Source organism: Rhinolophus sinicus, linkage group LG03 (assembly GCF_036562045.2).
Source record: "Rhinolophus sinicus isolate RSC01 linkage group LG03, ASM3656204v1, whole genome shotgun sequence".
NCBI classification, from domain to species: Eukaryota; Metazoa; Chordata; class Mammalia; order Chiroptera; family Rhinolophidae; genus Rhinolophus; species Rhinolophus sinicus.
In genome coordinates, this window is record NC_133753.1 from 118,298,549 (window position 1) to 118,359,496 (window position 60,948).

At 39.8% G+C, this 60,948-nt stretch overlaps 1 protein-coding gene and 1 pseudogene across 2 annotated transcripts; one reads left to right on the forward strand and one right to left on the reverse strand.

Moving 5' to 3' along the window:
* Nucleotides 1-29,858: 29,858 nt before the first annotated feature.
* FAM170A (family with sequence similarity 170 member A) lies at nt 29,859-60,680 on the reverse strand. Of its 2 annotated transcripts, XM_074328568.1 has the most exons (8): nt 60,152-60,680; nt 59,749-59,837; nt 47,330-47,467; nt 35,305-36,216; nt 32,529-32,669; nt 30,938-31,715; nt 30,579-30,637; nt 29,859-29,968 (listed from the first exon to the last, which is right to left on the reverse strand). In XM_074328568.1, the coding sequence occupies exons 4-7, from the start codon at nt 35,372-35,374 to the stop codon at nt 30,631-30,633; spliced, it is 996 nt and encodes a 331-aa protein (XP_074184669.1). In that variant the 5' UTR covers nt 35,375-36,216; nt 47,330-47,467; nt 59,749-59,837; nt 60,152-60,680; the 3' UTR covers nt 29,859-29,968; nt 30,579-30,630. The 2 variants fall into 2 exon arrangements, with proteins under 2 accessions (XP_074184669.1, XP_019602079.2); XM_019746520.2 differs by lacking the exons at nt 47,330-47,467; nt 59,749-59,837; nt 60,152-60,680 and adding an exon at nt 40,122-40,233.
* On the forward strand, nt 40,064-40,304 carry LOC109455154 (dolichyl-diphosphooligosaccharide--protein glycosyltransferase subunit TMEM258; annotated as a pseudogene).
* Nucleotides 60,681-60,948: the final 268 nt, after the last annotated feature.

Sequence of the window (60,948 nt, forward strand, 5' to 3'; positions counted from 1 at the left end):
TTTGGGGGGAGGAGCGATCTAAGCAAAATCAGAGGGTTTAAGTAACTCATAAAAAGAGTCAGTGAGTGTTGGAGTGACAAACTAGGTCTTCCATCACCTTATGGGACATGGATTAAAAGCATGGGTTCTCAACTCGGATTCACTTGGGTTTGAAACTAGCTGAGACATCTTGAGACTGTGCCTTGACTTCTCTGAGCCTCAACTATTAACTTGGAATGTTAATAAAAGTAATGAAACAATGCCAACTTTTATTGAGTGCTTCCATGTGTAAATTATGTTTTAAGTGCTTTATATATATTAACCTACGCACCCTCACCATAACCTTATGAGATATATACTAGTATCATGACCATTTTACAGATGAGTTAACTGGGGTACAGAAAGGTTACTATGCCCCAAACCACAGAACAAACATGTAGCACTTCAGGGATTCCAGCCCCAGATAATCAAGTCCTAGGGCTCACATAATTAAACACTATTTATTAGCTTTACTGCTTCTTCCCAGAGTTGGAATAATAAAATGTAATAAAATAAAAATATAAATCATTTGGAACACTACCAGCTGCACAAGAAGTGCTTACAAATATAAGCTTAAAAAGAAAACTACTTTTTAAAAAGTTTGAAATCTGATGAAAAAATTGACAACAAATATTCCTTTTCTGTCCATTTATCTTTGTTTCTCTAACGTATTTTCTCAGACTCTTTGTCATTAAAATGTTACTGCCCTTCCATGTCTCTGACTTGTTGATGTTTCATCTTTCCCTTGTTCCTGGTCCCCAGTGACCTTCTCCAATTTCTCTCACTTCTTCCTTTTAAACCACGTTTTTCTCAATTTCATGACCAATGACAGATAAACATGAGAAACATCAGAGATAGTTTATTTTCATGACATTCCCTTCAGAATGTCACCAGCATAAATGTTTTGGGACAAAGCACCCCAAAATACTTTCCCAGAAACACTCAATATTTGTCAGACCCTTCAATATGTAAATAGAGGTTTCAGTGATCTAAAGAGATCAACAAAAAGGATCTACCTGGCATTAAGGATGCTGCCTACAGTCTGAGATACAAGCAAAAACAGAAAATACATGTAATAAACACTTTATTTGATTCATTGGCAAGACCTTCTCTTTCATTTTAATGAATAGACTAAATGCTAACTCACTTACTTTAACCTTTCCTCTCAAATGAGACCACTGAGGATAATTTGCATATGCAAAAGAGTCACACAGGAAGCTTAAATTAAGGCACCTGACAACTTTTCTAATTATTAAATTTTTCAAGACTGCCAAAAATGTTGAACTACAGTCTGGACATTTTTCCCCTTGTGGAAGAATATTGCTTATAGAAATCTGAATGTTTCTGCTGATCACTAGTAACGCAAGTAGATGACAAGTACATGGTCCCACAATGGACACACTTTGTCTCCTTAGGCAACCTTGAATTATCCTAAGTTATAGGAAAATGATATACTAGTGACTTGACTCTTCTTTGGGATTACACAGAGTATGAATTAAATTAATTTATTTTAATTATGTAAGGTATTTCCCAATGAAGAAACGTTCCAGGTACTGTAAGTAAACTAGCAATGTAATATCGTCTATTGAACAATCTATTCAAAATGGTTGGCATGTTGAGATTTCCAAGGTTTGCAGTAGTTCCTCTATCCCTATGTCAAGGAGCAGTTTGTTCTGCTTTTTGGACAATAGTTAATTTAATGGAAAATTAACTTACACATCAGGACACCTTAATGTATCCACATCTCACACTGAAATATTCTCCCTTCCCTGAGGAGTTTACACATTGATCACTTGTTTCAAATGAGCAATTGAAAGAAAAGCAAAATTCTCATGGTTGGCAGGACCCACATATTAATTGGTATATGTATCGGTCTAATGTCAAGGATGTGCCTTTCCCTGCATCTTAGACAATACTATTCTCAGGCTAAATGCTAACAGGCCTCAGTGCTAATCATAAAAATCTCTAATATCAATCTTGTGTGTGTGTGTGTTTTTAATGTTAACTGAAATGTAGATTCTCATATTAAACATTCTGAAATACTGTGTCCTCTATAGCTTTATCACTTGAAGAAGTTGTACAGTACTTTAAACGATAATAAGATTTTTTTTAAGAGGGAAATTTTTAGCACCACTTTTAGAGAGCATTCCTGTTACAAGAATCAGAATTATTAGCAGCATCTTTCTTGCTTGTTTTAAGAAGACTTTTCATTTTCAGCTGATGGTTACATCTCTAAATAGATTTCACGGTCCCTGCTCAACTAGAAAAGCTCACATAGCTCTCTTAACATTCAAAGAACAATCTCTTCACTCAGCATCACCAAAGTCCAATATGTATCCCAGAACCTACTAAAGTACAAAACTTTGCTGGTCTCAAAGTCTCACAGAAAAAATGTGTTTGTGAGAGCGTTTTGCTCATTTTATCCCACTCTTCCACAGAATGTTCTTATATTCCAGGATGCACCTGAAAGGATTTAATAGGTCCTTCCCTGTGATCCTGTGAATTAATCATAATGACTGCTGTCAATGACAAAAGAAAGTCCTACAGGGGGAGGGATCTGAGTGTAAAGGACTACCGCTTGGTAAAAGCCCCAGTTTAGGAATACACCATCATGTAGCCATGGAAAGTTCAATGTACTGTATTTCAAAAACAAGAAAGGGGTTACTTGTAAAACCCAATTGAAGATGGTAAAATTCAAGAGGAAATTCTGCCTAAGGGAGGCACTGGCAGTGAAGTTAAGTGCAGATCTAAGAGAGCAGTCAACCTCTGAGGTCAGAAACCAGGTCATTAAGCAAGGTAAGCAGGAATGGGCACACTAGGCAAGCAGCTCAGAGGACACCTGCTCACCAGGTGTGACACAACCCTACTGGTTCTTAAAGACCTACCACAGCAACAGTGCCTGGCAGGAAATATTCAGGAAAGATTCAATCTTTCCTTTCTGCAGCTTTGATGGCTATCCATAGCCCCCTACCACCCAGAGTCATCCTGTGCTGCCAGAAAGCAAGCAACTAACCAGTGAGCATGGCATTTTTATAAATTTCTCTCTCAATTCTAGAATGCTTTCATTTCAAGAAACATTCTAAATAGACCTTACAGATAATTTCAGAGCTGGGGGACCTACTGGATGCCAAGATGTTGTTTTCACATGGATTCATTTAGTGCTGACTGTGCCTCTCTCTGTACCACCCTTCCTCCAACACCACCATCATTACCAGTCAGAGCACTAGGAATCATCAGCAATATTACCAAGAGTTACCAAAAAATTTAATTTTAAGATCAAAATGTTTTCAGAGGCTGCCATATTTGCTGATGCTGAGTTATCTAAGCCAATGCTTCTCAAACTTTAATGTACATACAAATCTCCTGGAGGCTCTTATTAAAATTCTGTAGTTCTGGGGTGAAATCTGAGATTTTTGCATTTCTAACAAATGCTCAAATAAACTCAAAGCTGCTGATCTATGGACCACATCCCTGAGTCCCTTGGTGATTCAGAACCCGCATAATTGTCCAATACTCCAGGCACTTCTTCAAATTAGAATTCAGCCTAGAACCAAATCAAATTCTCTAAAGCAAGGGTTCTCAAAATGGGGTCCATGGGTCTCCCGCTCTGGCATCAGACTGCTAGACGCTAGTCCCAGCTCCTCGGCTTACCTCCTGTGTGACCTAGCTACTAAATCTCTCTATGCCTCCATTTCCTCGTCTTATAGAATAATATAGCATAGACTCTGTCTCATCAGGTCATCGTAGGGATTAACTGTGATGACTCAGGTAACATACCTCACACAGGGTTTGGCATGTTAATCAAACAATAAAGGTTAGTTGTCCTTCGAGGATCCTAGGTTGAAACTTCAGGGCAATCTATGAAGACACTGGAATTATTTCTAAAATGGTCTATGTGCTTAAGTTTGTTTCCCTAGAGAGAGTCCATATCTTTCTTAGATTCTAGGTAGAATCAATAACCCCAGGAAGTTTAAGAATCATTGATCAAGAGTGACTATGAGGTTCAGAGCTGCCCTGGTGTCCAGAATATGGATCTAAGGAAAAGACACATGTTGGCACAGCACAGCCATAAGCCAAACCCCACTGGGTTGGGGGACAGGCATAAGAAGAGAGGACAGTAAACTAACTTTTTACTACTTTATAATTACTTAGTGTCACTGTCACCATAATCTTATTAACAGTGCTTGTCCATTGGGATAAAGTTCTTCCTGGAAATCACATTCTCTAAGGGCATAAAATAATACAGTGGGAAAACTCTCTCAGGTCACCAATCACCTAATGTAGGGAATACACTCAGTCTTTAAACAGCATCATGTGCGTGGTCAGCATGCCCTAGTCAACAGACCCCCCAAGGGGACAGTTCTGTCACAGCATGTCACTGAGCTGGGCACAGAGGAAGGAAAATAACCAAACATGTCCTGACTGCTTGTTAGGACAGAGTCAACTGAACAAGGTAGGCAGAAGGGACAATTTCATTGTTCCTGAAGAGCTTTCGCAGTTACAAAGGTTAATTGCAAATATCAAATAGAAGAGCAAAAGAAATCTGGAGAAAATTCAAATCACAGCCAAGAACAAATTTATGAACCATAATCAGAGTTGAAGAAATAGTGTGGGCCAAAGCGGAGGTAAAGAAAAACAATACTTTAAAATTTGCTTTATCAGTCTTCTTCCTTACTGTTTAGTGGGCAAAAAGAAGCCCAGTTTGGGAAGAGATAGAGGAGAAATTTTTAAGTATATCCTGTGGAAGATGTGAAAGCATTGAATGAAAATTCAAAATACTCCTTTTATCGCTAAAACTAGTTTAAAACAATCCATATGACTACACAAAATACTAGGACCTAACACATAGGAGGAGACTTTATTCTTAAGATTGTGAAGTAGACATACAAAGGCAAATATGTCTGCAAAATAGAAGGCCGTGAGCATTAAAATAAAATATATTCATTGAATGTAGTTATAAAATCTCAAGGTGAGAAACTGGTTTTCATAGATACGCACCCAAATACTCAAAAGTGAACTTCATTTTAAATTATACAAGTAAACACTATGCTACGGAAGCTCACTAACATGTTACAAAGGACATCCCTTTATCAGACTTTCCACAACCACAGCATCACACCAGGATACATGTGGATAGATACCATAAAAATAATTTCTATTTTCAGTTATAATACCCAACTGTAATTCTTACAAGGATGACTAAAGCTGATCTAATATCTGATGCAATTTACTAAATTAGATTATTTGCTCAATTTATAATAAGTTTTAAGTCACTATGCTATCACAATTTGAGTAGTTACCACTAAATCCTAAGGTTATATTATTTTTGTATAAGAAATAATCACACTAAAATAAAATTATTTTATAAATTTTAGAAATGATACTTCTTAATCATAAACTATATCCATATCCCAGTTAATTGTATATTTCATCTGGATATTAAAAAACCATATAAAATTCTAAACTGCTAGAAGAAACATAAGAGAAAAGCTTCAGGACGTTGGATTTGGCAATGATTTCTTGAATGTGACATCAAAAGCACACACAACACACAAAAAAAGACTAACCAGACTACATCAAACTTTAAAACTTCTGTGTAGCAAAGGAAACAATCAATAGAGTGAAAAGGCAACCTACGGAGTAGGAGAAAACATTTGAAAATCATAAACCCAATATAAGGTTAATATTTGTAATATCTGAAGAATTTCTACAACTCAACAACAAAGAAATAACAAATTTTAAAATTGGCAGAGAATTTGAACAGACAATTCCCCAAAGAGGATACACAAATGTCCAACAAGCATATAAAAAGGTACTAAACATCACTAAACATAAGAGAAATGCAAATCACAACTACAGTGAGATATCGTCTCACACCTATTAGAATAGCTAATATCAAAAGAACAGAAAATAACAAGTGTTGGTAAGGATGTGGAGAAATTGGAACCCTCTTGTGCTCTTGGTGGAAATGTAAAATGGTGCAGCCATTATGGGAAACAGTATGGAGGTTCCTCGGAAAATTAAAAATAAAATTACTATATGATCCAGCAATCCCACTTCTGAGTATTCATCCAAAACAATTCAAAGCAGGATCTTGAAGAGATATTTATGAGTATATACCCATGTTCATAGCAGCCTTATTCACAAGAACTAGGAATGGAAACAACCCATTGACTATCCATTGACAGATGAATGGATAAGCAAAATGCTGTATATATACCCTATGAAATATTATGCAGCCTCCAAAAATAAGGAAATCCTATCACATGGGTACAGAATTTCAGTTTTGCCAGATGAAAAAGTTCTAGAAGCCTGTTGCTCAACAATGTGAATATACTTAACACTACTGAACTGTACACTTAAAAATGATTAAGATGGTTAAATTTAATGTCCTGTGATTTTTATCACAATTTTTAAAAAATATATTATATCTGGGTCTTAACTATAGAAAATATTGTTTAATTTCTCTGGGATGCAAACTGGACATTGGGGTTTTTATAAGCCCCCCTGATGATTTATCACTGTTATATGGGGCCATGGGCCAAGAGTTGTTAGATCTTCTGATATTTTCAAGAGAAGGTAGAATCAGGATATTTATATAAACAGTTCTGATTTTTTTAATGCTGTGAATTGATTTTTTAAATACGATGCAAACCCAACACAGCATTTGCAGCCTCTGGGCAACTGATGTCTGATTTCCTTCTAGTTTAAAATTTCTATGGATTAAAATTAAGTTTCCAGTGTCTCAGTACTGGCCTCCTTACCAGGTGACTCCCCTGGCTTTTAAATCTTCCCTGCATGAAGTACTCATCAATAAATTAGGTCAGTTTCCACACTGGGAGTGTCACAAGAGGTCGATCATGGTTACAAGTCCTCAGCTCCACGTGGCTTATCATTTTAGCTAGTAAACTGGATTGAGCATCTTTGAAGAGTTATTTCAGGCAGAAAACCCTGTCATTTAAGTTAAATGTTACATGGACTCCTCCTAAATACATTTACCATACAAAAGCTGAATTGCTTTGATGTTTGTAGGATTGGGGAAGGGGGAGTGAATGACCATGTGCCATTTGCCACCCCATCAACAGACTTTTCTGTCCGAAGTAGACTCCACAAAGCCTCTGTGTAGGTTCAGAGAAAGAGCTTCAGGAGCTAGAGGAGGGAAAGTAGTGAGCCAAACCTCTTCATCCCCTGCTCTAAACAGAGCAGCTGCTGCTCTTATCAGCTGTACAGAGCTCCCACTTAAGCTTTGTTCGAAAAGGGGGCTTGACCACTTTAAAGAAGGAAATTGAACAATCCTGACCTAGATTAGGGTACCTAGCATGCTCCTTAGTTTTTCAGATGACGCCAATAGAGATAAAGTAACCACACAAATAGAAAATATAAGCACCAGTGAATAGTGAATGGATGGGGGAAAAGGTGGGATGCTGAGGCTCTCAAGCAAATCAAACAAAATGTTACTATTTAGAACAGAACTCCAGTTTGGGGAAAGCACAAGTAGACAGATGTTAGCATGGAGATGTGAGGCCCCGTAGCCCCACAGCTTGCTCACTGTTCTTCCGTGTAGAGCAGCATCCCAGGCTGGACATCAATGTCTGTGGGAGTGAAAATCATGTTTAGCAGTGAGGTTAATTACAGGTCTACAACATGAAGTTTTAGGAAAGAGTAAAGTAACCAAGATTATTCTGTCAGGATAAAAACACCATGAAGAGATTTAATATTAAAAGATAAAGGCTTCAGAGGCAGCAAAATAAATAAATAAATAAATAAATAAATAAATAAATAAATAAAAAGGTTGTATCAGAATTTAAACATTTTATGCATCAAAAGACACCATCCACAAGAAAAGGCAGCCAATAGAATGGGAGAAAATATTTGCAAATTATACATTTGATAAGAGGTTAATATGCAGAGTATATAAAGAACTTCTACAACTCAACACCAAAAAAAAAAAAAGAAAAAAAAGGGGAAAAAAAAAAAAAGAAACAAAACCGAACAACCCAATTAAAGAATGGGAAAAGAATTAAATAGGCATTTCTTCAAAGAAAATACACAAATAGCCAATAGACACCTGAAAAGATGCTTTACAGTACAGATGCTTTACAGTATAATTAGGGAAATACAAACCAAACTACAATGAGATACCACGTCGCACTCATTAGGATGGTTATTATTTAAAGAGAGAGAGAAAAAATAAGCATTGATAAAAATGTTGGGAAATTGGAACTCTTGTGCATCGTTGGTGGGACTGTAAAATAATGCAGCATCTTGGAAAACATTATAGCAGTTCCTCAAAAAAAATTACAAATAGAATCACATGATCCAAAAATTCCACTTCTGGGTATATAAACAAAAGAATAGAAAGCAAGGACTTGAACAGATATTTGTCCATCCATGTTTATAACAGCATTATTCACAATAGCCAAAAGGTGAAAGCAACCCAAGTGTTCATCAATGGGTGAATGGATAAACAAAATGTGGTATATACACCCAGTGGAATATTATGCAGCCTTAAAAAGGAAGGGAAGTCTGACAAAGCTACAACATGGATGCTTCTTGAAGACATTATGTTAAGTGAAATAAGCAAGTTACAAAAGGACAAATATCGTGTTTCCACTTATGTAAGATAGCTAGAATAGTCATAGAGACAGACAGTAGAATGGCAGTGTCAGGGGTTGGGGGACAGAGGAAAGAGGAATTATTGTTTAATGGGTACAGAGTTTTCATTTTTCAAGATGAAAAAAGTTCTAGAGATGAATAGTGGTGATGGTTGCACAACAATGTGAATGCCACTGAACTGTATACCATTTTATAAAATGGTTAACATGGTAAATTACATGTTACATATATTTTACCACAATTAAAACAAAATTTTTTTAAGACAAAGACTGAGAATCATGAAAGCACGTTGGCCTACATGCCAAGTGAGTCTCATAAGGACACACCAGCCTTAAGGACTTAATATATTTCCTCTCCATAATATCTTCCTCCGTTGTTTGGTAGACATGAAAATCTGATCCATGAGGGTGAACTCCGAGGGCACCTTCCATGGCAGGACTGATCACAAACACTTTGACCTAGAAGGGAAAATCAATGGAAACAAGAAAGAAAGCTTAGAAGGGAAGGGTTGGTTGAGGATAATGAGGTGAGAAGGGTAAGTGAAAATATTTCAGGCCAAAAGATTTTGGTGAACCTGATGATTCTTGTACATTATGTGCAAGACAACTTATAACAGACACCAAACTACTTATTATAACAGGGTAGATTAAAGTCTGCTGGTACCGTTTATGAGAATGAAGTCTTTAGATGACTGACAGGGCCAATGTATAGGAACAAGGGATTGTCTTTCAATCACTGAATGTACTATAGAGAGCAATTAAGGATCCTCCTTCTGAAACACACAAAATTGCCTCATGGATGCTGAAACAATCTTGTGGTTTAGAATAGCCAATGATTTTACACACTTTAGAACCCTAGACGTTCTCTCCCCATTTCCTCTGAAAAAGTGAAGATTCTGATACTTTTTTTTTCCATCTTCCCTGCATCAGAAATCTCTGAGAACCTCACACTTGCTTGGCATGGCCAGTGTCACCCTCAAACATTCTTAAAGGAGTTTAAATATCAATGGACAGCGAATAATGTAAAACTAGCAATGAATAAAGAACACATCAAATTTGATACTTGCATGATTTGAGAATAGCAAATTCACAACAAATAAGAGAAAATTCCAACAAAATAAGCTGGGAAAAGCTCAAAATTTTTTTAGTTACAACTGTAAAGAAGACTTTTCAAGAAAACATTGTGCCAATGAAGCTTTTGGCAAGGTTTAAGTACATAAATTTTCAACCATTGAAACAACCAGCTTCAAGAGTAGATGCAAAGCTCCCAAGTTCATGGTGGTGCTCGAGGGTACCAGCCCGTGACTGAGTGAAGGAAGAAAATAAAGACATGAAAGTTACACAAGAAGCTGCCAATGAGCTCCATCAGCAAGCAACCCCCTCCCCAATCCAATGTCAGCACAGTGGTGACCAAACACCTGAAGTACAGATCAGAAGGATGTATTGTGTCCACAGACATGCCAAGCTTCAGAAGGAAAGGCCTGTCCAGGTGAGCAAAACATAATTGACCTATGTACTTTTCCTCTTTTTATTGAAGCTCCTCTTGACCTTGAGTTGCTGAATATTCACACCATAAAAGCCATGTTCCATTTCCTAGAGTTAGCCATTTCAGTGTTTGGGGTTCAGACAAATCCCTACACGCATAATATGATCATCTACTTCACAACAGCCAGCCATCCACGCGACCTCAAAACTATTATTTCTCAGTGTTTGACCTTCCCAAGCCCACCCAGACAATGGCTATATTTCCTCCAAAACATGTCTATCAAACCACAGGAGCAGTGCTTATTGGGTGAGCAATTGCTCACACTGCTTGTGACTTGCCAGTCACGTCTCTTTGGCATAAAGATCACTAAGGCTTAAAGCCCTTTCTGTGTAGAATATAAAGAGGAATAAAACCACATTTTTGTAATCAGAGCTATATTTGTCCTTATGACATAGCAATCAAAAATAAAACGTTCACTGACCATCAAGCCTTAAGCGATGATGTTAAACTGTCCAGCTTTATGTTTTAGTGGCCATTTCTTACTGAAACATAATCAACTTAAATTTGATGAAACAGAGACAAGATTATGGGAATAGCAGCTATTCCAATCCCGGAGAAGGCCTAGACTCCCATCACTTGTTATTTCATTAGCCTAAAAGTATTTTGAGATTCAGGTCTATGAAATTCCTTTTTAACCCTAGTGAAGGTCTTGCTCTCTTTTTCTCCAAACTGTTGTAAAGAAAACACAAATTCAGAGTTAATGCAGATCAGTCATGTGGGGGCGGATTGCTTTTATAGTGAGATATGGATCTGAGTTTCAGCTTTATCATTTACTAGTTATGTGTCCTGACATGAGTTTCTTTATGTCTCTGAGCCTCAGTTTCCTGTCTGTAAAATGGGGCTGAAAATGCTCACCTCTGCTCCTTGTTGAGGGTATTAAATGAGGTAATGAGGCTTAACACAGAGCCAGGCACATGGTGTTTTCAAACTTGAGGTAAAAGGAGGCTAGGCATTCCTGCTTTCTTCTATGTGTTCTGAGGAAGGTGAGGAAGATGTGTAGAAGAAAGAGGAGAAATATCACAGCACAATACACTGACATATCATAGGTCCTCTAAGATATATAGCTATGTTAACATCCTTTCCAATAGAAACACAGAATAAAGGACCCATCTTATGCAGCCATCTCACAAAGCAGGTATAGGCCTCCCACCATAACATCAGGAGTCCAAAGGGTTGTATTTAACTCCGACTTGTATTCACACACATTCAGATGTGAGGATGAAATCATTTCTTTAAAAAATTACAAGGAATTTAAAGATGTCCCTTTATCTCCAGTCTCTAATATGAGAGCTAGAGGATTTCCACATTTATCTCCCTTTCCCCTTCACTTTAGACCTGCCATGCCCCACTAGGATGTATTTAGCCTATATGCTTTTCTTTCATTGGTGTTTGATGAGGAAAAAAATCATCTATTCATGTGTTGATCTAGTCTTTTGTTTCCTTTCTAATTAGTTTTCTTCACATCATATCACAGAATGATAACTTCAGGCAAGCCTTGAAGAGTAAACTGCAGCCAACTAACAAATTCACAACAAGCTGAAGGTCAGCAGCACACCACTGAGGCCAGGATTTATTTCTTGGATAATAGAAATATTTGACATGAAAATGAAAAGGAGAGTTAATCAGTTAAAGAATCTGGCACAGTGGCATCTGGAGGGGGAGGGGAGGACAACACACTGAATGAGTTCAGAAACCAAGGAGACATAATGAACAAACCAGGTCGTTGCCTACATGTTCCTGCTTCTCTCCCTAAGATTTGAACTTCCTTTGAATCCAATCATTTAAGAGTGCAACCCTTTCCAGCTCCGGGAGGATTGAATGCCTCTAGTAAAATGCCAGCATAAATGAAAATTTAATAGCTTTCCACCTGCAGCGCCTGTGCAGACAAATTGTACCAGGCTACAGACAAGTTGAAGGGCATCAGTGTATTATAGATAGAACAGCTGGTCAAGTCCATGTTCATTTGTTGAATGGCTTCTGTAATCCCAGTTTGAGCTGGAAAGGAATCTCTAGAAAGGTAGTTAACTCAGAGCTTCCATGCAAGAAGCACCTGTCATCTAAACAACTTTGCGGAAGCTGCCTATCCTCTCAGCGGTGGCAAACAATGAGGAAAACTGCCACTGAAAAGAGTGACGATGTTAGTCAATACATCCTTTCTGAAGTGACACAGCAAGTCCCTATTGCCACTAGTTCATGTTGTTAAACAACATCTGACCCAGAACCTGAGTCATTTACCCAGTGCCTTCCTTGAATAAATGAACACTGGATTGTTCACAATGCCGTTTGGTCCTTGTTCCACTGAGAGGTACTTTAGCTACCTACTTATTTTTATCTACTGAGAATACTCATTCTAGGTCATCGTGTCTGCTCTAAAAAGTCTCTAAGTATTCTTATGAAGAAGAAGACTGAAAAAAAGAAAGTCTTTACAGGAACAGAGTAATAGAAATCTTATAACAACCCAATGAAGTGCAAAGTACTTTCTTAGTACCAGAATAACCCCAGTGAGTTGCAAGCATAAACCTTATTATGGAGATAGCACATTTTTCAAATAAAGTGTTTTATTTCTTTGTATTCATTAGCTGAAATATGCTTTATCTTCTCACGCAATGACTAGTTATTAAAGTTCTTTCATTGAACTGTTTCTTGAGATCTGCTTCTTTGTTGATTTACACCCACTAGCCATCACTGAAGCCACCCTACTCCAGGACTTCTCAGTAAAAGGAAACGAGAAGGTTGCACATACACAAAACATATGTTCATATGTGCCCTTCAAAACTAATAAACCACATAATTGAAAAATCAATAAAGATAAAGAGAGACACCTCCAGAGAGTTCCGGTCAAGATGGCGCAGTAGGTAAATGCTGTGCTTACCTTCTCTCACGACCACATCAAAATTACAACTACAAAACAACCATCATTGAGAATCGCCTGAAGTCTAGCTGAAGTCCTACAACTAAGGACATACAGAAGAAGCCACCTCAAGACTGGAAGGAGGGGCAGAGACATGGAATGGGCTGGTCCCACACCCACATGTGACCATTAAAAATAAGGAGGAATATCTCAGCTTCAGAGGTTTCCCCAGGAGGAGCAAGTGGTCCCAGCCTCTCCCCAGCCCAGGATTCCTGTGCTGGTGAAAGAAGTCCCCATACCTTCTGGTCGTGAAAACAAGTGGAGATTGTAGCTGAGTTAGACGAAAAGTGGCTGTTGTCCCAGGCACTCCTCTAATAAGTCCCACGCATGGACTTACCATCAAAATCACTGGCTCTGAATTCCAGCACTGGGGCAGCAGCTGGAAACACAGCAGGGACATATGGTAGGGAACTGAGTTGTCTGGCTTTGGGAAGGGGGCTGGAAGAGCAGCTTTCTCCCGGACGGAGGAGCTGACAGAAACCATTGCTTCTTTGTTGAGCCCTCCTCGTCCCTGCGTGCAGACACAGGTGGACCTTATATCTGAGTTTCCATCAATCCAGCTAACACTGGTCGTTCACCATGCCCATTCCTGAGACCACAACCTACCCAACTTTCGGGCACACCAAGCCACTCCAGTGGCTTTTACATACAAACCACCTGCTTTGACTCATGCTGCAGACTTTGCTAGGGTCTCTCAAAGGTTTGCAGAACCCACATAAGCAGCATCTGGCTTCAGCATGCCCTGTACCTCCCGGCACTAGCCAGAGCTAGCGGTGGTTCGCAGCTTGGCCTCTCAAGATACCTCCAAGCACAGCCCAGGCGGCAGCCATCTGCAGATTGCTTTGTGGCTTTATGACGGCCCAATTAAAGTAGTTTTTGAGAATATTGATACAGTACCTTAAGAAAGAGCTTATACTTTGCTCCTTTTCTTCTTTAATTTTTCAAATTCGAGAACAGTGTGAAAACAGTGGAGAAGAGCAATTTTATTACTCATTTTTAGTAACTAAGAAATAAAAGAGAATGAATGGCCACTCGTTCACTTCCCATTTCATTCTTTTAAACTTGGTCAGCAGCTATCAACTTAATGAAGTATTCCTGTGACACCAATCACTATTACATGCAGACAATTGAATTCAGCAGGACTCAATTATTGCAAATGACACTGCAGTCGTTCGTAAATCATTAACTGTTTTATTTTTCCCTTAGTCATTTCACATAACTGATTCCTACTCTTAGATGCTTAAAGTGGGTATGTTTACTATAAAATGAGTAGTGCCCTTGTGCTTTTTGTATCATTTCTACATTGTATAATTATTTAAGCAGTACCGTAGCCAAATAATGTGTGCAGGGAAGTATGAGTTAACCACAAAGAAAAATTTACTAATATCTCTTGATAGAAGGCAACTTGACAACATTTTTTCTTCTCAAGAAAATGACTTCATATGGGTTCTCCCAGAATCATATTCAGTAATGAACATTCTAGTTTAAATAGCTAATTTGAGAAATGGAAGAAATCCAGGTAGGAAAGTTAGAAAGTAAGGAGAAAGCAGGGTGTGCAATTAGCTGGAGAATACTGTGGACAGCTGGAGCTAATTCACAGAGAAACTGGGACACACGGTGATTCTACCTGAAGGGCAAGGGGGCTGGGGCAATTGTGTACACACTCCCATCCTTCATTGGTTGAGGGCTGCTCCAGGGGAGCTATTGATTCCCCTCACTGCCACCCTGCTGTCTGTGCAGACAGAGAAGGCATCTACAGCTTCAGAAGAAGATCTTGGGCTAGAACATGGCAGGTACCCGCAGTTGGCAGCCTGCTGAGTGCACAGAATGGTAGATTCTCAGAGATCTGGGAGAGGCACTAAATGAATTGCCGAGAGAAGACATATGGCAAAAGCAAATTCAGAGGGTTTCACAGGGGATCTTAGCGTGATTATAGATAATAAGAAATCTCTCTCAGCAAGTCTGAGGTGCATTATTCTCTCATTTGCCATTTACTAAACAGTTCCTGTTTGCCAGGTACTGCAATGAGTGCCCAATGTCCATGATCTCATTTGACATTCACAACAAGCCTATTATTATCATCACCAATTTGCAGATGAGGAAGTTGGGCTCAGAGGGATTAAGACACCAACCCAGGTCTCAATGAGGCCAAAGTCTTTCTGTCTCCCAGTAAGTTCAAAGGCTTCTCAATTGCTGTCAATTTGATGTCACGTGGCTCCCTTCCCTGAGCCAGGCTTAAGTTTTCTTCTTTTAAAATAAACGATAGGGTCTGTGTTTTAGGATACTAAGAGACTTAGACCAGCCTATACATAAATATGCATTGAACTATATTTTCCTGAGCATGGATAGGCAATCAGCTCTGGAAATTCTATCTAAACAACATCACAGTCCCCCACTTTCATATCTTTCAAATGTCAACCTGTGTACCAAAAATGGAGAGACTCCCCACTCTGGTGGCTCTGCCATTCTTACAGTGGGGATGTTACAAGAAGCTCTTACTTAGCATTTTGCACCTGTCCTCTTGTGGTTAGCACTTTCAAAGAGCTGCATGCTCCAGGAATTACAAAACCACCTCTGCTCCTTTCCCTCTGATTTCCATTTGCACTGCCTGGTCCCAGATGGGGAGGTTTCCTTTTGCAGCCTCCTTCCAGTCTGAATTTTCTTACACCTCTTCACATTCTACATTTCACAATTTTACTCTAAGATGTCCAGTTAGAACTTAAAAATGGATTTTCAAAGAACATCTGAGTGTTAGAACTTCACATATAACGATTTTCTATAACAAAACTTAAATTTGAATTTATTTTAACTAGTATTTTAGGCAAAATAATATTTCACACTCACATGTATTAGTCCCTTTTTACTCCTGGTTCTCCAAATCATTCTTAAAACCTTTAAACTTTAACCACCTAATGCTATCATTTTCAATGACATGTATCAAAAGAAGGGACTATCATAGGGGGAAAGTCTTCTATGTTGTTTTACCGTCTTAATTTCTAGACAAAAGCTTTGAAGTTGTCAACAGAGAGAAGAATGTGAGGCCAAATAATCCACAAACTAGGAAGACAGTGCAACAATTAGCAATGAAGTTCAAATTCTAGCACAACAAATTCCATGAAGTATACTGATGTTTTGTTGCAGTGCCATTTCATAGTAATTGGCAGTTAGTTAAAAATTGCATTTCCAAGATCAAATGAGATCATGACACACACTCAGAAATAGAAAGCAAGAGGACTCTACAAACAGTAGCTGTCTGGAACTTGTAAATGGTACCAAGTGACTGATAAAAGAAGATAAGCAGGATTATCACTGCTGGGGAATTTTGTTACTTTCAAATCACAAGGTGTTGGGCGGGGGAAAGGGAGAAGTGTCTGCCAAGATTACACACTTTGATTGTGACACATAATTACCAATCTAAAGATAGACATAGGCACAGACACACATATTGAGAAAAACCTCTCATAGCATCTGTGCTTGAAAGACCTTTGGGTCTTTCATCAGTATGACTAGAGGTTACCTTCGCATCCTGGAACTGCTTCCAGGAAGTATTTTACCTTCTTCAAAAGTAAAGTTAAAGAGGCTTCCAGGAGTGGCTCCCTCCCCTGAGCCAGGCTTAAGTTTTCTTCTTTTAAAATAAACAATAGGGTCTGTATTTTAGGATACTAAGAGACTTAGCCCAGTCTATACATAAATATGTATTGAACTTAATTCATATAGACTCACTGAATCCATCTTTCTGGTTTTAAGGTTACCTCTTAAATGTCTGAGCAGATATGGATCTCGCACACATATCCACACACTTTGGTGGCAGGGAGGGTCTTGGATATATAAGGTATTCAGCAATAAGTTTTAAGGAGAGAGAGAGAGAGGTTTTATTTTTTATAACTTCTTTTGAAGCAAAAATGGTTACTGACAGCAAGGTCCAATCATAACTCTATTGCCTCATTTGAAGCAAGTCCAAAAGGCATGGCCTCTTCTGTTTCAGAGAGCAGCACTGCATTTTGAGCTGGCACAGGTTTGGACCACAGAGACTTCTTTGAAGAAATTTACAAGAAGTCCACGTTCCCTGTGTCTTACTATTTGTGGCATACATCTCCTCAGGTGGTGCAACTCATTCAATCATCATGGCTTTTAATTTAATTTTTTCTCATGAGAAAGACAGAAGCTATTCTTTGTATAGAAAGTGTCCATGAAAGGAATTTGATTAGAGTTCTCTAAAATGCCCTTTCGTTCTCATAAGGCTGGAGGTCAGGAAGAGGAGAAGGTAAAGAGGACCAGGAGTTACAAAGCTGTGATTTTTTTTTTGAAAGGCCTTTAGCTGTTATATACTTCTAGCACCCTGCCCTAAAATTACTCAAATTCCATTTTTTTTCCATTAGCTGTTATTTCCATTCAGGTGTTACATGTGCCAGACTCCTTTTCTATAGCAATGGCCCTTAGAAGGGTCCTGAGGCAATTTAACATAATACAAAGAAAGATCTGCCTTGCAGAATCTTAGGAGATTTCACTGATTTCATGTTGCTCTTAATGGAACTAAGCCATGGCACCCTCTGGTCTACAATCACATAAAAAAGAGAAGAAAAAAATTGAAATGAAAACTCACTTCCCTACTTGATTCCAGTGACCTAGATAGCCTTGTGACACTGGTCCACACACAGAGGATTTTAAGCCTATTGTCCATATTGAGGCCCAGTTAAATCCACGCTCTACACTTATATACCTACTTGACTTTTCTAAAACACCCATCTGATGCAGTCCTCCATTGGATGCCTTCAGTGAATCCCCACTACCCACAGAACAATTGAAATTGTAACTGCCTCTCTTTCCAGCCACATCTCCTGTTGTTCTCCTGCCTTGGATTTCATGCCCCAGCCATAATGAAGAACATATAATATCCTCATCTTAAGGACTATGTACAGACTCGTCCCTTTGCCTGAAATGTTTCTCCTTCCCTCCATCTTTACCTAGGAAGGTCCTGGAAATTTTCTACTCACCCTGAAGATCTCCAATATCACTTCCTTTAGAAAGTCCCCTTGGGTCTCCCATCCCCTATGGGGTTTAATTAATTAACCTTCCTCTTTGCACCCACAGAAACCCTACTTCCTCTGCCAAATGATGTATTTATTATCTCATAATTGCCTGCTTATAAATTAGTCTCTCTGACTGAACTATAAACTCCTCAAAGAGTGAAAATTTGTTTTCTTCACTATTGTATCTCAAAATCAAACATAAGACTTGACACATGATAGCAACTCAATAAATACCATTGGATGGATGGAAGAGAGAGAAGCTGGCCAGTTGTATGAGGTCAAACACTATTCTATCCCTCACTCTGAATTGCAACCCAGTACTTCTGGTGGCACTCCCTGGTCCTGTAGCATTTGTAAAACTCCAACAAAATCTTTCCCATTCAGACACTTCCACTTCTGATAATTTGTTCTCTTTGACCGTTGTGACACCAGTGCTACCTAAGTATGACCAGTCGTATCCTACCACATATGAAATCCTCTGAGCCAGGTGCAGCAATTCCTTTCATGATGCTATGACAGGCCACAAAACACGAAAATCCCTTTACCCACATTGGGGAGCAGCACTGACTCTTTGGGGCCTGGGAAATGCCATTATCAGAAATTCACGGCATTTCTATCGTTTCAGCCCTGCTCTCTCTCTTGGGGTAAAGGTCCAAAGAACACATCAGAAATTTTCTAGACCTCCACAGTTGTAAATAAGCTCCAGCTTTGAAACATAATCTGGATAAAACCAAATATGAAAGCTTGCACAGTAGATGAGGCCAAGGCCTCCTCCATGATTTCCCTTCTGGGAACCATGTGCAGTTCACTGTTGTCTACAAAGCTGTAAAAGGTGAACTTGAAACTCAGGCCTTTACCATGTCCCAAGAACCATCCAAGCTTGGGGCTGTCTTTCTAAAACCAGATCTTTGTTCTCTGGACCACTAGAGCCAGGTCACACATCCATCAGTATAAGAAGAATATTTCTGTCTATCTGAGGACCTGGAATCTTTCACATTGCTCCTATTAAATCTTCCAGGACTGCAAAGCTATGTCAATCCCAAGTTTCACAAACCTCCTCATCTCTTGTTAGTCACATGCAGCTAATTCCAGGAAGATTCCATTTTGAATTGGAAACATGGTTGTGAAGATGAGCTGGACTTTGGGGCTCCCCTTTGGATAGGGGCTTCCAGACTTCCTAAAGGCCATTAGGAGGAAGGTTCATCCTACCTCAGGGAAGTCCAAGAAAGTATTTGCAGTCAAGAATTGTCCATGGCTTCTGAGCTACTGCCATAAAAGATTCCATACTCTACCTAGATCTCCTCAAGCAAAGCAACTTGGGACTATCCAAGAGCCAGTGTGTACCATCGCTTAGCTGCCTTCCCCATGGCTCATCAGTAGGGTTGCTAGATTTAGTCGATAAAAATAAAAATACAGGATACCCAGTTAAATTTGAATTTCACATAAATAAAAACATTTTTAGTATAAGCATAACCTATGCAATATTTGGGGCATACTTATATTAAATATGTATTCATTGTTTTTCTGACATTCAAATTTAATTAAACCTTTGACATTTTAATTAAACCTTTGACCTGACACCTCAGAAATGGTGGAGGTTCATAAGGATGTCAGGAATACACCAGATAATTCTTGACTTTTATTTATGCACCCTAAACAATGAGCATGAACTTTCTTTCCAATTAATGGGCTAGAATGAAGTGTATCCTCAATTTAAGGCCTTTTTCCACTTGTCATTGTCACTACCTTCTTTATTTTAAATAAATATTTTTTTCCAACCTTAATCGCTCATTAAAAGTATTGACAGTTCATTAGACAAAGGAAAAACAACATGAATCTGAAAAATGAAGAGTACCGCCTGGTGTTTAGTAAAAACAAAAACAAAAGTATTAGGAAGATTGAAAAAGCCAAACTCAATAAGCAAATCTCTCCAAGGAAATTTTCATAGCTTTATATCCTCCCACACTCTGAAAATATTATTTCATCAAGAATGTAGAACTGCTAACCAATTTTAAGGCTTTATGAGTCTATCAAATTGGGGATGCTTCTGTACTAAGAAGGGAGCAGAGTAACTGCTCCAGGGACCTTGGCAATTGGTAGAACTCTTCCAAAGGCCTAGTATAGAAAGAGCAAGTTTTTCTATGGGTCTCCATCTTGGCCCCCAAAATACTATGCTCCTAGTACTTGTCAGGTTTAAGTACTTTCTACATATTTTCATTTTTTCTGTTACAATTTAGACTATATCCTAGACTTGACATTACATAAATTGCGTTCAAATTGCTGTTTTTAACAGTTGGAAATCTTGACTCGTACAGTCCCTGGCTTACCTTCATACAGCTGTATAAGGGTTGTTAAAATAGCAGTTTTGTTAGCCCACATAACAACCCCATGCTTGTTTTAGAGAAGTGAAACTGTAACATGATATTGAAAGGTTTTAGTGGCAAATTCATCAAGTCTCCCAGATGTAAGCTACAGAGCAAAGTGATTAAGGGCATAGATTTTGACTTGCTCCAATGTCTCGGGCAAGTCGCTTGACTTCTGTGTATTTATCGGTACTTAACTGTACTTATCTGTCACATAGGGTTTATAATTGTACCTATTCTATGCATACATTGTGAAGATTATATAATTATATATAAAGCCATCAGAAGAGTGTCTGACACAGAGAAAGCACTCAGCAGGTATTTATTCTTAGTTATTGGAAATATCTCCCCATGAAAAGGACTGCTCTATCAGTAGATGACTCAGTGGGAGAAAGTGAATCAGAGTCACAGCATGTTGGAGGGGACCTAGGTCATACTCTATGTGGAAAAAAGTGTATGTCTGCGTAGAAAAATGTCTGAAAGTTTACATATCGAATGGTTAATCACATTAACAGAGGACTGGAATAAATTGGGGAAGGAGTAAAGAAGAACTTTCTATTTCATTTATATGTCCTTTATGTTTTTACACTGAGACTTCTAATTCACTGTTTGTGTATTTTATTAAATATGGCAGGATAAATGTTTTGAAGTTTTCCTGCTATGTCTGTATTGTTATTTTGGAATTGCTGGCATTTGTTGTTATTTTTGGATCTATATCCTTTGAGTCAGCAGGCCATTCTGGAGGGAAGAGAGGCTAGAACAGAGATGAAGTGAGACAAAAGCAGTTTGCGGAATGGGAACTGACAATATTTGGGGGAAAGGATATGATGAAGAAGAATGAGGTAAAGGTCCTACCCTTGTGATGAAAAGGATTCCTTCAGCTGAGGATTAGGGAGGTTGGAAGTAGCTGGACAAGAGAATCTACTAGAAGAGAACACACATACAAGTGTAGAGCAAGCTCCCTGAGACCACGCTACTGGCCTCCATGTGAGCATGTGTCTCCAGCAGCCAGCACTTCACGCATGACTCCTCAGCAAGACGCATGTGGGGGGAGGGGGCATCCAACTTATTCTGTGTCCACCATGCTGGGACCCGAGATGTGGGGTGGCCCAAACTCCTAGAGGGGAGACAGTAGGGGAACAGGGGAGACCTTGCACCTGCACTTGGTGGGAACAAACAGAACCAGCTCAGAACTCCTCTGGGCCAGAGGTTTTCTGCACACAGAACAATCTGGATAGGTGTGCCAGGTGCACCTCACTTATCTTGGAATTTCTTAGTACCTGATATGACTACAGTGTACAGTAACCTGAGAGGTGAATAAATTCTTCATCAGTGTTCATTTATTCCAGGCTAGTGTGATCTTGTCCCAGTGAACCCAGGGCTGCAGAACAACAAAGTTACCGGAAGGTTCCAGGAGTTTTACCCACATTTCCTTAGACCAGATAGGGTTCATCCTATGTGATAATTGCATCTGCCTCATACAGCCATTCTGAAGACTGATTTAATAGTCTATTCAAATGCTTAGAAGAGTACCTGGCTTATAATGCTTTCTCAGTAATTGTTAGCTATTTTTTTAAATTGGGGAACACTGGGGAACAGTGTGTCTTTCCAGGACCCATCAGCTCCATATCAAGTCGTTGTTTCCAATCTAGTTGTGGTGGGTGCAGCTTGCTGGCCCATGTGGGAAATGAACCGGCGACCTTGGTGTTATGAGCACTGTGCTCTAACCACTGAACTAACCAGCCGCCCCAATTGTTACTTCATTTTATTATCATCTTTCCCCTCCTTATTAGAGAGGGATAAAGATTAAATTGTCATGACTCCTGAGAAAGGGTAAACTAATTTTTCTATTGATAATGATTCTGACGCTAGGTTTAATAAGCCATCAATATCTACTGTTAAAAAACAGGGAGATTTAAAGTCTTGAGGAAAAAAGTAAAGTACCTTAAAGAGGGAAGAGTTTGGCCACGAGACTAGGAAAAATATTCCCCAAGAACAACAAGAAGAGAGAGTTCCAGGGGCGCAGAAAAGAGAATGCTCAGGTCAGATTTTTGGCAGCACTGTGATTAGGCCAGGAAATCTCAAAGTGAACTGTGGACTGAAAAACCTGCGAAGGGAACCCCAGGCCTCTGCACTTGAAGGTTGCTCCAAAAAAGCATGGCAGAAACAGCTAGAATCTGTCAGGCCTGATGCAATTATTGCCGACAGGGCAATGGGCAACTCCACGGAGCTTGTCTGAAGAAGTAACTAGAGGCCGTGATGCCCTTTCAACTTTTTCCCCACCTCCAACATACCACAACCTAAAACACACATACACGCTTTGGTATGGATTAAAAGCTTGGAACCTTTACAGTGTGTAACAGATTTTCTTCATAGTTTGTGAAATGGAACCATTCCCTAATGTGTTTATGTGGAATTTTCTTCCTATTTTTGTTTCTGGGAGTTTTGGGGGAGGGATTTTCTATTTAAATGGATTTTTAAGACACATTTACCCTACAACTTTTACCTAAATTATCTTAATTGGATGGGAATACAAAGCTCAGTTTAAACATTTTTGACAATTTGCTGAGAGACAGTTTTGGTATGAGCTTTGTTCTTAGAAGGATTTGAAACTCAACTGCAGGTGTCCATGGGCCGGCTTTGGTGAGTTGCCCGACAGGGAGGCTTCTATCATTGCAAGAACACATGTGAGGTTATGCCATTTCAACAAACATCCTCTAAATTGTGAGGAATAAACTTTACATGTTTGTGAGGGAATTAGGGAAGGAGATTGAAAGGTTACTGAAATAGGAAAAAAAGATGGGGGTCAGGATGGTAAAGAGACAAGAAAAAGACTTTCAAAGATAGAAAGGATTTGTCAAAGAAGAGAAACAAAAAGAAAATATTCCTCCATACTGTTTCCCATAGTGGATGCACCAATTTACACTCTCACCAGCAGCGTTTGAGAGTTCCTTTCTCCCCACAACATCTCCAACACGTGTTATTACTTGTCTTGTTGGTAATAGCCATTCTAACAAGTGTGAGGTGATATCTCATTGTGGTTTTGATTTGCATTTCCCTAATAGTTAGTGAGGTTGAGCATTTTTTTATATGTCTGTGGACATTTGTATGTCTTCTTATAGAAGTTCTTCAAAAAATTAAGAATAGAATTACCATACAACTCAGCAATCCCTCTTTCGGGTATCTACCCCAAAATTTTGAAAACTTTTATTCATAAAAACATATGTACCCCTATGCTCATTGCAACATTATTCACAGTGGCCAAGACATGGAAACAACCAAAGTGTTCTTCAACAGATGATTGGATAAAGATGTGGTACATATATACAACTGAATATTACTCAGCCATAAGATGAAATACTGCCATTTGTGACGACATGGATGGATCTTTAGATTATCATGCTAAGTGAAATAAGTCAGATGAAGAAAAAAACAAGAACCATATGATTTCACTCATATGTGGGATATAAAACTGAAAGCAACAAATGGACAAGACAAACACAAATAAAAACTCATAGACACAGGCAACAGTTTAGTGGTTGCCAGAGGATAAGGAGGGAGGGAGGAGGTAAAACAGGGTAAATGGGGTCAAATATATGGTGATGGGAGATTTGACTTTGGGTTGTGAACACACAATGCAAAAAATAGGTGATGCATTATAGAATGTATACTTGAAACCTACATAATTTTTTAACCAATGTCACCCCAATAAATTTCATTAATAAATTTCACCCCAATAAATTTAATAAAATTGTTTAAATAAAATAAAAAATTGAGTAAAAAAGAAAATATTCCAAATCGCTTGTGACGCTACAAAATTAAAAGGATTATTGATGTGTGAAGACTGTGGCATAGAGTCTTGATAGAACTTATCAAAAGTTGCTGAGAATATGGTGAGAAGTATGATTATCAAATTATAAATTTACTGGAATGGCATATTAGGGGGGATACTAGGGAGTACTCATTAGATGACAGTGGCAGGTAGAAAAGTTGTTTCACGGAAAGCAGTCTTGCAGAGTATATCAGAGGTTGACAAGTGTGAGCAAGCAATGAGAAATTGGGGGTACATGGCTCCTTCATTGAGTGAACCCAGCCCCATGGCTAGCCTTGAAAACAACCAGGACTTTAGGAAATACTTGTGACGCTGGAGCTATATTTCATTAAGACTTGGGGAAACACCCTTAACTCAGATCTTTTCTTTGAACACCATCTTTCCTTCTTGAGCCTAGTTTGGCCACCTCCCTCACCCTCAAGCTGTGAACTAATCCTGCACAGCAAGATGACTCACTAGTGTCCCTGATTCCCTAGCTATTGTGTTTCACATCAGCGGAGTACCAACGGCAGTAACCAAACTGTAGGAAACAAGAGGGTATGAACAAAAAGAGATATTGATAAAGCAGCAGCTTTCTGTGACTTGTGGCCCAAGTCAGCTGTGCACTTGGAATCACCTTAGTTATAAACATCCTTTAGGGAGAAGTTCTCAGAAGACAAAGCCTGGCTATCTGAATATTCTGCACCCTCACAGTCTATTCGGTGACCTCAATAACAGCTGCAGCTCCCAACATCCTTCCCTGCGTCTACTCACAGTTTATGGATTCTCCTTTCCTCCACATTTCTCTTGGGGTGTCCAGGGCGGAAAGTGGGGAGACTCAGGACAGCCCATACTCTCCTGGGTTCCCAACAGAATACTCAGCACTAACCTCCTACCTTCTGGGAAGCTTCTTTGATCTTCCCATTTGGGGGACTTTTTATTTCATCTGTGCCTCACATTGCTGGCTAGAGGTGGCCTGTGGGAAGGTGGCTAAAGGCAAGCAGTAATATTTCAGACAGCCTGGCCCTTTTTGACTGTCAGGAGAAGTCTTTAAGGATGTTCTAGGAAGTACTGTATGTTCTAGCAAAGGGATGGAAACAATCCAATCGTACAATAATGCTAGATGGAAAATAAATGATGCTATATTTATTGTGATTGCATATAAATGATGGCATATCATGGAATCACAAAAAAAGAGTTAAAAATAAAAGACCTAGGTCTACACAAATTGACATGGATAAATCTTGAAAACATAATATTGATTGAAAAAAATAGGATACAAGATGTAGATTATAACAGTTATGTAAACATTTGAATCAATTCTACATATTGCTCATGGATATATGTGTGTGTATATACACACACACACACACACACACACACACAAGAAAATAATTAAAATATGAATTGGATACTTGCAAATCTTTGAAGTTGGTTACCTCTGGGGAGGAGGAAATCTTAAAAAATGGTATAGAAAAGGTTATGTTTTAAAAGTATCTATAAAATGCATTGTAACAAACTAAAGTTATTCACAGAATACATTATTTCCATTTAATGTCATCATTTATCAAGCAAACCCAAAAGAATCCACAGATAAACTAGTAGGAACTAATAAGATAGTTCAACAAGGCAGATGGATACAAGACCAGCAAATTTTAAAACTCAATTAAGTTCCTCTACACTAGCAATAAACAAATTAGAAAATTTAAGAAAAAAAAGATATTATTTAAAATAGTAACAAGAGTTATATAAAGTATTTAGAGCTAAGCATATGTAAAAGTAAATACAACTAACAGAGTCTGACCAATTCAATTGTGCCCAACCGCAGGTTACAAAAATACCGCACTCCACAAATGTTAACTATATGGAGCTCTTACTTCATGAGAAAAGACCATTGTCTCAAATAGCAGCTCAATCGTGACAGTGAATCAAAGAAACAGCATTTTAAAGGTCAGCTAGTCCAAGCCTCTTGATTACCCACAAGGAAGCCGAAGCACAGACAGATGAAGTTACCTAGTCAAGGGCCCAATGTCCTGACTTCATGACTAGCATTTTGCACTGATTCATAAGCCACAATCAAATTCAGCACTTTGGAAAGAGAAGGAGAAGAAAACAAAGAAATCAATCATGTAGTTACTCAACCTTAAGTGGAAAAATAGCCATGACAAAATTCCAGATACTGAGGGAAAACTGAAGTGCAGAGTTTAAGATGTCAATACTCCCAAGGGAAACTGGGGACCATTTAAAATATCTTATTGAATATTAATAATACCCACTGACACTTAGAAATGTAATTGGATGAACAGGTAAAGTCACAAGACGATTGCAGGAGAAAAGGGGCATCTTTCTCAAAATGTCCATCAGTAAGGGAATAGATAATTATAATTTGTCACTAGAATAAAATTACACTTACCTAAAAAATGGGGTGGATCTATGTTAAAGATTTATATTGAATAGCCACATTAAAGACATTAAAACATCTCCAATCAAAAATGATAATTTTAGAATATATGTTATGAATAATTTGTGAATCAAAAAACTCTATAAAATTATATATCATATATGTAACACCTATGTATGTAAATGTGTGGACCAAAAGTCTTGAAATCAAACAGCTAGTAATAAAAATCTCTGCAGAAGGAAGTAGATTTGGGAATGGGGTTGGGGTGTTATGAAGGGGGACTTTTATTTTATCTTAATACTTCAACATCATTTGAGTATAAAGAAACTATTCCTATATTATAAAGAAACTATTCCTATATTACTCCTAAATTTTAAAAAATATGTAGCTGGGTAATACTAGGAAAACTTAACTGGAATCTTTTTATTATTTCTCTTTGCCCTTATATTTTTTTTTCCCCATCTAGTCACGGTAGCTGGACCATCAGCTCTAATGCGTCTTTTGGAGCAATAATTAATATAAGACCTGGTATTATATTATATATTATATATTACATTATATTATATTATACATTATACCGGGTCTTATATTAAAATAAAACCCAGTCTTATATTAATTTTTGCTCCAAAAGACTTATTAGAGCTGATGGTCCAGCTAGGTCTTATTTTGGGGGAAACACAGTAGGTACTCTAAGTTCATTACTTCAGGAAGGTGAAGAGCCAGCAGAAATAAGGGGGAAAAAAGACAAATTCTTGGCTTTGGAATGTTGAAAGCAGAAGCCACAGTAGAACAGGAGAGATTTCTGTGAACAAGGAACAAATCTCACCTCGGTTGCACTGGGAGGTAGGAGAGAGGGAAGGAAGTACAAAAGGAGACAGGTCAGTGTGGCCAGGGACAAGGGAAATTGTGCTTTAGGGACAATATGCCCAGGGCCAGAATCAGTGCCTAGAGACCATCCAGCCTGCACTTGACCACTGACTCCAGCCACCACTCCGAAGCTCAGATACTTGGGAAACTCAGGATGTGAGTAAGTGTCAGACATTGAGGTCACACCTGGCTGCACCCCCCTGATAGCCTGTGTAGCAAGAGTTGTGGCCATTCCCTGTTTATGAGAAATCCTCATCTATTTCCATTTTCTGTTCTAGTTCATTTAAGTGGATTTCAGTTACATCTACTTTGCTGGAATCCTAACCAGTTTAAAAAATGAGCTTTAGTGTGGCGTCAAACTGCTCTGAAGTACCTTAGTCTGAGCAGAGACTCAGAGGCTTATTCAAGCTTTGTCTTGTCAGGAGCCCCACGGAGAGGATCTGGTGTGAGCGGCTTAGAAAGCATTCAAGCCACAGGCCCTGAGTCCCCTCTTCGAGGTCAATGCAGTTCTTGTGAGAATATGTGAGCACAAGACCTACTTCCTGCAACACTCTGAACCCCACCTACAAGCCCTCGTGTTACCTCCTCCACGCTTTACAGAGAAGCCTCTATCCCAGCAGGAACAGCATTTCATAACCAATAACCTACCAATGTATGTGGAATAAACCCTAGGTGTTTGAAGCAGTCAGTGGGAGAGAGAAGTCAAAAAACATTCCAAGGAAAGGGGAGAAAGTGATGTAGACCTAGGAAAAGAGGGCAAAAGGGATAATTCACAGTGGAGCAGGTGGAAAGGAACCAAGGTGAAGATTACAGAGTATGTAGAGGTGGCCAGGGTGAGTATGGAAGGGAAGCATAAGCCTCAACATCTGAATTCTTTGAAACAACAGTCAAACGAGGCACTAGGCATCTTGAGGCAAGAGACGTGGATATGCAGATGACATCCCAGGTGGAGAAGCTAGGAAGCATGAGACCAGTTAGGAAGCTGGCTTATTATTATTGTCAAAATAATAACTACAACACCAGATCACTGAAACCATTGTTGATTTGTTGATTTAATAAAGCCCCAGAGAAGACTCACTACACACCCTGAAAAAAAAAAAAAAATCCATGGGACTTTGGAATTAAGACCTTATTCTTCTTAAACTGACAAGAGCTCTGAACTTCAAATTATTTCCTTCTAATTCCGTTAGTCCTTCCTAAAGCCTGGCTTTGGTTCCCTATTCATATTAGGAAGACACATCACTCCCCTCTCACCTTTTAGACCATGGACTACCTCAAGCATCAAAAGGAGTCTTCAGTGCCTCCTAGACAAGCTTAGTCCCAGTGCACGATGGCAGTGGTGTGAGGATGAAGTTCAGAGGTGATGGGGTCACAAACTTGACAGGCTAGAATAAGAATTTATGTACAGATTGAAGTATTAATGTCAGAACTGGAAATAGGAGATCTCATTGGCTCAAACTTCTAATACAGCAATCTCCTCCCCAAATTCCTGATGGTGGTCAGATGGCCTCTTTTTGAGTGCTGTAACAAAAGTGTCACCATCTCAGGAGGAGCTGGTTCCACGGACAGCTTCAAGACAGAAATTTTCCTCTGTCCCAGTGTTTCCTTGTGAAGCTGCAGCTAATAGCCCCTGGTCCAGGCCAGATCTAGGGAGACACACAGGCCATCCTCCAGCCCTCTGAAGTTTCCCTCCTTAGTGCTGTCAGTCAGGACCCACCAGACATGGTTTTCACAGCACCTGCCACCTTCCAAAAGCTTCATCTCAACTCCGTGTAGCTTGTCATGGTCTCATGACAAATGTGGCATCGAGCCTTGGAAAAGTCACACAGAAGCCTAAAATCAATCAGGAGCTTGGGTACTGATGCTTCTGGAATAGGATGGTGAGTATCTTTGGTGCTTATGGAAATCTCATTCACAAACCACTAGAGAGATAGATGTAGATGATGGATGAATCAATAGATAATAGAGGGATAGATAGATGATAGATAGACGATAGAGAGAGAGATAGCTAGATAACTAGATAGCTAGACAGCTAGACAGACAGCTAGACAGACAGACAGATGATAGATGATAGATAGATAGATAGATAGATAGATAGATAGATGATAGATAGACGATAGAGAGAGAGATAGCTAGATAACTAGATAGCTAGACAGCTAGACAGACAGCTAGACAGACAGACAGATGATAGATGATAGATAGATAGATAGATAGATAGATAGATAGATAGATAGATAGATATAGATAGATGATAGATAATTCAATTAAAGAATGTATCCAGGAAAGTTTTGCAAAACAGCCTTTATTTCACATGATGTTTACATGTTAGACTGAGTCTGGTCCCTTCATCTTCCTTCATACCACTGGCATTCTGTCTGCTGCTATCTCGATGGTCCTATCTTCTCCCTGGACGTGAGAAAACAAATGAGGCCACAGGAAGAGACAAGAAGCAGGATGAGCTCTACTAGTCAGTTACCTTTCACTTTGTCTTAAAGCTCAGAACCACGCACGCCACAATGAGTTCATTTCCAGATCAAATACAGCAAAATGAAGGTTCTGGGCCATTCCCAGACCTCATTTTCATGTATCTCCCTCTCCACATTCCCCTTTCTCTCAGAGGTCTATGTGGGCCATAGTGAGATCCCAGCTCAGGCCAAAGACTCTCAGCCCTTAAACCTCTGGCCCTGCAAAGGCCCCTATCCTTTCTTCAGACCCTCCTGGTCCTCAAGGTTGTGCTGAGCTCTCTCTGCCGAGAAGGGCTGCTGGCACTATTTCCTCTTAGAGTGAAGTCGATCATGGACACACTGAGAGAACTCCTATCAAAACTCGCCACTTTCTCGTGTAAATCATGGAAGTCAATTCCCTGGAAGCAGGGGTCTCCTACAAGTTGATGCAACTGCAGAGCCACCAGGTATAACCCAGTGCAGCTCTGCAGCCCCTTCCCTTAGGTTCCTCTGGGCCTTGATGATGTAGGTTCCTCTGGGCCTTGATGATGTGTGCCAACCTCAGGCCTTACCTTTCCCAAGAGAAGGTCACACCATCTTCCAGGATCTTCTGGCCCATGAATCTCAGTTGCTGTGTGGAAACCAAAACAGAAAAAGACACTTTTTAATTAAAGAGGAAAAATGCTCTGTTAGCCCTTGGAAATTCTCAGAACTTCCTGTGGGAGCTGAGAAGCTCAGGATAAATTCCCACTCAGTCATGATTGTATTAAATGCTTGGGTAAGAAGCAAAGGGCCCAGTTGTCCCCCCTTCCGTAATTCCCTGAGCTGATACAACCCCCAGGTCTCCCTTATAGAGGCATGGGCCTCAACTGGAGAAACAGTACGGGCTTGGAGAAGGTATAGTTCCCTCAGCAGACCCATCCCTGCTCACTTCCTGTCCTTTGGAGAATGAAACACAAAGCCTGGACATTGGCTCCAGGGCCTCTTCATGTCAAGGTCTTCCCCTGTGGGCTGCTCCTCCTCCTCCTTTTCTTCTTGCTTTTCTTCTTCCTCCTCCTCTTCCCCCTCATTCTCCTCCTCCTCTTCCTCCTGGGTGCTCTCTGAGTCCACACTGCCTGTCAGCTGAGCCATGGTGAGATGGAAGACATGGCAGCTGAAACCCTCCCTGATCCCGAACTGTACGTGTTCCTGGAGGATCTCCAAGGTGGAGAAGACCCGGCAGCAGGCCATGCACCTGAAGCCAATCTCCATGGTCACCAGCCAGTCAGGTGTCTTGGCCCTGGGTCTCTCCTCAACTGTGGAGGACCCTGGTGGGTGGTCTGACTCTGACTTTTCTTCATGCTCTTTCTCCTCTCCACTGGGCTCACTGTCAGACAGGAGGTTTCTGGTGGATACATCAGAGGGGGGAGTGCCTACTCGCACGTCCTCAGGAAGGTTCACCTCTTCCATCCTCGGCTGCTTTCCTAGTGACTCCGAGGTTTGCTCTGTGTCCCAGGAGACAGCCACACCTTTTTTCATTCGTACCTGCATGTAGTATATTTTCAGGCCCCTTCCCTCTTTGTTTACATACAGAGAGGACACACAGGTCTTATAGGATGAAGGGGATGAGAAGGATACATGTGGTGAGGAGGGAGCAGTCTCCCCTTGTTCCTGAACCTGGGCTGGTGGGGATCTAGGCTGGGGACTGTCTCGATGTAATCTCCGGATTCCTGGGAAAGGAAATTAGAAACATAAGACTGTGCATGTGGCATGCCAGAAGCTGAGAGAACAAGTATGTAGATTAGAGGAGAGAGGGACCATGGTGTGATGTAGTTGTGCAATGAGCCTGCTGTTTGTTGTTCATATTATGGGGTAGTGTGTGTGGTGTCATCTGTGGGCTTTTCATTGGTGTGTGTAGGGATATTGGACGGGTGTCTGTACATAGGCGTGTGGAGTATGGTGGTGAGGCGATGGTATGAGGGATGTTAGTGGGATGTGTGTGTTACGAGAATGACGTGAGTTAGTGTTATCATTGGCGTGTTATTTGTGGAATGTGAGCTGTGGTGTCGGAGAATGGCATTGTGGGTCATGTGTTTGGGTTTTGTGTGTGTGCTCAGAATGGGTATGCATGGAGTGTGTCTGTGTGTGTGAGGTGTGTGGGCTGGGCTGATGGCCCCGCTCCCATGCCGAAGTGAAGGGCTGTGCTGAGGAGCTCTGGCCTTCTCTGGAAGCAGGCAAAGGCAGAGCTCACACGTCCCCCAAAAGTGCTTCATCTGGTCCCTCTGCCCTCCGCCTCAAGCCAAGATCTTCCTGGCCTCTGCCCCTGAACTTCCACACCATGGTAGCATCAGGACTCACACTCTCCCACAATGAGCTCAGATCCACGCTTTCCTAACAGCTCTGCCATCCTCCCCAGGCTCCTCTGCAGAGCCCTGACCACTTCCAACTGCCCTGGATTTCCAGTGAAATCCTCATGCTTGGACCTATGTACCTCCTGCCATGCACTCAAGGAGCCCCGCACCCAAGGAACCCTGTACCCTTACCACCATGGATGAGTTTGCGTGGAGTAGAAACACAGGAGAAGTATTCGGAGGCAGAGGATGCCTCCTCTACCCCTGGGCCACAGCCTTTGGACACTTCAGTCGATCCAAGCTGGGGGGCATCTTCTTGTGACTTCGAGATTTCTGAGGAAGGTATGAAAACCTCAGAGATATGGTGGGTTGGGCATGTTTGTGAATCATTCATCTGTCCAACAAATATTTACTAAGTGACTGGTATATGTCAGGTGCAGTGAATACACATGGCTTAGAGCCTGGTTCCCAGTGGATACTCCAATATTTAACTACAATCAACAAGTACTTTGTTAGTATCCTTGTAGGAATATAGGCCTCAGTGGTGACTGTGAATACCACGTTTCCCCGAAAATAAGACCTAGGTGGACAATCAGTTCTAATGTGTATTTTGGAGCAAAAATTATATAAGACTCGGTCTTATTTTATCCGGTCTTATTTTATATGAGATCGGGTATAATATAATATAATATAATATAATATAATATAATATAATATTATAATATAATTAAAATAATTAATATAATGTAAATATAATGTAATATAATATACTGGGTCTTATATTAATTTTTTGCTCCAAAAGACACATTAGAGCTGATTGTCCAGCTAGGTCTTATTTTCAGGGAAATACAGTATGTCAAAGCATAAAAGTTAAGTGTATCAGATAAGTCTGTGATAAATGTGGGTTTGGTGTGGGGAATAGGGTGGAAATGTGTATATCTGTGTCTATGGAGAGTTTGTGTGCACAACTCAGGAATGTGGAACACACCCTGATTATATGGTATGGTTCGTACTTATGGTGTAAATTCACTCAGTCATTCATTCAACAATATTCAGTGAATAGTTACTATATATCACGCACTATTCCACTATTCCAGGTTCTGATAATGCTGAGCCTTCTAGCAAGGGAAGACAGACACTAAACAGAAATGCAGGAAAAACTCACATATGTCAGCTGATGGTAAACATATAGGGGTTGCCAGATTCAGCAAACAAAATATAGGATGCCAGTGAAATTTGAATTTCAGATAAACCATGAATAATATTTAGTGTAGATATTCCAATGCAATATTTGGGTCATACTTATTTTTGGTAAGTATGTCTCACACAATATTTGGGATACACTCATACTAAAAAATTATTTGTGGTTTACCCCAAATTCCAATTAAACTGGACATCCTGTATTTCTTCTGGCAACTCTGATTGGGGTTGGTGACCCTGTAGTTTTTTGTTTTCTTTTTATGGTTTGTGCAAAGTGGGTCTGGTATTACTACACAATATGTTATGTGTATATCCATGTGACTGGTTTTTGTACAGGTATTTAGAGGTTGTTGAAGGTAGCTGCTTTTGTATGAGAGCTGAGAATATATATACCTCTACTGATAGAGACATATATACATCCTCCAGAGTTTGGTGTGGGAAGAGAGGACAGCATACATGCATTTGTTGCATGTGAATATAGTACAGGAGTGATATGTGTATATACCTATATGCTCTATATGTGGTTTAATAAAGAAGTTGTGTGTGGAGTTGTGCAATTTTTTTTCTGTATTGGAGTGTACACGTGTGTGTATGAGTGACTGCCGCATGGAACATCCTTCCAAAGAATTCTGCATACAGTCTTATACGTATGGAGAGTCATCCAGGTCCAGGCATGATGATACGACCTTACCACACAGACTACACATCTGATGAGCACCCTATCGCCATCCTCCCCAAGGCTCCCCACCATACAAACACAGAAACAAAACTATACTGAAGTGTAAGGGGCAGGGACAATCATTCCTTCCCCCATCCTGCCCCAGCTGCTGCCTGAAAATCTGCCTACTGTACAGGCGTCCATTCCCAGGGCTCATCCTGTAGTCTTCGGGTCCCAGGCTTCCAGGAAGCTGCTGGGCTCTAATTTGGGGCAGAAGCCTCCAAATGGATCTCTGGGGTAGGCTCCATTCTGTCCAGTCTCCTCCATATGACCACCCCCTTGCTCAGGGCAAGACCCTCGCTCACATTTAATACATGCAGTCACCACATGGCCTGGGAAGTACATCCACGGCTCTCAGAGGGTATCTCCCTGAAGGGCTCTGACAATATTTCTCACCCTCATCCATCTGGTCTCAGTCTCTGGAAGGTCCGTCCCTTCCCTTGATCTCTGGAAAGCCCACACCTGTGGATTCACAAACTCTCACGGATCAACTGGTAAATCCTTCTTGCTGAAGGAATAAAATTCCCATGCTTTTAATATGGTGCCATCGCTAGACAAACAATCTCCTTCCAAACAAACATTTCACTGCTCAAGATATTTTTCAACAAGACCTTTAAACTGATTGGGCTTCTCCTTCCTCTTTGTAAAATGGACAGTGCAACTCATGGATCCCTGTGAGCACCCTTTATATCCCCTACCAGTGACCCCGGAATAAGATCAAATAAAGAGAAAAGGACTGAAAAAACCTGTACATCTGAATTTGTGCAAGTGGGACCCCGGGCAGCTAGAAATCCAACACAGCCCCAGGCCCGAGCAGCCCAGGAATAAGAGCTCAGATCAGCAGGGCTGACTGCATCTGCAGGGGGCATGTGGCCTTCCTGTGTGGACTCACACCACAGGGACGTTCAGGAAGGACACGGCAGCAGCAGCCAATACCAGGTCTCTCTTTCCCCACTTCATAGGTGACACATTCTCTGCAGTCCCACCTTCTTCGAGAAGGCTCAGGCTGGCAGCCACCCTTGTGTCCCAGACAAGTTACCCGACACATACCTCCTCCCTTCTCAGCAGTTTCCTGGGCCTCCTCATTTTCTAGATGTTTCCTCTTTTGGCGCTGTTTCATAACACCAGCCAGAAGAGTCCCTTAGAAGATGCTCTTCTAATGTCCTGCTCCTCTTTTTCCCTACAGGTTGGCCCTTCGTGGCTCTCAGGAAATCCGTTGAGATGATTCAGTACAAATAAAAATAGTCGAGTCTCCCAAATGTCTGAAGACCTCAGACCATTTAGGGAACCCACAGCACTGTCCAGTGCCCACTATAGCGCAGGGCTGTTAGGGTTCAAAGGTCACTAGGCCCATCGCAGGATTCTCTGACCTCAATGGTGACATCAGAGCCTTCTGGGGACCGAGGTCCAATACAGTCTCTGCCATCGCACAGACCCCATTTTCAGGACCAATTCCTTTTTCCCAGTGGAACTTCTCCCATGAATTCAACTCTCACATCTTTCAAACGTGCCAGGATAATTTAAAATGTTAATCTGTTCCTGTTTAATTTTTTTCTTTTCTCCCTTTACTTCACCCTTTCCCATCTGCATTCAAGTGGGTAGCAGACTCTGTCTGTCGGCCAGAGGAAGGGCATGGCAAGGCTGGAAGCAGCAAAAGTATGCTGATAATCTTGGCTTTTGTTGCTAAAATCCCAAACTTGAGAGATCCTCCTGGTTCCAATCTAAAATTAGAGACACGTCCTTTTGAAGCAGTGGCCATGATCCATTGGTGTGCTGGGATGAGATGAACTCCCAGAGTCACTGCTGACATTAGAAATCCTCAGTGGACTAAGGTGGGTTCCAATTTGAAAGAGCACCGCAGAAAATCTTAAAGTCTCAAGCAGAGGGAGAGTGAAGACAGGGCAAATGCAATCTTGTGAGGATTTGCTGATGAGATTAATCTTCCAGTTTCTTGCAGAATCCCTAGAAAAGATGGGACAAGGAGGGTTTTTTTGGTGTGTGTGTGTTTTTTTAATTTTGTGGCAGAAATTTTCAAACGCACACAAAGTAAAGAGAATTGTATAACAGGAATATGGCTTCATGTACCCACCAGCCAGTTTCAACAATTATCAATACTCTGCCATTCTTGTTCTGTCCCCACCCCCACATATACTCTTTTAGCTTTTGGTTTGTTTCTTTTAGTTTAGGTGTTTTGGGAGTGGGAAAGGTGCTATATTTCGAAGCAAACCTCAGACATTATGTCATTTCTCTTCAAATGCAGCAGAATTTATCTCCAAGAGACAAAGACTTTTTAAAAACATAACAGCAATATCATTATCTCACCCAACAAATGTAGCCATAATTCCTTCATATAGCTTAATAACCAAGCCGCACTCAATTTCCTCCAACTGTGTTCAAATGTCTTTTCTTATACTTGGTTCATTGATTTCAAGATCCAAACAAGGTCCATTATGTTGCAATTGGTTGATATATCTTTCAATCTAGAGCAGTTCTCCCACCCACCTTGGTTTTTTTTTTTTGTTTTTTTTTTGCCATTTATTTATTGAAGAGACTAAGTGGTTTATTCTGTAGAATTTTTCAAAGTTTGTAGTCAGCTGATTGTATTCCTGTGATGTCACTTAAGATATTCCCCTATTTCCTACATTTCCATGTAAACAGGTAATCAAATACAGAAAATTGATTATATTTGGATTCAATTTATTGTTATTATAGATTGTTTTATAATTGGTGCTATGTATCTTCCTATTACATCACAACAAGAAGCACATAAAGATGTCCCATTTTTAACAATGTTAAGACTGACCAGTGGTTTTTGGTGCTATCAGCTATAATGTTTCCCATCAACCTTTCAACAAACAGCATTAACAACCACTGATGATTGTTACTTCATTAGTTGAAATTTCATTAGTTCTAATTCCATCATTCTGAGGAGAATGATTATTAAGGCGCCTTTCCTAGACCCTGAGTTTCTGAAAGAACTGAACCTCTCTTCAGAAAAGGAAAGATGATTGCAACGGCACCAGCTCAGATTCTCCAAGCGAGGATCAATGGAGTTTATCTCAGCAAGTCCAAGTTCAGTTGGGACCTACTTTAGTCCTTCCTTCATTTCTTCATTCATTCTTTATTCTGTGAGTATTTATTGAGTCCCTACTATGTGCCAGTCTCTCTAGACCCTTGAAGTTGAATATTTGTGCACAAAACAGAGAGGATTTTCTCTCAAGGAGCTTAATTCTAGAGGAAAAAATAGACAATGTTTTAAAATATATGACGTAAGTATAGGCTGGATATTGACAAGTACCATGCAGAAAAATAGAGCAAGAATCTGAATTTGGGACTATAGGAAATGGGGGCATTTCTGTGTTAAATGGGAGGTCACGGTAATCTTCACTAAAAAGGCCCTGTCTCAGTAAGACCTGAGGGCAATAAGGGAGCTTAGAGCCAAGTTTCTATTTTCCAGGCAAAAAGAAGAGGCTTGAGTCCTGGATCGGGGGTGGCTGGGCTTGTTTGAATATCACAAAGGAAACTAGTGTGGCCAGAGCCAAGGGAGGGAGAGAGTGGTAAGAGATGAGGTCATGGAGATAATGAGGGACCAGATTATATAGGGTTTTAGAGGCTGTTGTCAAGACTTTGGTTTTTACTCTGAGTGACATGGAAAGGTTGACGAGTTTTGAGGGAGAAATAACATTTAAAAAGATCACTCTCATTGTTTTGTTGAGAAAAGACTATTGGGAGTCAAGGGCAGAATCAGAGAGAACAGTGGGCCTATTGTAATAATCCGGGAGAGAGATGATCCATACAAGAAAAAAACAGCTAAACCAGACTTCATTAAAATTAATACCATTTGCTGTCAAAGATCCTTTTAAGAGTCTGAGAAGACAAGCTCCAGACTAAGAGAGAATGTTTGCAAACCACATACATAGCCAACAAAGGAGTAATAGCTATAAAGAACTCTCAAATTCACCAGTAAAAAAAAATAAACAATCCCAATTAGAAAATGGACAAAAGGTGTGAAGAGATGTTTCACTGAACAAGACAACAGATGGCAAATAACATAAAATGATGTTTAATATCATTAGTCATTAGGAAAATGTTAATGAAAACCACAATGAGATATCATTACACACCTAACAGAATAGCTATGAAATTCAGGTAAAGAATGAGCGTGCCTCTCAAAAAATTTTTTTCTCAGCATCTGTGCAGGTCTTCATGGAAGGCACAGTAGATAAAACCTCTTGTTATCCACAGCAGGGAAAATAAATTAACTCTGGAGAAAACACTACCAAAACAATACCTGCGCACAAATGTGAGGTTCAGTAGTTACCCTCAGGAGCGGCAAATCTCAATATTTTTAATCTAGAATGGACCTTGAAGTTCTCTAATCCAATTTAAGATTTGAATACCAATTCCAACATGGGTGTGGGGTCGGGTTGGTGGGGGTTCCCCACACCACCAAGTGGTTCTGGAACACCAGCTGAGTGACCTACAATTCAACTCAATTCTGACAATATCTACCCAGAGATGGCATCAGATTCCATATGTCAAGCGCTCAGTCCTACATTACTGTGCCCCCCCAACCACACACACACACACACACACTTCAGACACCAGTTTCAAGTCCAGGGTAGGTTGTCACCTGTGCTTCTGATTGACCTGCTATATAGATTGGAGGTTCCAACAACTCCCCCCCCCCCCAGGTTTGATTAATTTGCTCACACAAAGTGACTTACAGAACTCAAAGAAACATTTTACTTACTAGATTACAGGCTTGTTATAAAAGGATTTAACTCCGATGGAAGAGATGCACAGGGCAAGGGATGGGGAAAGGAGGCAGACCTTCCATGCTCTCTCAGCGTACCACTCTCCCTGAATCTCGCTGTATTCACCAACTCAGAAACTCTCTGAACTTTCTCCTTTTGGGTTTTCATGGAGGCTTCATTACATAGGCATGCTTGAATAAATCACTGGCCACTGGCCACCGATTCAACCTCCAGTGTCTCTCCCCTCCCCATAGGTCAGGGAGGGTAGGACTGAAAGTTCCAACCCTCTAGTCACAAGGTTGACTCCACTGACAACCAACTCCCATCCTTAGGTGTTTTCTAAAACTTGCCTCATTAATGTAAAAAAAGAAACTTTTATTCCTCTCATCACTTAGGCAATACCAAGAATTTTAGGAGCTCTGTGTCAGAAAGGGGTTGAAGACCAAATATATATTTCTTGTTATATCACACAACCACCTCCAATTTCTATAGCACCACCTTCAAAGAGTTGCCCAGTCTGTGTTTCAGGATTTCCAACATAGGAAACTTACTTCCCCTCAGAGCAGCTCCGACATCCACTTGTAGGAAACAGTAAAATTTTAATTTAACAAAAGGAAAAATATCTACCCTGTTTCCCTGAAAATAAGACCTAGCCAGGTAACCAGCTCTAATGAATCTTTTGGAGCAAAAATTAATATAAGACCTGGTCTTATATTATATAATGTACAACCCGGTCTTTTATATTATATTATTATATTATATTATATTATATTATATTATATTATATTATATTATATTATATTATATTATATATTATATTATAAGACCCAGTCTTATATTATAGTAAAATAAGACCAGGTCTTATATTAATTTTTGCTCCAAAAGACGCATTAGAGCTGACATAGTCCTGCTAGGTCTTATTTTCAGGGACACACGGTATATCCCTGGGGCTTTCCCGCGTTCATCATAGTGATACCCTTTACAGATCATATCAATCGAGAATAAGCTCGATTGGCCGTGGGGAGCAGTGAATTACCTAAGCGTCTAGCAAAATGGAACCCGAGGCCATGAGCAGATCCACTAGCAGTGAACCAGGCTGTTCTCCCCCACCTGACAGCAGTGCTGCCGGCCACTGGCATGTCCTCCACCACCTGCTTCTTCATTTATGACGTCACCTCCATCAAGCACACTTGGGACAGCTACAAAGGAAGAGCTCCTCATCTCCTTGGTGGCCTCGCTCTTCATGGGCTTTGGGTCGTCTTCTTACTGCTCTGGGTTGGCATTTACATATGAGCTCCCAGGAGTTCCAACCAGACAGCTTCACCGAATCCCTGCTTTTGTAATTTAATTTTTTAACTATTACTGGAAGTGTCTCACGTGCTGCTCACAATAAAGGCAGATGTGTGACCGAAAAAAAAAAAGAAGAAGAAGAAGAAGCTTGATTATCTTATTGTAAAAAATAATCCCCCCAAATCCCAGTGGCTTAAAACAACAAAGACTCGTGTCCTGCTCCTTGTACCTGCCTACTGTAGGCTGGCTAGAAGTTCGGCTCCTTACTGTGCTCATTCCTGGATCCAGACCGACAAAGCCACCAGTATGTGGAAAATTGTCAGTCATCACTGCAGAGAGAAAGAATTCTGGAGAATCTCACACTGGCATTAAATGTTCCGGTCCAAAAGTAACACACATCACTTCCACCCAAAATTGCTGACTGCAATCTTATCATGTGTCTCTCCATTTTCTAGACACCATAAGCAAAAATAATTATGCACAGTACTACAGAATAGCACAGAGACCATACAGAAAAATCCTAATCCCTGTCCACTAAATACGAGACTTGACAAAATCATCAAGCTACGCATTCACAAAAATAGGGCTAGAACTCAGATCTCTTAGGTCTTAATTCAGAACCTTTTTCCACCATGCTGTTAGGATTTTTACACCAGGAAAATGTACTCAGGATTATATGGCACTTATTTAGTTTTGTTTTGTTTCTTTTTTATAAATAGATTCAGGAGAGGGTGTTTGGAAGCCCATAAACACTTGCCTTAAACGGAAAAGCAACTGTAAAGTAATTTCACTGCCTTTTGAAATGTCTGAGCTAGTAAAGATTGGATGTCTGGGAGGCTTTTATATTCTGAATATAGGGAATACAAAGGAAATGATCTTCCTAAGATTTCAAGAAAACAGATGGAAAAACTCTTCACCCCCATTTTGCTATTTCGATTATCTTGTTGACACCCCAGCTTTTTGAGTGATAGTGGTGGCAACAGCTAGAGTTGAACCAAGATAAAAGTATATATAATAGTGTGGCAGCCCCTGCAGAACCACAGACTACGGTAAACGCTTTAGCTCAGTCCTATTTGCTCATAGGTCTGTGCAAAGTAACAAATGGCTCTGAAACATTTATTCCAAATGACTTTTGCTCTTATTACTTTAAAGATAACGCAGCTGCCAAATATTTGCTCCGAGATGAAAAAGAACGCACATGTGAGAGGAGGATTTATGCGTTAAGATATGTTGCTTATTTTGCTCCTGCAGATACAACGCACATCTCATGAATTAGAGGCAATCTTCTCCAAATTGTGGACAAATGGGTATGTCTTTCCCCACCTTTAATCCACCCTGGTCATAGTTACGTTCTTAAAAAATATTCCCCAGCTCAAATCTTAAATGGCTTCCCAATATGAGCAGAAAAATCTAAAATATTCAACCAAACATTCAAAGTCCTGCAGGGTTAAGATCCAGAGTTTTCCAGACTACGACACGACACTCATCTTCTGGGTTCCATAAAGTAGGCCAAACTTCCCTCCCTCAAATAAAGGGACTGCAATCTTATCATGTGTCTCTCCATTTTCTACACACCCTAAACAAAAATAATTATGGACAGTACTACGGAATAGCACAGAGACCATACAGGAAAATCCTAACCCCTCCCCATTAATATAAGACTTGACAAAATCATCAAGCTACGCATTCACAAAAATAAGGCTAGAACTCAGACCTTGCTCAAGTCATTCTTTTCAAAAGCACAAATTTTCAAAGTACAATTTGTTTTTTAAGTTCAGCTAAAATCTCACTTTCTACAAGAAACCTTTCCAGATATCCCGGTGAGAATATACCACACATTTTCATAGCATGTTAGTTGTATCTCTATGACAGCTCTTTTCATAAGTTTCCTGTATTCTGGCCAGTCTATTAAAGAACGTGTCTGATCTCCCCACAACACAGGGTATGAAACTTTGGAAGGTAAAGGCTGTGATTCATTATCTCTGGATTCTCCACAGCTCCTTGCACTTAGTACAAACTCCCCCACCTGCTCCTCCTCCACCACCACCCCACAAAATACCAAAAGCTTAAATAAATAAATTGCCAAAGTATGGGGCCTTCTTTCTCGCTAGCCCAAACAATGTCATGACCAGTTGCTTCTTTTATTTTTCCCCATACCAGCAGAGAAATGTCATCTCTGCATTTAGCCCACACCTGTCACCATGTGCACGCATCTGAATGAAGTAAGAGCCCTGTTCCTCCTGTGTCCTGTGTAATGACTCCCTTCACCTCCACCTAAAACAATTGTTTCCACTGCCTAAAATTTAACCATAGAGATTCAGTACTTTGAATATTTAACCTTCAAAGATTTTTATTAAAATACAAATAACCTCATGAGAAGTGATACCTTAACTTAAACCATTATCAACTACTGTTGTAGCAAGGACTAGGGGAAAACAGGCTGAGAATTGGACCATTTTTCAATAGGATAGGAGATATGGAGACAGGGCAAAGAAGGAATGATATTTGACAGAGAGGGAGATATGGGTTTGGTAGTGAGAAAGTACCAAAAATAAATATTCAACTTCCTCATGTATTTGAAACAAACTAGAGCTTCCCGAGATGGTATCCCTATGTGAATTAATGCATTAAAATCATAAGACATCTACATCCGTTGCAAATTAATAACATTAACACCCTGAGTTGAGACTCATGGAGTTCAAATAACTATAGCATAATCAAAGTTTCATTATAAAAGAGTCCAGAGATTGGGGGTAAAACCTACAACTGTATAGGACACCTTTCCAGCAGGGATGTAGCTACTATGTATAAACTGTAAGCAAAGGATGCAAGCCTTGCAAAGCAGGCTCAGATGATTCCTAGTGCCTTGGAATAATCTGAACTAAGCACATTCTCCTCTAAACCCATTTGGTAGGGTTCTGAAAATCTCCATGAACCTAATACCCTAGACATCACTGCATGGAAGTGAGATTTCCAGACTACAAACAGGCTCTGACCAAGGTCACAGTGTCTCTTCCAAAAGATGGGCTGTATATCCACAATGAGGAGGGAAATATGAAGTACCTGAAAATACCATGCTTAGAATGCCTCTTGCCCTATCAATCATGCCTCCCTGTCTATTTAAAGAATTAGTGAGAAACCTGCTCCTCGAGTGACAGCTGAGGTCACTGAAGAATAGGTGTTACTATGAACCCACAGTGTCTGCCCTGAGGAACACCATAAAATGGTCAAACCCCCACTCCTTTTGCTGGAATATTTACTGGTTGACTCTAGAAGAGTTCTGCTGCAGGCAACAAGCAAACACCTCCTATCAATCACTTTCAGTCCTTAAATGGGTAAAAAGAGACTAGAGGCTCAAAACAGTGGAAAATACCTACCTGACACAGAGCTGGAAGTACTGCAGCACATATATGGGTAATTTTTAAGGCTACTTTTAATAGTGTGTGAAACCCTTTGAGTAGTTAGTTCTCTGTCTCTTGGGTGTCCCAAATTTTCCATCTCACTGAAATGTAGAAAAAAATTCAAGTTCTATCTTCCCCCAGAGAGAAGAGGCAGCCACAAGCTTTACAAATTTAAAGTTAGAGTTTGTACACGCAGCCAAGTTAGACTGTCTTACTGTTGCTGCCCTACTGCACAGCAAACCTGTTTGGATACTTGATAAAATCACTGTCAAATAACATTTATAAGGACACAATTGCATGAGATGGTGGGCTAAGTTGAGGATAATGAATGACACAGTTACAGCCACAGGCCTCCGGGTAGCTATAGTCTAAGGCAAGCATGTGAGTATATACCATAGGAAAGGCAAAATTAAAACGGCAGACCCAAGCAGAATGGTCCAAGTAACTGCTCTGCCTCTGTGGATTCTTCTTGTCCCTGTCATCCATCCATCCCCCCAAAGCATATTGCAAGCCTGGTGACCAAGGTGGAGACAAAGCCTGGCAGGACACTTCTGCAGCTGCTGAGATGCTCAGGGTTGGGAAGCATTTGGATGCTTGTGAACTCCAATCCCCATGGTACCTTTGAGTTTCCTCTCCAATGGCTCTACCAAGTAGTTATTTGACCCATGCGCCAACACTTTCAGGGGCTGGGAGTTCACCCCTTTCTAAAACAAACAACAACAACAACAACAACAACAAAAAGAACTCTACACATTTGGGTAGGTATAACAGAAAATTCTTCCTTGTAAAGACAAACCTACTTCCCCACAGCCTGTTGTTTCTAGTTTTGTCCCTTGGGGCCACAGATAACAAATCTATATTATTCTCCCATAAGACAGTCCTTCTAATAGTTGAAGACTGTTATCTCAGCCCTTTAAGTCTTTTCTTCAGCTACACAGCTTTATTTTTCCCAATATCCAGGTTTAATTTCCCCATTGCCATCCAATTTTTCTTCTGAATGTGTCCTAGTTGATTTACATTTGTGTTTATGAATGTACATTCCCCAGAACTGAACACAGTATTCCAACTAAGGTCTGATGGAGGCAAAGTAGAGTGGGGTTCTTACTTCCTTCATCATAAATACTTCTTCTAAGACTGGCTTTTTGTTTGTCACATCCAACTGTTTACACCTGCTGAGCAGGTGCACTCATTTTGAAGTAGCCAAGTCAAAAATTCAAAACCGTTATTTATTACCAAGTAACGTAGCCAGATGATATCCAGACCTCTTCTATGCCACCTAAAGACCATCCATAAGCCTCATCCCTTGTACAAACATAAAAGTACAAGAAATGGGTGAAATTTTCTATTTTGCACATTCCTTGTAAAAAAGCTGAAAACTACTTGATTTTCCCAAGATTCTACAAAATACCCCAGATCAAAAATTGCCTTCTCTTGTGGTATATATACACAATGGAATACTATTTGGCGGTAAGAAATGATGATATAGGAATATTTGTGACAACATGGATGGATCTTGAGAGTGTAATGCTGAGTGAAATAAGTCAGACAGAAAAAGCAGAGAACCATGTGATTTCACTGATACGTGGTATATAAACCAAAAACAACAAAAGAACAAGACAAACAAATGAGAAACAGAAACTCATAGACACAGACAATAGCTTAGTGGTTACCAGAGGGTAAGGCGGGTGGGGGGTGGGAGATGAGGGTAAGGGGGATCAAATATATGTGATGGAAGGAGAACTGACTCTGGGTGGTGAACACACAATGGGATTTATAGATGATGTATTACAGAATTGTACACCTGAAATCTATGTAATTTTACTCACAATTGTCACCCCAATAAATTTTTTAAAAATAAATAAATAAATAAATTGCCTTCTCAAAACATGATGCAACATAGTGAGCTAGGTACACAAACCTTTAAATCCCATGAAGGGATACCTGATTAAGTTAAGCCATGAAATGTCAAATGGCATCCTGCCAAATTAATAGTGAAATGTAGGGGAAAGAATGCAGGTGTGTCATTAGAACCACCTGAGTTTGTATCAGTCGCTTTAATAAAAAGCCGTTGGCCAGGGCATATTATTCTGAACCTGCTTTCCTTCCCTAGAAATGGGGTTAATACTCCCCCCTTGCCAGATCCTTTCATAAAGCGCTTGACACAGTGCCTGGTCTATGGTAGAAAGGCAGTAAATGGTATGCTTCCCGTCACAGCACACACTATTACAGCTTACATCTCATTTCCCTTCATAGATCACTAGCTCTTTGGGCAAGAGACTGAGACCTATTTGTCTTCGGATCCCCCAAGTCTTCAACAGCTAGCATGAGGAAACACACACGTTCTTCTTGAATATAAATGTGAGCACCTGGCTTCAAATTCAGTCGTGTATCATATAGAAATAATCACATTTCACTTCTGGCCTCTCAGTGTCACAAGGGATCTTTGAAAATTCCCAGAAAATATCTAAGAGAACCTATTATAAAAATAACAAACTCTCCTCAAGTCTCCGGCAGTCATGTTCAAACGATGTTCTACGTCTCACCTATTCGGGAAACAGGTTGACATGGACATGTCTAATATTTTTAATGTTGACGCAATTTTAAGCTCTCCTTCTCTCCTGAAGTAATGGTGTTCCAAGACACAGCTAAAACAGGAGGGGCAAGAGGAGGCTGATGGGGAAAGCCAACATCTGATCTATCCAATTTCTGACCTATGGCTCAGTGAGCAAAAGGAACATTTTGTTGGTTTCCGATGTCTACCCTGAGCAATAAAATTAAGACAGTTCACTCCCACCATGCCACAGCCAGGCTGAGATAATTGTTACTGTTATGGCTTTAGCAATTTGAGTGGGAGAAGATAAGAATTCTGAAACAGATTCTTTACTGGAAAGCATCCCAAATATCTCATTAATCTACTTTTCATTTGGCAAACTTTCCTCTCATTAAAAGTGCCATGCTCTGCAGTTTACGACAAAGCAAAGATGCCTCTGGGAAGGCAAAGCAGCGAAATAGAAAGAACTCGGGCTCTGGAACCAGGGAGACCTGAGTTTGATTTCCAGGGGTGCTACTGACTTGCTCTGTGACTGTGGGCAGTTTTTCTTAGCCTGTTAGAACCCCAGCTTCCTCATCTGTAAAGAGAAGATAATTGTCTGGTTGGGCTTATGAGTAGCTGAGATCAGCTCTAGGACCTCGGGCATGTGTGTGTTTGTTTGTTTGTGTGTTTCTACTTTAAGGCTCAGAAGGTCATGTGCAAAATTGAAGATCAGAACAGTACTAACTTCGTAGCGTTTGTGATGAGGATTTAAATGTAAAGAGAGAGGAAGACGCCCGGCAGTATTCCTAGGAGGCCCAATTCAGAGCGGGGATGAATCACCTCTCTCCGGACAGTAAAACAGAGAGGTGCACCCAGACACTTACTGCCCACAAAGCCGCCCTTAAGTTTTAAATACCGCTTTTAATACTGAGCTGTGCTTCCCTTGATTAATGTTTAAATACTTTTAGATCCCAGTTTAGATTTGTTCTGCACGTACAACATCACCGAGTTCCAGATTCCTTATTTCTCAGCCCTAGGAGGATTTCTGAGCCCTAGGAAGGAGAGCCCTTTCCAGCTGATTTGGTGTTACTCACCACCAGGGGGAAGGAGGATGTTCCTCTTCGGTTGGAAACACAGACTGGACTTCCATGGCTTTCCTTTCTTCCCTTCAGTCAGAAAGATTGATCTGACCTAAGAAGTTTTGCCTTTCAAAGCAATTTCTATTTCATGAGCTAAGGATTAAAAAAAAAAAAAAAAAAAAAAAAAATTCAATGCACCAAAGAAACAAAAGTCAAGAATACAAGAAAAAGAGAACAGAAAATAGAAGGGAGAAAATTAGCTCCACATTGAGCACAAAATATTGATATTTTGGGTGCCCTAAGCTTGAGCCTAGGTTCTATTTTGTGCTGGAATTCTGGGCCCCTCTGGCAGCTAATAGGTATTAGTCAGGTTTTCATGGGGAACCAAGGGGAGGACAAGGTGATGGTCTTGATACAGTTTTTAATATTTCACAGCTTTGTCCATGGCCTACCTACCCTCATAGATTCACATCTCACTGCTAAAAAGAGAGGGTGTACAGCTAAACATAGAAAGAGAATGTACTACCACCCTGCCCTGCTCTGAGATCCATGCATGCCCCAAAAGGGAGAAGACAGCATTATTCCACTTCTGTCTGGTTCATATCAAGAACCTCAAGAAAGAAATCGGAGGCAGAGACAAGAATGGAACCAGAGGGGCGGCCAACTGAGAACGAAATCTGTGCCCCTTCTGAAGGCAACCAGCCTGCTACTATGGAAGCTGGAGCAGGGGAGGAAGGAAACACAGGTGACAAACAGAACTGGACAGCACAGAGAAGAAAAGCCCAAGGGACCCCAGTGGGGGTGGGTGGGAGGACATGGGGCTTTGTAATAGCCACAGGGATAAAAAGCTAAAAATATGAGTTGTTATCATTTATGTGACCTCTTTTAAAACTCCAGGCTGTATGACCTGAGAAAATGAGCTGACATTGGTAATATCGCCGCCTTCTGTTATTTTCCTACAATTTAATCTGCAAACTGTTATAATGAGGTTCCCTAGTGAGCTGTGTTCATCCAGACTTATTCTCTTCTGATGCAAGCATTCCCAGTAAAAGAAATATGATTCTTAATTCTTAGAATTTATGTGCTGCTCTTCATATATTAAAGTAATTCAAACCATTGTAGCACAAGGGTATTTGATTTGGGTTACTTTTCTTATAAGTGGGATGGGCTGGTACTGAATCATCCATTTTCTCATTCAGGTTCCCTTGCAACTAATCACATATAATAGAGAAACAGCAGGTCAGGGTTAGGGGCACAGTGTATATCCACAAGAAATTTATCTGCAAAGAAGCAACGAATTATAAAGAACTGACTTCACTCATATGTGGGATATAAAACTGAAAGCAACAGACGAACAAGACAAAGAAACAAAAGTTCATAGACACAGACAACAGTTTACGGGTTACCAGTGGGTAAGGGGGGATGGGATGGTAGAAGAGGCTGATGGAAGGAGAACTGACTCTGGGTGGTGAACACACAATGCAGTATAAAGATGTATTATCAAAATGTACACTTGAAACCTATATATGATTTTACTAACCAATGTCACCCCAATAAATTTAATTGAAAACAAAAGAACTGGTAAATCAATTAAACAAGGAGGCCGTTAGACTGAGGTGGCTCTAATACCTTAGCATTTTACATAAGCAAGCCTGTAAATATCTCAAGATTAAGAACGGAAAATCTAAGGATAACCAATCACAGACAGCCAACTCGGCTATCCAAAATAATGCTTAAACTATAGCCAATCAGATAATCCCTTGCTTTGCTTCCACATCTTCTCTATAAAATCTTTCTCCTGGTTCCTATTTGTGGAGCTCTCCTAACCACTCCCATTCTGCATGGCCAAATTTGAATTGGTTTTTGCTTCAATAAACTCTTAAAATTTTGAATATGTCTCAGCTTATCTTTTAATAGAACTAAGCAACACTAGTTCAAAAGATAAGAAAAAATGTTCATTAATATTAACTGGAGCCTAGCCTTAACCTGTCTGGGCCTCAGTTTCTTCATTAGTTTTAAAAAAAAACCCAAAAATCTTGCAGATAAGATCTCCTATGCCTCTCCTTAGGGTTCTCATGACAGCCAAAAGAGAATATTTGAAACAGTCTTAAGCTATAAAGCATCACAAAAAGTAAGGGGCCATCTAGTCCATTGGGTAATGGAACTTTGTTTCCAGGTCAGTTAAAATACCTGCTTCCCTAACTATCGTTAAATAACAAAATTCAACTGAGTAAATTTAAAGCTCTAATTGTATTTATTAAGCAATTCATGAGTCACGCAACATCCAATCTAGTGACTAAAAGGACACTCCATGGGGGTGTACACACTGAAAGGTTTTAATGGGAAGAAGGATGTAGCAGGGCATTTATTAGCAAAAGAAAAGAAAGGATTATTTTTAGAACAGGAGATCTTCTTTTTGGGGGGAAGGGACCAGCAAGGGTTTTATCCATGCAGACTGGCCTCTTCTTCCTATGGGGAACGAAGAGGGCCCATGTGACAGATCACCTCAATGATGTTGACCAGAAAATTCCAGGCTGGTTGATGAAGATTACATTTCTGCTGAAGGTCAAAACTGCAGGAGATAGGTCAGATCTTAAGTCTAGGTTTGGTATTGTGGACATCAGCCTAAGGGACACCATTTGGAGCCTGTCGATTTCTTTTTTAACACTGTGGTATTACAGTTTAATAATTTATAAAATCTACCACTCCAGCTCATAATTCTCAGGTGATTACATGAAGTACAGAGGCAAAGAAAAAAAACCAAATCCCTTCCCAACACAGTTGCTGGGCAATTTTAGCTCATATTAGAAATCTTTGAGTGACGCTGCATTATGATATCTGCTCTTAAGCGTTCTTTCAGAGAACAAAGAAAATACATGCCAACACTAAGATGATCTTGCCACTGTTAGCTCACATGCACATGGGTGTCTTCTTAAGGCACTGTGCAAATCAGTATGCCACCAAGGTAGTGAACCGTGGCCACACACATCTAAAGTGTGACTTAAGAGGAAACATCCTTCCCATGAAAAAAAAATGAGCGGCTTTCCGTGAACAGAATAAGAAATTAAATTAGAGCTGTGGGTGGTGACAGGAGAAAATAGGTCATCCTTTGAAACCCCATTTCCTCCTAAGTTTCATGTTAATAGAAGCCCAACCTCCAAAAAGTGACTTACATATCGCCTAAGGTAAATGATGTCAAACTAATTTAAATATTTTTCAAATACCTTTCCTTAATACCCTCTACAACTGAGAAATCTCCCAGGCTTGTCAATCTCAGCCACACCATTGTTTTCAGCTCTAAATCTGCCTTTGGGTTTGGCTTCTCTCTTTTTTCATGGATGAATAACGTTTTCAATCAAGTTGTTTTTCTTGTTACTCTGGGAACCAGGCTTGTTCTGAATAAACATAATCCTGCACATCAGGTTCTCTGGCCTTATCTTCTCCTTCTCCTTCTCATCTCTGCTAGAACCAGAGGCTCACACTCCAGGAACTGTGTGGTGTGCACAGAAGGTGCTGTGGTGTGGGACAATTCACTTTTGAAATCTTAAGAGCAGGAAAGAGGACGCTTCACTTTTCTGAGTCGGGTTCCCAACGGTTAACCCTGGACAATAGTGACATTAATAATAATCAAAGAAGACTTCACTCAATGACCCTTCCTCCAGGAATGCTCTCCTGTCTGCTTTCTCCTCCCTTAGTGAGAACAACCCATTCCCCGCCTTGTTTCCCTACTGTGTGTTCAGACCTCAATAACAACATTGTAGTCTACTTCCTCGTTTACAATTCTGTCTCCCCTCACCAGACTGAAACTTTTAGAGGGTAGGCCCTTTGCCTTATTTATGTTAGGAATTGCCAAATCATGCTCACCAATGTTTGTTATTTAATGGGCTCAAACTAATGTCTGTTGAAAGATGAATTTGTTAATTGATTAGTTGATTGATTGAATGAATGCTACAGATGAAAATGTTTTATAAACCTCCAATTGCTAGGCAAATGTGGATTATTATTATATGAAATTCCATAACTTAGCTTTGAACTTAAGGTAATTAGTCAATTGCTCCAAGTCAAGAGGTAATGGACCTAATAAATGTTCATATTTCATAGCATCCTTAGTTTTTATTTGTTTATTTGTTTAATCCAGATAGCCACCAAGAATTTACACACTCTAAAATAATAATACACTAAAAAAAAAACAAAAAAACCGTCCATGCAAACAGAAATTTTGAAAACTATTCGACTAGTTAAATTAGTGTTGTCTCTTAGAGATGCAGTGATGAAACAGCACACTTTAAGTCCTTCCTAGGGTACAAACTGGTGTCCTGGAAAGACCATTCATGCTAACTCCAACACAAAACACTGAGGGGCCTGTCCTCAGATACCCATTTTGTTTTTACCAATTGTTCTTGGTGTGAGAGTACTTACAGGAAGTAGTTGGGTATTTGGGATTTTTTTTTTCCACTATCCAATTCCTAAATATTGGACACCAGCTACATGTTGGCAAAGTACAAGAGTTGGAAACAAGGATTTTAAGGCAGGCTGTGAGTTGGATGACACGGTCTTACAAGAACACAAATGCCACAAATCAAGGAAGACTGTAAATGCCATAAGACAATAGGTAACTCCCCAGTCCCATGGGTCTAGTGACACAGAGAAATAACAGGCAGTAAGAGATCAGAAAAGACTTCATGGAGGAGGTGACATTGATTATAAAAGTTAAGCTGTGGACAATATTTCGAGCCACATAGATAGGGAGGACAGCATTGTAGGGCTCAGGGAGAATAGGGATTCTAAACAGGCGTGATGCTGTACACAAACTCCAGAAGGGAAGGCCAGCTCCCCTGGCTGTCTTTAATCCTCATCCAGAAGTTTCTATTCATCTGCTCCTGGTATACTAACTTAACTCTAGTAATAACCTATTCGAGATTAGCTGCATTTAATGCGAAGTAACGCTAATATTACTGCAAATATCTCTCCCTCTTCACTGAAGCAAAAAAATATTATTTTGAAGTAATGGATCAAATACTACATTTATATAGTATCTCTAGAGAAATTATTAAAAATCTGAACTACACTTTGGGTACCACAAGTACATTTTCTTTAATTTTTGCTAGATAGCGAAACAAATAGTTTTCAGCCTTTTCTGAAAAGGATCTGTGCTTAACATGGAAAAACCCTTTTAATTATTATAGCATAACATTTTGCCAGCTTCTACATCAATTGGTCCTTGCCAAGTTCTGATGTCTAGCATTAGAATTAACTTCTTTGGAATATTTTTAAGAGCTTAGAAACACAGATGCATAACAGTATAATATTTGTTAACTCCATCAAATTCTAGGACAGGCTCTTCAATCTGTGATCAAAATAAAGAATTGGTTTAATTGAATGTCTCCAAAACTGGTGTTCTGCAGGATCTTAATAGGTGTTTCATTTTTTTAAATGAGACATATTAATGGAACAAAGTTAATTAGAATTTGTTTTGTTTTGTTTTGCTTGGTTTTATCCACAAGACTTCTCAGATTCATTAATATGTTCTCCTAAGTTGTGAATCTCCAAAGAAGGTTCATATGTCCACCAGACTTATTTTACAATGAAACATTTTTTAGCCATGTCCATTAATTCCCAGAATATTGTTTCAGGAAATGCCAATCTGAGAAACGTTTATCTAATGAATTACTCTAAATTAAAGATAATTTCACCAGTCAGCTCTGGAACACCAATCAGTTGACCTCCACAGAAATTTCTCCCTCCATGCCACAGAGAACACACTGAGCAAAAAACAACAACAAAAAAAGCACTATCAATCCAAAAATAAATAAAACGTTATGTGAATTATGTGGCAAATGCCACTGAGACAATTCTTTCAAGATGCCAAAACAAAAACTTTAAATATTGCTTCCAAAGAAATAATGAAATTTTTCTATAGTACAAAACATATTTGACATGCTAAGAAATTGGTATTCTGTTACTATGCATTAGATAGATACACAGCTACTTTCTACAGGTTTCCTCACTTGCTAAATACTTACCATCAGAATATCTAACAACTTACAAAATTCACCTATTCAAATCAAAAACTGCTCCAATGAATCTGTGTGTGCATGCCAGAGAAAACATTTAGGTGGCACAAAAGTTTTAGTAAAAAGCTCCCTCTCAGCTGTTCTTCAGACAGGCTTGGGGCTTGTATACTCTGATCAAAAGTACTGTGTCACTTAAAATAAATAAAAGGTTTTTTTTGAAAACGATGTTGTGTATTATCACTGTCACCTCCCTCACATTACTAAGAGAAAAATCTACTGAAAGAGTAGGAAGGTAGAAATGACCTGAGATGAAAGCAGATCTAAGAGGGGTGGAAAAGCCCATGTGTTACAATAAAAGGGAGACATGATGAGGCACATGAAGACAAGTAAACTGGTGAAAGACATAAACTTGGCCTTGCACATGTATCCATCTGCCACATCTATGATTTTTTTTTTTTTAATGTATGGAAAACTTGTAAAAATATTTGAAATTGTGGTTTCAGAAAACTTTACTGTGATTGGTACAGCCACTATGGAAAACAGCATAGAGATCCCTCAAAAAAACAAGAATAGACTTACCATATAACCCAGCAATCCCTCTTCTGAGTATCTAACCCAAAAATCTGAAAACATTTATTCATAAAAACAGATGTACCCTTATGTTCATTGCAGCATTATTCACTGTGGCCAAGACATAAAAATAACCAAAGTGTCCTTCAATAGGTGATTGGATAAAGAAGATGTGGTATATATATGCAATGGAATACTACTCAGCCATAAGAAAAGATGAAATACTGCCATCTACGACAATATGCCTGGATCTTGAGATTATCATGCTAAGCAAAATAAGTCAGACAGAAAAAGTCAAGAACCATATGACTTCACTCATATGTGGGATTATAAAACTGAAAGCAACAAACAAACAAGACAAACAAACAAAGAAACGAAACCTCATAGACACAGAAAACAATTCACTGGTTACCAGAAGGTAAAGTAGGAGGGAGGAAGGTAGAGAGGGAAAAGGAGGTCAAATATAAGGTGATGAAAGGAGAACTGACTCTGGGTGGTAAATACACAACGTGATACACAGATGATGTATTACAGAAATGTACACTTAAAAACATATATAATTTCGCTAACCAATGTCATCCCAATACATTTAATAAAAAATTTTAAATATGAAAACTTTATTGTGTTTTATAGATATGTAAGAGTGATTTAATGATTTTGAGGGAAATTGTTCTGTGTTCTTGAGTGGGCTAAAAATCCTTTACAATTTTTCCCATTTGAAGTAATAGGATATAGGCTACATCTATTCAAAATTGCATATCCAGAATATTTGCCTATATTTCAATAAAGAAGGATGATTAATTATACATTTGTGGAGTAGGTGGTTAAATACCTGCCAAAGTAGTTATATTTTTTCCAAGTAGACACCTTGGGAGTATAGGGATATGTGATATTACTGTTGGTATTAATCAAAATATTTTTAACATCTTTTAAAAATGTTTTCCTTTAGTTTATGACATAGACTTTTAAATCTCCTCAGTGGTGAGAATAGACTAAGATATTCAGAGCCAGATCTGGAAAATAAGTAGTCCTTCTAAGAAATGGTAGTTTGATCAACTGGGGTCTCCTTATAAAGTAATGACACCAAATTTCTTGTGACTTATGAAGTGATTCTGAAATCAGTAGGATAGGAGGCATTCCTATGTGTTTTAATTAATGGCAGCATCGTTAGAAAAGACTTTTTTTTTTCCAAAATGAATGTGAAGAATAAAACTTTTTGTTATGAACATGAAGATATAGTTGTTCAAAACAGTTCACATCTTGTTCAAAAATAACTTGTAAACTTAAAGCAAATTGTTAAAGAACTAGATACCTACCTATTTTCATCCAAATGGGATATTTCCATTTTAAGCATTATTTGGAAGGAGTGATGAGACTGAATCTGTCTTCTCTGGCGCCTTCCCATTTATAATGAAGAAAACAAACAAATCCAAGTGAAGATTAAAAAAAAAAAAAAGGTTGGGACATGGGAGGTAGTCAGCAGGTATTTAACTCGAGCTGGAGCTCAATCAGAGGAACAAGGCAAGGTGAAGACTGTTTCAGAATCTCCCAACACCTCCCAAAGCAACCAGACAAAGCTGATGGTCTTCAATCTTAATATTTACCTTACTTGAATTTCAAGCAATTTTAAAACTGTAATCCTTTTGGCCCCAAACAATAGAGCAAAGGGCACTTAAGACACTGGACTCCAGTCCCCATCCTGCCCCTGTGGGTACAGCCTTCCTCTACCGAGGACAGAGAAACTCTGTTTTGTTCATTAATAAATCCCAAGTACTTCTCAGTGCTCAATAAATACTTGAGGTAAGAAGGTTTAATTTCTCTAGGCCTCAATTTCCTTATCTGTTAAATAAGGATACTAGATTAGACCAACGGATTCTAATCATAGGATATACTTACTAATAGAGCCTCATCTTTTTTTCTTTCCTCCCCTTTCCAATGGCAGAAATCCCTTCCCAAACCACACCAAAGGGCTGATGGTCAGCTGTCTCCCTCATGCCTGATGACCATCTGTATTATCAACAGGCAGTTCGCTTTCATAAACTCAAGATTCTACAAAAGTGAAAATGAAGTAGGGCAGAAACTGCTGGTTGCATACAGAATACCATTCTTTCTTTCTTCCTCTCTCAGTAGCAGAACTCAATTTGTTTGGACTGTAATACGTTCAGCTAAAACAAACAAACAAACAAAATATTTCCCCACCCCTCACTTGCGGTTGCTATAGTTATACAACACAGCTCTGGACTAAGAAATAAAAGCAGTAAAATTTCCTAAGAGAGTAACAGAATCAGCTGATAGTGCCACATTCTGCTGGAAACAGCACAGTTCTGAAATGCTGGAGGTGAGACAGACATTCAGCAACCGCAAATAAAGCAGTAGGAAAAGGCCACGAGAACTGTCAGTTTGGACTTCTAGGAAGCAGACACTGAGTCAGAGTAAGCAATGCAAGACGATTATTGGAAGAGTAAAGATAAAAAGCAAGAGAGGGGCATAGACAACATGTATCTCAAGATAATAAAGGCTGTAGATGACAAGCTGACAGCTAACATGCTCAACAGTGAAAAGCTAAAAGCTTTCCCTCTAAAATCAGAAACAAGAAAAATGTGCCCACTCTCGCCCCTTTTATTCCACATAGTTTTGGAAGTCCTAGCCATAGCAATAGGAAGAAAGGAAGAAAAGGGAGGGAGGGAGGATGAGAGGGAGGGAAGGAAGAAGGGCGGAAAGGACATCCAAATTGGAAAGGAAGAAGCAAAACTCTCACTATTTGCAAACAACAATGTACAGAAAACTCTGAAGACTACCAGAAACTGTTAGAACTAATTAACAAATTCAGTAAAGTTACAAGTGCAAAATCAATATAGAAAAAAATCTGTTGTGTTTTTATATACTAACAACAAACTATCACACAGAGAAATTAAGAACATAATCCCATTTATAATTGCATCAAAAATAATAAAATAACTAGGAATAAATTTAACCATGGGGGAATAAATGACCTGTACACTCTAAATTATAAGACATTGATGAAAGAAATTGAAGATGACACAAATAAATAGAAAGATATTTCATGCTCATGGATTGAAAGAATTAATACTGTTAAATGTCCATACTATCCAAAGCAATTTACAGATTCAAAGCAATCTCTAGCAAAAGTCCAAAGGAATTTTTTACAGATGTAAAACAAATAATCCTAAAATTTTTATGGAACCAAAAAAGGACCCGAAAAGCCAAAGCAATCTTGAGAAGAAAGAACAAAGCTGGAGGCATCCCACTCCCTGATTTCAAAGTATATTACAAAATTATCTTAATCAAAACAATGTGGTACTGGCATGAAAACCAACACATAGATCAATTGAACAGAATAAAGAGCCCAGAAATAAACCCTTGACTATATGGTCAATTAATTTATGACAGAGGAAGCAAGAATATACAATGGGGAAAAGACAGTCTCTTCAATAAATGGTGCTGGGAAAATTGGACAGCCACATGCAAAAGAATGAAACTAGACTATCTTACACCCTACACAAAAATTAACTCAAAATTAGTTAAAGCCTTGACAGTGAAATTGGTCTGCTTAGAGGGGCGGATGCACTGGCTTTAGTGCAAGCATTTTTTGATAGCTACTCACTTTAAAGTAACTCGTTTTCTTACTTCTGGATTCTTAACTGCATTGTCGGTGATTTAAACACTAGAAGTCTGACTTACAGATAGCTTTAGGAAGCACACTTTAATCTCTCTGGACTTCAAATTCCTTCTTGGCAAAATGAGGAGGTAGGATTATGTACCACCGCAAGTATTTATAACAGAGGGGATTTAATGCACAGAATGAGTTACACAGGTCATAGAGAAGCCAGAGCCAAATGGGATGATATGGTAACCCAGGTATTAGCAACAACAGGAAGCCAATACTACCACCTCTAGGCTGCAGAACAAAGAGAGGAGGCGGAATTGCTGGAGCTCAGGAGAGTCCATCAGCCCACAAAGGCTGGAACCATCCTGTAAAATGGGAACTAGAGCCATGGGATAAATTCAGTTGCCGTTAGAGAATCAGCTCAAGGCAGAGAAAGAGAAAGGGAAATACCTGGGCTTCTCCCTTCTCCTGACCACCCTCCAGGGTCTCACCAGTGTCTCCACTGGCTAAACTCAGGGAGAAGCCAGTGAACAACAGAGTACAGAAAACGACAGCCTTCGTGGGTCAGCCTCTCCATGACAGAGAACACACCCAGGATAAGACGAGAGAAGGCGCTGAGGCTGAGCAGGTCTAAGACCACTGTAGTCCAGATCAAAGCTATCCACATTTTTTTCAAGAGCAGATAACATGAAAATAAAAATGTAAGTCAGAGACTGAACTGATGACAGTGTTAGGAAAGATCAATGATGGACATATTAACACGGGACTTTACTCAGATAAAAGGCAAATCTATACCCAAGGCATTATTCATACTTAAAATTTCTTTTTTTATCAAATGTGTCTGGTGCCATTTTAGCTAAATTAAAATAGTTCAAAATTATATAATTAATAAAACACATGTCCATCACATCCGCTAACATAATTTCTGGCAGCTGTATTCAATAGGAGCTAATTTATGTGTGTGTTCTTGTTCGGTCTTTTTTCTTTCTCTCTTTTTTTTTAATTTAACCAAAAATTCCAGGCAGCCAGGACCCAGAGGGTAGGCAGCTGCACTGGTTTGACGACCTCTTACTGGAAACTGGGCAAAAACACCACAATTCCTCCTAGTTGCAATAGTCTCCATTTCCCCAGGGTGGTGCCTGCACCCACCACTGAGGAAAGGCTCCCAAGAAGCTTCGAGGGAGGTGGTGTATGTGTCACAATGGCCGTGCCAACATTGTCAACCTCTGCCAGGCCACAGGGCACTGATTCTTGCTTAGGAAGCTCTTAAACCTACTTCTTACAGTATGCAAATAATTCATAAGGGAGCCCAGAACTGCTAAGAAAAACTCCCTGGAGTCCTAGTGCTTAGCCATCCTTAGCCCTTTTGGGGACTGGCCTTCTGAAATCCTTGGGTGTCAATTAGAACTAGGCCATCACTGAAACTCCTCTCCCACTTGGGCAACCATTATTGAGTTTTGTTCTCCAGAAGCCCGCTGGGCGCTGCATGTCAGCTACCTGTGAAGAGCACACAGGTGAAGCCTAGCACTTCTATTTGATGTGACCATCATTGTTACGCCCCCTGCACCCCCACCAAAACAGGAATTTAAAATGCTCCACATAAACACAAACTCCTGTTTATTTCTGTCAGCCCAAGGAAATGGTATAATTCCATGAATAAGAAGCCCCTGGTCCCATCCTTCAAGTTTTCCCCCTCCTCTTCCAGAGTCCCAGCCATGGGCTGATAGTATTAATAACTGGCTCCAGAGGGCAACGAGATGTCTGAGTGGAGAGGGTCACATTTCAGCTGAATAAAGCCCACTCAGCAAAAACAGGAGTGCTCATCAGTAAGGTAACAAACAGAATTTTCTTCCTGTCTTAAAATAGACACTGTGAGGCACTCTCACTGCACCCAGCGTAAGAATTTTAGGAAGGAGTAAATATGGCCTATTGTCAGGTTAAGGAGAGAAAGCCAGGAAACAAGCTGAGAGACTGTATCTGAGAAGGAAAAAAATTTTTTTAAGGAAGACATTTATTTAAGGCAACAAAAGGGGCTATCTTGTTTACATTTAACATTGTAATGGTTGGAAGGTTAAGGTTTTGGAGCAAGAATTGTTGCTATTCACCTAGAAGCAGCTGATTATATTTTAGTGACCTTTACCCTCTCACAGTTATTTAAGGAGGCCTATTATAATGTCAAGCCCTGCTCTTTTCCCTGAAAAGAGACGAGACAGAAGAATTACCTGTATAAAAGGGCACTGAGTCACAGCAGAGCCAGTCTGCCCATCTGCCCTCAGGGTTGCCACAAAGACAGAAAGAGCAGACAGGGAGTCTGAAAAAGACAGAAGAGAAGGAATATCTGAGGACTCAAGTTTCATGATAAGTTCACTTTACACATAAACCGGAAGTAGACTCTCTGTGGGGACTTAAGGTTGTTACTTCCTTTACAGGCTGGGGTTCTGCAGCTGATTTCTCACTCATGCTTCCCTTATTCCCCTTCTCCTCCCAAACTCATCCTTTTTCCCTGCAAGATGAAGATAGTTCATGAGTGTCCCTAGATGGAGGCCAATTGTCTAAGCTAACAGGAATCTGGAGTTTTCTAAATCAGTTCAACACATGGACCCAAAAAAGGAAATTTACACTTACAGCTACTGTCGATGGCCTTTCCACAGTTAAATGTGTTTTCTTCAATCTTGTGCTGCCATTTAAATAGCCAATTCTACAGAAAATTGCCCCTTTGGAGAAAATGCTGTAATTTCCAGCGTGCAGAGGTAAGGAAGCACTTTAAGGCCATCGATCCCAAGGGGAGCAAAATAGGCCGGCACCCAAGAGTAAGAAGAGCAGCAGAAGCGGCAGCCGTCTTGCTTCCACAAAGATGCTCCAGGTGGACATAGGCAAGAGAAACTAATGGAAAGAAAACATGGGGAGAAAAAGGAGGTCAGCATCTAAAAGCACCTAAGCGCTAGCTTTATACCAAATAGGAAGTCAAAATATTTCAGAGGTAAAAGTAAGAACTTCAGGTTGTCAGACCCAACTTCCTAACCTGGGCTTCAGTTATTTTTGTACAAAATGTGCTCTCAACTATGGGGGCACATGGGAATCACCTGGGAGCTTTAAGAAAAAAAAAAATCTGATGTCAGGTCTCACGCCAAACCAATTAAATGAGAATGTCTGGGGAAAAGCGGCATTGGGAGGTTCAAACATCTCCCCAGATGATTCTGATGCAACAGGAGGGTGAGATCCCCTGGCCCCCACCAACCCTGCCTTGATCAAACAGCCATATTTGGAACACCTCTGGTGACAAGAATTCACTACCTTCCATGGAAATGCATTCCATGTTAAGACCATTCTGATTGTAAGGATTTCTTTATGCTGAGGCTCAACCTGCCTTGCTGTAACATGCACCAATTTGTCCTAGCTCTGCCCACAAGGGCCATAGATCA

Coding starts and splice junctions, on each gene's coding strand:
- FAM170A (XM_074328568.1), bottom strand. CDS start 35,374: ATGAAACAGCGCCAAAAGAGGAAACATCTAGAAAATGAGGAGGCCCAG. Junction 32,670..35,304: donor AACTGCTGAGAAGGGAGGAG/GTATGTGTCGGG, acceptor TACCTTCCTCAG/AAATCTCGAAGTCACAAGAA. Junction 31,716..32,528: donor ACGCAAACTCATCCATGGTG/GTAAGGGTACAG, acceptor TTCCTTTCCCAG/GAATCCGGAGATTACATCGA.